Below are 72,089 nucleotides of genomic sequence, written 5' to 3'. Positions count from 1 at the left end.
AACAGTTAATAAAATATGTGAAGCAGAGGGAATATGGTAAAGAATCACCTTTTTCTTTACCATATTCCCTCTGCTTCACTTTTTTTGTTTTCAAGTAAGATCTTTGACTTACTTGTTGTTTCATCAAATACTTCTGCATGCAAAATCCGATCCTGCATTTTGCTTATTCCTACCCTCTGATGAGAAGGAAAGTATTTATTCGAAACTCCGCGGATTAAGGACTATCCATTTATTTAGTGTTTCCTTTTCAGATTAAATGTTTTTAACTCATTTCAAAGTGTTTTTTTACATATTTTATTAACCGTTTGCTCATATATATATATATATATATATATATATATATATATATATATACTGCTCCTTATATATATACTGCTCCTCATATATATATATATATATATATATATATATATATATATACTTAATTTATTTACAGAAATGATGTTGCAATAAGCACAGTAACAATATAGTTGTTTTATAATTATCATATTTTGATATCTGAAGCATTCTCCGATATAAATAAAATTAATAAAATAGAATCATTGGCGTAATCCCGCATCTTTACCTCTGTCCCACGTTAATTATTAGTCTTAATGTGCAAGTTAGTTCACGCGAAATCTAAAAAGTTGTCAGTTTTACCATAAAAAATGGATTCTAATATAAGCATATATATATATATATATATATATATATATATATATATATATATATATATATATATACACTAGCATAGGTGCCCAGCGTTGCTCGGGCGTTTAGAGGTGTGTGTTGAGCAAAAAGAAAGTGGTAGTTGGAAGGCAGGCTCGAACCGGTACCGCGAAGGAGGAAAAGAACGGGTAAAACGTGACGTCTTTGCTGTTACGACCACCGCCAAACCGGAAGTGACGTATATTTAAATTAAGGTTAGATAATCGAAAAGAGGGGATGACTTTCGAAAATATCGGTGAAAAAGCGACCCCTCCTAGTTGAGGGTGAAAAAATGTTTTTAGCGAATTTTTCGGTATTTGTCGTCTGAAGGGTCGAGCTTCAAAGTGATACTGATCTTGTGAAAATCTGTCGCCTCTGTCGAAAGTTTTAGGCAAACATGCAAACATACATACATACATACATACATACATACATACATTTATATATTGATAACTCAAATTTTCCATCCAAACCAATTAAAAAGCTAGCCCTATCTCTGGATACCGTATATGTCAGTAACTCGATTGACTTTACAGATCGAATATTAGTGATCTTTGTAATTTTCTGGCTTTCCAAGTTTTATTTGTCTACGATGAGGCCAACCACCATCGGTAAGGCATGCATTTTTTCACCACAAAAAACAGATAGCATGCTATTTCGTTCAGTCGTTTAATACAGATGAGGGACGTTTCAAATGTAATGACTTCTATTTGTTATTTCATCAGAATGGATCAGAGAGGATCGCCAATTCTATTTTTGTGGTGACTTAACTTATGCATTCATGACCTGAAAGTGTAATCTCCCTTTTGCACATATTTACACTGTGAGACTGTAAGAAAGCAATTTTAGTCATGGACGTGCGTTAGAAGCAGAAATGCGTCATTAACATTCTCCATGCAGAAAAAATTAACCGACCAACATTCACCGGCACCTATTGAATATATATGAAATCCACGCAGCTGATGTCAACACAGTTAGGAGATAGGTTAGTCGATTGCAGAGTGTCGAGAGAGATGTGAATGACAAAGAGCGATCCAACCGTTTACGACTAAGGCATAAAAAGAGGCTTTGCAAGCCTCTTTTTATGCCTTAGTCGTAAAGTGAGAATGGTTATGAATATGTAAAAAATAACCCCCTAGCATAAAATATCTATATTTCTATGGTAGCACTTTCTTTTAGAATAGGAGAAATAACGCTCGTATTTCATTAATATATGGTTGTATATTTTGCCTGGATTAAACCATGTTTTATTATTTTTTTCATCTTCTCTCATTTTTTTAGTTTTATATTAATTTTAAACACGTTTTCTCACCGTTATTATAGTTTGCATTTGTATTTTTCAGTTGATTTCTCGAATATTAATGTATTCAATTGATTTTCTGCAAATCGAATTTATGATCGATACATTATCCTTTGAAGAAACATTAATGTAAAACCGTGAAGTATCATCTTTTACATATGGTTTTTAATTATTTTCTTCTGTAAGATCTAAAATGTAGCCACGAAAAAATTTTCTTTACTTATGATTTTTTATCTATTAATATTTTATTGAACAATTACTAATAAAAATCTCACTGCATAATTCTACAATGCACAAAAGTTAAAACATTATTTAACTGAAAAAATCTACTTACACATACCTAGCAGAATACCCGTCCCAGGACTGATAAAATGTATTATCTGATTTGAACACATTTGTATTATATTTAAAGAAGATTGATATAAAATTAGAGTGCCTTCAAAACTTGATGTCAAGAACTTTTATTTGAAATTTAATCGAAATCTATTACAAACAAAACAAATGTACTTCTGATTTAAATTTTTATTTACAAAAATAATTACATAAATGATAAGCTTCATAAAAATATCATATAAATTATCTATCAATTATAAAATTCAATTATATGTTAATCGGTTAAATACATGAATTCCGAGACATGAAAACTATAAAATTGTATATGAAAGAAATAGAGAAATATCTCAAATTTTAGAGATTTTCTCGAATCCAAATCATATTGATAAAATTTTAAATAAGTATTCTAAACATAAGGTTTAACAGCAATTTGTTTGTTTGTAACGAGACATAAAATTTTAAATAAGTATTCTAAACATAAGGTTTAACAGCAATTTGTTTGTTTGTAACGAGACATAAAATTGCTGCAAAGTAATTTTGTTCAGATAATTTATTTTCATATATATATATATATGTGTGTGTGTGTGTGTGTGTGTGTGTGTGTGTGTGTGTGTGTGTGTGTGTGTGTGTGTGTGTGTGTGTGCGTGCGTTTGTGTGTGTATTTAAACAGCATTTTTCTCTATGGCATATTTCATTAAATAAAATGTTTGTAGAGTTATTTATTTTAATAGATTTGCAAATATTTCAAGGTGCTATTACTGTTAACCAATAGAAAATAAAATGTAATCATAAACTAATGTAAACCAATGGAAAAAAAGGATAAATAGTAAACCAATGAAGAGAAAAAAAAACTTCATAAATTGTTAAACACCAGTTAGTTTAATTCATCCCTGACGATGAATCATGAAAGATTAGAAAGTACTCAGGCGTATGATAAATATGGTTATTACATCAGCCAGTTCCCGCCAGAAGTGAAAACTGTTATTCGGAAATTGAAAAGGGTCGGAAATAGAATTAATAGACAAAAAAAAAACGGCTTTTTATTTAATGAATATATATATAAATATATATATATATATATATATATATATATATATATATATATATTTATATATAATTCAAACTACGTCACAAACTATAAAACAAACATTAAAACAACAAACTATTTCTAAAACAAATCAATTTCCAATGCAGGCATATACACTGTTCGTCGCAAAACTTTCCATCATATATACGTTGGCGAAACCCAACGTTGATTAGAGAAAAAACTCAATGAACATAAAAGAGATATAAGAAATAGCAATTATCCGAATGCATTATTATCTCATTCATTGCAGCATAATCACGCCTTTTTACTTAAAACAAGCAAAAATTGTAAAATTTATTTCAAATAAACCGTGACAGAGACTTCCTGAATCAGCATTTATCGCAAATTCAAAGACAATTAAACAACATGTGGGGGTGCTATAATTTATTGCCATTAATAAATAAGGTCCTATTAAAAAATATAATTTAATTTTAGACATAAATTAACTCTCTCACACTACAGAAAACATCATCTATTTAAATTAATACATATAATCAGTCAATAAATTACATGGAAACATTTACTCATTTTATTCCAGTTACACATCCACATTTGAATTATTACTGACATATTCATTCCAAAAAGAATACTAATTGCATCAGGTTTTTAAAATATATTAACGGTTATATGACGTTGAATCGATTTGACTTTCTTCACAACGCTATAATTTTGAAATTTTGATTTCCAACAACCTTTTCGTTCTGAAATAGAACAAAGGCATCCTTTATACAATAAGTATAATCGCAAATATCTCGACTAGAGTTTTTTTTTCTGTTCTGAAATCGAACAAATCGTTCTTTTCACAAAAAATATATTTTCAAATATTTTACTGGTGTTATTTTTTTTTATTTATTCATCCAAAATAAATCTAACTTTAAAGACGAACTGTTGATAGACTTTGTTCATTTTTTATTTTTTCCTTCTCTCTCTCTCTCTCTTTCTCTCTCTCTCTCTCTCACACACACACACACACACACACACACACACACATATATATATATATATATATATATATATATATATATATATATATATATATATATATATATGCATGACCATTTTGTGTATTATCGTATCCGAATCACGTAATTTACTAACTATAAATAAACAGATAAAACACTATTAACACAGAAACAATGGCGGCGGTTTTGCTAGTGCCTACCACTGTCGCTTCCTGTAAATTATGCATTATCTGATTTCACTGTCGTGCATTGTCTGGCAGCGGTAGCTAGCGAAATCCCCTGACACATTTTTGCTCTGATATTTACTGGTGATTAGTATTTTTAGGATGGTTGATTTTCTTTAAACTCTTGCTTTACGGTGGTCACTACTGATCAATGGTAACTATGACTAATGTAGGCCTACAGTTGCCTGCTCCAAAATCGGATTGGCTGTGACTGGATGCCAGTTTTGAGTACTGACGGTCACTAACGTGTAGAGATATTTTGAGGTGTTTACGTGCGTTTGGTGGGTACAAACTGTCTCTGCAACAATTAGTCATTGTCGTTCACGACCATTGTCAGTGTCGATTGTACTGCTACGAAATGAAGTAGCCTACCTACGATTTTCGGACACAAGTCATCTAGTGTCGGTTATGATTGTTGTCGGATGTAATTTGAAGGTAGTGCTCTTTTAAAGTTATTTCTATAAGAGGATATGACTATCAGCAAATCTCTGTCATTTTAGTTTACCTTTTTTCTTTTTAATTCTTACGAGTTTTCGTTTGAAATAGATTTTTTCTGGTTAAAGACAGCTCAGTGTAAATAACCTTTTTGTAGGGCCGTCACGCTTAATTTGAAGTTACGATAATCACTTAAGATTGACGTTCACTCCAGATATATAATGCGAATATATCAAATATGTTGCTTAAGCCGATGAAAAAAATAATTGGATAATTCTAGAGATCACTATACAACATTTCATCATATTAAAGTCAGTTATGTCAGAGGATTGTATATTGTTGTTTATCTGAGGAGAGGAAAACTGTTAAAATTTTTGATATGACAGTAAAACACCGACGTTGAAATCTATTGAAGAATAACATATCTTTCCTGCAATTATTTTCTCATAGAAAATACTTTGCTGCATCCTCTTTACTTTATCGCTTTTTTATTTTTTCACCAAAACAAAAAAAAATGTTGGTTTTTTTTGTGGCGAAAATTGTGGGAACGCAGGCTTACCTCTTAAACGGCCTCGGTGTGTGCTTTGCCGACGCAGCGTCATGATGCTGAAAAGGGTCCAAGATGGCGCCTGCGGCCTTATATAACAATGCAGTCTCGGAGAATCTCGTGTGCTCTCCCGCACATATGCAAATATCCGAATTTGGAGAACTCTGCTTTTATAAAAGCAGGACACTGGAGCAGATGAGACAATCGTGAAAACGAGTATACGGAAAGTACCGACGGCCGACGCTGCTACAGTGAGCTGAGGTTTGTGTATTCTTATTTTTTTCTTTGCAACAACAAGCTATTTCGGCGTACATTTTTTACCATGGACAGATTCGATCTGAAACTGATACCAGAGTTTGACGGGTCCCCGGCTGGTCCTTCGGTGGTTGAATGGCTGGAGAAGGCCAAGCGCGTTTGCCGGTTGTGCAAAATAAGCGATCCAGCTATGGTCATCCCATTGAGGCTCACTAAGGGGACTTTTGAGGTGTACCAGCAGCTCGAGGATGAGGCGACAATGGAGCAGATAAAACAAGCGTTGTACGGATCATTCGATGCGGACTCTTTTGTTGCCTAGAGGCAATTCTTTGAACGTCTGCTTGGATCAGAGGAGATTGTTGACGTCTACCTGGCCGACCTGAAGAAGCTTTCTGTTCCCTTCGGCGGTGCAAGCGCCCGAATATTGGCATGCACCTTTTTGTCTGGGCTCCCGAATACCCCAGTCGGCTCTTGCGGGCGTCATCGAAGCTCAATAAGCTTTGGTTGGAGGAGTTGTTGGCTAGAGCCAGAAACATCCCAAAGGACGATGTGGAAAAGGTGTCAGTAGTGGTTGACGCACTGGAATCGCCTACAGAAACCCCACGGTGCTACAAATTTGGTGACCCCAACAATTCGCCAGAAACTGCAGAAGCGGTGCGAAGCGCACTCCAGACTATGGAGCACGGAAACGAGGACGCTGTCACCGATGCGACAGGTCAGGCTACATAACACGTAATTGTCCGGGAAACAAGCAAGGGGAAGAAACCGCGGCGCCAGCGCCCTCCCCAAAGCAACACGAAAGAAGTGACATTGAGAGTTGCAGTGCGAGTGCGGCAATCACTCAGGTTTGGATGGATAATGACTGCGTGGTTCCGTACCCAGAGGATGAGCTCGGCCCACCAAGGGGGTTGATCCCCCTAATTGCCGTTAGGCAAGAGAATAAACAGAAGGTCCGACCGTCATAGATTACCGGGAACTCAATGAACGTCGACCCACACACCGCGGGCGGTGATGTCTGCGAACATAAGCTGAGGGAGTGGCGGGAGCATGGGTCGTACAGAGCAATCCTGAACCTGCAAAAAGCCTATCTGCAGATAAGCGTCGAGAAATCGCTGTGGCTGTTTAAGATGGTCGAGATCAAAGGGACTCGCTATTGTTTAAGCAGGCTGGGGTTCGGCCTGAACGTGGCCCCGAATATTATGACAGCGATTATGCAGGCAATCCGGCATCAGGATGAAACCGTTCAACAGGCGACGTCGTCGTATATTGACGACATTTTTGTGAACTCATGTCTGCTCAGGCGGTGAAAGAACACTTTGAGATGTTCGGGCCGTCGTGCAAGGAGAGTGCCTGCAAGATGGAGTGAAAGTTCTTCGCTTGCATGAGAGCGGCAGTGCAGACGGAAACCACTGGGGAAGAGGTGGTGACATCTCGGAAGTTCCATCCAACATCACGCGTTGGAGCGTTTTTACCGTCTGCGGAAAACTGGTGGGCCACTTTCCCGTGTGTGGGTGGCTCCAGTTTGGGGTGGCCACGTGCGATTTCCATGTCAACGGTATAGGATGATGATGTGCGCAGGATCTGGTCCGTCAACAGAAGTGAGTTTGCAGTTTGGGTGGACGCCAGCTCACTCGTCCTTGGCGTTGCTCTGATGGTCGACGAATTTATCATAGAAGATGCCTACTGGCTTTGGCCAGAAAATGACACCGGGCACATAAACCTGGCTGAGCATGATGCTATACTCAAAGGGGTAAATATGACGCTTCACTGGCAGGCCAGAGTGCTAAACATCGTCACAGCCTCTACGTGCGTGAATCGTTGGATAACCGATGCCTTGAGTGGGAAAGTACGGTTGACAACAAAGGCATCGGCCGAAATATTAATACGGAGAAAATTTGCTACCCTGACCGAGATCATCAAGGAATTCAACCTCGCCGTAGATGTGACACTGGTGCAGTCCTGGCAGAATGAAATGGACGAACTGGCACTGGTGAACTACACCGCAGTGGGGCGTTGGCTTAGCCCGGACCGTGTTGCTGATGTCCATTGCCTAACCTGGCACCCCGGTGTAAAGTGAACCCTTTATTTCGCCAGGCTGGTCGCTCCCTACGAGTCAAAAAGGGACGTAAAATATGTTGTGAGGAGCTGCGAAACCTGTCGGTCGATCGATCCAGCATCCGTCCGGTGGAAGAAGGGAAAACTGAGTGTGAGAGGAAATTGGAACAGGCTCGTAATGGACGTAACTCACCACAGCGGCGGGCATTGACGCTCATCGATTGCGGATCGTCTAGATTCATTGTGGCGGCCCCTTTACCGGCAAGACTATGCCGTCGTTGTCCGTGAGCTGGAAAGTGGCTTTCTCGAACGTGGTCCCCCTTCTAAGATACTGTCCGACAATATCACCGCCTTTGTTAGCGAGCAGTTCAAACACTTCGCAGACAACTGGGATATATGTCTGCGATTTCGGTACGCCCATGTGCCTAGCGGGAATGGTATTATTGAGAGAAACTCAGGACCGTCAAGACCATCGCAGCTAGGATGGGGGGTACAGTGGCTGAGGCGGTCTATGGGTATAACGTCACCTCTAAGGACGACATTTCACCCTCTACCGCGCCAGCTGAAGCACTGCACAGGTATCACGTCATGGAGACCAGCCCACTGTCCGAGCCATAGGCGACGAGAGAGAGTATCAAAAAGGGGGATGTCGCCTGGTTAAGAACCCCCGTCGCAAGTGCACCACATGTTACGGAACCGGATGTGTTACTGAGGTGATTAGCCTGCAATCGGTACCTGTTGACGGGATGCCCCGTCACATGAAAGATCTTCGATCGACATCACAAGCGCAGCCGCCACTCGGCGATGAAAGCGAGGCTGGATCCGAGACCAGTGAACCATCATTCTGGGTTACGCCGACTTCGTCGGACAGCGACTCTGAGATTTGCAGCCTTAGGTTCACCGACCCTGAAACCGAGGACGAAAGCACAGGCGAGGTCGAAGCCCTCGGTCCCCCTCTCCGAAGAAGCACCCGAAGAAAAAGGCAACTGCGTCCCTGCCCTCTCTGTGATAATGATATCAGGGTGGGCGAAAATAGCGGGAAGGCAGGCTTACCTCTAAACGGTTGGCAGACGCCGCGTCATGATGCTTAAAAGCGTCCAAGATGGCGCCTGCGGACTTATATAACAATATAATTTAGCAGAATCTCGTGTGCTCTCGCACACATAGGCAAATATGCAAATCGGAAAGACTCTGATCTTGAGCACATGTTACGGTGGGGGAAGAGGTGTCCGGTTACTTTTAATGCATCTAAAACCAAGCTCCTATCTTTACATCATCAAAGCTCTTATCCTCATCTGGCATCAATTGAAATGGATGGCTCTCGTCTTGGGGAGGCTCCATGTTTTGACAGGCTTCTAGGTTTGACATTTACTCCTGATCTTAAGTGGAACACGTACATCAAGTCTGTTGCCAAGGAAAATGGTGTGTTCCTTCTATCGCTGCATAAGATATCTCACTACTGATGCAATTATCTGTCTATATAAAAGACAAGGATGGAGTAATGCTGCCACATCTGGAAGTGCACGTCTGTGGAACTCTCTTCCGTTTGCTTGTTTTCCACCTGACTACAACTTGGAGGTGTTCAAGTCAACATAAACAAATTCCTAATAAACCGCCACCTTAAGTAAGACACTTTATCAAATCTCCAATACTAACGATTACTACAATTTCATCCCATTGATTACTGTACATGCAATAACCCTTATCCCCGAGTGGCTTCTGGGCTTTGATAAGTGGTTACCTCCATGTAAAAAAAAGGTCACTGGAACAGATGGGACAGACGTGAAAACGAGTCTACGGAAAGTACCGATGGACGACGCTGCTGCAGTGAGTTGACGTTTTGTGTACTCTTTTTTTCTCTTTGCAACACCATCTTTCTCATTTACGCAGAATTTCTTTGAGTCGAACAACTAGCAAGAACCCCTCTTATACTTATTCCATGCTGATAGCAAGAACCACTCTTAGACTTATTCCCTGCTGATAAAAAACTTGCACAAAACCAATGTCATGTGCTGTCCAAACGTGGTTCATACTATCGACATGGCAAGAAATTCCTCAAGATGATATTTGTCAACTGATCAATGCCATGCCTAGAAAGGTCCTAGCATTAAAAACAGCAAACGAGCTGTCAACCAAGTATTAATTATTAAATTTGTGACCATTTTTTTTATTTGGTTCTATGAATTATATGTTTATTGAAATAAACTGCTTCTATAGGTGTCTGTTCTTTTCTGTCTTGTCTGTATATATATATATATATATATATATATATAGTCATCCACATACAGTACTGTTTCGCTGTTTCACAGTTCATCAGTGCGGCTAGACAGGCAACCCCACCTCAAGCCAGGATTGAAACCCGACTGTCTGTATGGCAGTCAAGGCTCCTAACCATTACGCTATTGGCGGCCGCTGAACGAGTAGTGAATTTAACGATGTTTTGACATCGTCCGAAATACCGCCGCTCGATTTGTTTACACAAAGAGCGTCGCTTATACGCTAATGGTAATTCGTGTATCACTTCTCAATATGCTCAACTCAAGGTGAGGAGCATTATAGTCATCCACATACAGTACTGTTTCGCTGTTTCACAGCTCATCAGTGCGGCTAGACAGGCATGTACCTCAAGCCAGGATTGAAACCCGACTGTCTGTATGGCAGTCAATATATATATATATATATATATATATATATATATATATATATATATATATATATATATATATATATATATATAGCCAGCTGCTGTTTTCTGAAATATTCAATCTTTTATTGACTACTATGGATTTGTCTGCCTTTTGACTGTTTTAATATTTCTTGTTCCATTGATTCTTTTAATAAAACGATAAGCACAGACATTTTGGTGTCAGAGTTTTCATCTTCGTTTTTTCTTCACCATATTGAACGGGTGTTTATCCGAAGAAATAGATTTGAAAACCTTCCTTAAACAATGAGCAAATGTTCTGACTTACGAACAGATTTTTCCCTCTCGGAAGTGTTGTGTGGGCTTTTTTGTTTTCTTACTGCAAATTAAAACTTTCTAGGAAGAGTTATGTCAAATACCGATTATCAGATAAAATTTATTATTACACATACGAAGTGCCGGTAGGGCTACGATGTCCCTTGTTTGGGTACTGCTACAATTATCGCCGCTTTCACTGGCTTCTCTTCTTTTGTTGTAACTATTGCTAAACATATCAAAGAAATCTTAATTAACCTATTAAGAAACAAATGTAAAAATTCGTAAGTTGAAAATTCATAAAGAATGCATGTAAAAGATAATATTTGTAAGTCAGATAATCTGTATGTATGTATGAATATATACACAGGCATGGCAGAAAAGAATAGACACTAAGATAAATATTTTCCTTAAATTAATATATGCTTGTTTATATTTACATATAAGTATAGTGCTTAACTAACACAGAGTATCATATTAAAATGCTTCTAACAACATTGAAGCATGCCACAAACTAAAGGAGCATCAGACCTATTAGAATTTCTGCCAGGACGAATCGGGGGGGGGACAAAATAAAGGTGGTCTTAGTCAGCGCGAAATAGCAAGAAATATTTCAATATCCCTTTTAACTGTTATTAGAGTGATCGTACAATTCAGAAAAGAGGAAAAATTCACAAAACCTTATTCAGGTCCCCACGGGCACTCTGGAATAACCTGACGTCTTGTAAAAAGAAACGTTGACGAGAATCCTCGGTGTAAAGCTTCTGACATTGCAACACAAGCTGGTGTCAGTCCCAAAACTGCTGTCTGTTATCTTCATGGGCTGGGCTACTATTTTAGAGCTGCGACAAGGAAACATCTTCCTCCTGTCCATATCAAACGCAAAAGAGATTGGGCTCGTGAGACGGTGGGGAGATCTATGGCCTTTTGGACGAATGTAATTTTTCTGATGAGTCATGATTTGATTATTACCTGACAATGGAATGGTATGGGCATAGAGACTGTCTCATCAAAAGTTTAACCTAAAAAAGAATGCAACCAACGTTAAAATTAAGGGTTTCTCGGTTATGGTATGAGGGTGCAATTTAGAGTGATGGTCGCTCAAACCTGGTGGTGTGCGAATGACACATCAATCCTGCTAAATATGCATCAATATTACATGAAGGACTACTATTAAAATGCTCAAATCGTAAAATGAACTAAGTTACCTCCCTATTAATGGAAGACGGAGCTTTTTGTCACTCTGTTAGGGCGACTCAGCATTGGTTGAGCCAATATGGGATTAATAAATTTCAATGACTAAATAAGTCCCCGGATACGAGCCTAACTTAAACTTTTGGGGACATATTAACCCGGAATCTTCGCGCAAGAAAAGGAAGCTATCTTCTAAACATGAACGTTTAGCATTATTGTGTCAGGCATGGCAAGAAATTACTCAAGATAATATTCGTCAACTGATCAATGTCATGAGTAGAAAGGTTCCAGCATTAAAAACAGCAAAGGGAATGCCACCAAAGTATTAGTTATTAAATTTGTATTTTATTTTTAATTTTGTTCTATACATTTTATGTTTATTGAAATAAACTGCTTCTATGAATGTTTATTCTCTCTGTCTTGTCTGTATATATACATATATACAGGGGGGGACATAAATACTGTTACAACTTAAATTCACACATTTCCCAACAAAATAATTTATTATAAAATTCAATAACAGAAAATGATTAGAACATACTGAAGGAACAATGTGGCACAAGTATGATCCAAACTGCTTTGTATAAGCCTTAACTACACTACAAAGTCTTATGGCGAAATCATCTATACAGCACGCACAGTATATTTTCTCCTTGCATTTGTTCGATTTTGTCTTGAAAGTTTCAATATTTGATATAGAGTAGAGCAGTCTCCATTTTCCAGAATTGATCCCAAAGAATAACTAAAAGCGTTCAGATCCGGTTAAGAGGGAGACTATTATAGTCATTGATCCATGACTAACAGTTGTTCCTACACCTGCATTGTGTTACATGAGCAGTGTGGCGTATCGCACCATTGTGTTGAAGAGTCCAAACTTCATTATCGTACTCAGAATTACACTATGGAGTCAGTTCACATTCAACAATGTCCTCAATGTAACGTTCTTTGTTAATCTTGATCGCTTAAGGGGAAAAACAAGTGGAGATTGCCCTCAGAAATGACCACCTAGACCATCACTGATGCTGGTTTTTGCGTTCCCAACATCTTTCCTGTATAACCATGTATTACCTCACAATTTCTCGCAAGGATTCCATCATTTTGATGATTGTGCAATTTTGGAAGTCAGAATAAATTTACGCCATGAAAATAATCTCATTGCTCGCCCTGATAAGAAGCACAAAATGGATTCTGATGTATCTCTTTCCAATTGTGGGCGCAGAGAGAAGCTGTAACTTTTGGAGCTTATAGTGTGACATCTGTAGGTCACTTTGACATAGTCCTCGCATAGTGTTTGGTGATGTTTGTGCTTCCTTTGCTATTTGTCTTATGGATCTTCTTTGATTTCACCTGATTTTTCCTTAACTTTTTTATGAGATAAGGTGTTCTGGAGATGCGGATACGACCTGATTTTTATGTATCGACAAGTTGCCAGGTAATGATCAATCGTCCTTTTATGAACATTTTTTTTTTATTTGGATTTTTCAGTAACTTGAATATTTCTGGTGAATGCAGACTCTTCTCATGCTAATCTATGATAAATCTTCTTTTCAATTAAACAGACATTGTTAAAAATTAGTTGTTTTTCTTTTGTAAAAAACAAGAAATCATATATAACATTATAATATACTGACAATAAAATAGTAAATTTATTTTAGTATTATCATAAAGTTCCGGGATTTTGTAACAGTGGTATATATATATATATATATATATATATATATATATATATATATATATATATATATATATATATATATATATACATATATATATAATTAGACTTACTAATAATCTGTATATGCACTCAGACATATATATATATATATGTGTGTGTGTGTGTGTGTGTGTATGTGTGTGTAGTTATCCACATATTGTACTGTTTCGTTGTATCACAAATCATCTATGCGGATAGACTTGCACCTTTTCCTAGCCAAGGATTGAACCTAGAACTATCCTGTTGATAGTCGGAAGTTATACGCTTCGACCAACGGGAGCGGTGCCCGCAAATGACCTCAACAAATGTATATTTCAAACAAACATTTGTCCACCACTTTTATAGTTCTCAAGCCATTTGTCTTCTTGCATACAAATAAAGAGCGAGCCTCGCATTTAAAACCAATTAAGTAGCAGGTAAGGTCATTACAAAAGTGCTCTACCCAAAGAGAGGGGCTATAATATATGTAATAATCCACATACAGTAATGTTTCATCGTATCACAACTCATCCGGGCGGCTAGACTAACACGTTTCCCTTGCAAAAGATTGAACATAGAACCATATTTGCCGGGCGGAAAATCCGCATAAATATTATATTTTAATACAAGCAGATATGTTTTTAAATTTTATTATTGATTAATTCTCCATTGATTATTATTCAATATATAGTAATCATTTACAAAGTTATAAAATAAACATGACTTCGGCATTATCTGCTAGAATCGAAAAGAGAACGTTCTTAACTCCAGCCTTAGTCGTTATAAATCTTGCCAGTGCCGTTACCATCTGAGCTACAATTAGTTGGAAACTATTCAACGAAACAACGATGAACATTAAGCGACATTGAGCTATGAATGTTTCATTTGGAGGATAAGTAATATTTTATTTTTGATTGATTGTATGTATTATTTATTATAGGGTTCATTTTCTATGATGTGAGAAGGTTAAATTGTGTCTAAAATTAAAATATGTTTTTTAATAGAAATTTACTTATTAAATGCAATGAATTATAGAAACTTCTACGTTGTTTAATTATGCTTGAATTTTTGATAAGCGTTAATTCAAGAAGTCTCCGTCATTGTATATTTGATATAAATAATCTGTTTAGTTGATATAAATTTAATCTGCACATCAATATGTGATATATAACGGATATATTTGTTCCAAAAATTATAAACTGCATCATATCTTTTTAAATACATCAACGGCTATATGACTGTATAAAAGATCGCAAGGCTATGCAACTCCTTTTACAATTTCTAACGACTTTTCACTTTCTTAAAAGTAGTCAGATCATACGTTCATTACATCAAAACTATATCTTAAAATATTTGGGGTTTTGTCAAAACTATATCTTCAAATATCTGGGGTTTTGTTTCCTTAATTTTATTCACCCAGAGATAGTCTCGCAATAAAGAGGAAACGTTGATGACCACATAATTTTGTTTATTCTTTCTCCCTTCCCCTCTCTGTCTCTCTGTCTCTCTGTCTGTCTGTCTGTCTCTCTCTCTCTCTCTCTCTTTATATATATATATATATATATAAATATATATATTATATATACATATTAGAACTAGACAACTGGCTATATATATATATATATATATATATATATATATATATATTACAACTTTACAACTAAAAATTTTCGTCTATATATATATATACTAGCATTTCAGCCCGGCGTTGCTCGGGTGTTTGGAGGTGTATGCTGAGCAAAAAAAAAAAAAAGAGTATTTTTTTTTTTTTTGACCCCTATTATGACCCCTTAAAATTTATAGTTTCGGGCAAATCACTTTATTAAGTTAGATCCAGGTTCAAGGAACCTATATCTAAAATTTCAAGTGTCTAGACCCAAAATTGTCGGAGGAGTTTGGTAGAGTTCTTAAAGGTCAAATCGTTGAAATTTTACCCCTTAACAGCAAAATTTCTGGCTGACATCCGTCATATCGATTTTCTCAAATCTCAGTACCCGGTATTTCTAATTTCGAGTCTACAGACTAAAAATTGACAGAGTTATTGCGTAGGGAAATGTACACAGACAGACAGACACGTTCACTTTTATATATATATATATATATACATATATATATATATATATATATATATTACAACTTTACAACTAGAAATCCTCGTTCAGCTACTTAATAAATGGTTGCTTTCCAATGTATGTATATATATATATATATATATATATATATATATATAAATCCGTGTGCTAGAACGTTTTCATCTTAAATTCTACGCTAGTAGAGACTATGCATAGATAGAAAATAGAAATAGTAAAATAGACACAATAACCTAATAAGAAAAGACATCAGGAACGAACAAGTAATAAATTAACGGTGTTTTTTGAAAGGCATACATAAATTAATTCATCTAGACGCTCGCATACCAATTACTTAGTATAACTAAGTATATCAAAAGTAATTTTAATAATTTCTTAATAGTTTTAATACCGTGGTCAGGGGGAGACAAAAACTTAACTTATATACAAATTTACATACAAATGTATATACAAATTATTTGGCTTACAATTATGTTGGCAACTTAATTGTTTTCCTTAATATATATTCTTATCAATTGTCAATATATAACCAATTTGGGGTTTCCTACAAGCACCAATCATAAGCGTTTATACTATTTTTCTTATATTTACTACTATGGAGAAGGAAATGAATAAAATACTGATAATCACTTTCCTTGATCTGGTAACTTGATTTGATAATTTTCTTTTTCATCTGCTTTGCCAAAATCCTCACAAATTCATTTTGAATTTCTGGTGACAGATAAGTAGTGATTTTCTTTCACCAAATGTTCACGGACCACAAGGTCATACTTAGCAATAAATTTACTAATTCTAAAAAATTCCTTTTGTTTTCTTGATCTCTTTCATGATCATGGATGTCTTCCCGGTGACCTCGTAGTGCCAGGTTTTGAACTTCGGGTATACCCAAAATTCACAGGGAGCAAGGTCTTGACTATAGGAGTGAGGAACTTTTTTGATGCCTATCGCAATGTCTTTCTTTCTAATTTTCTCTAACCCCATTGGGCCGAACTTTGACCAAATCTTCCTCATTTTTAGTTCCCTACGAATAATTGTGTGTACAGTTGCCAGACTGATATTAAACTGTGCACTTATTGTTTCTATGGTTTAAATCTGATGTTCAGTAATCTTGTTGGGATTTCTGGCCACTTAATTTCCTTATAATTTAAAAAAAAAAAGTCTGGATTCTTGTCAGCATTCGAACAATATTGCAAAATCCGTTCCGTTCAGTTTGGTTTTTCCCAATTCGATTTCCAGCCTTATATCACCTCATTCCTGTGTGATAATCCCATTTATCGCAGAAATATTAACTTGAATTATGTACATACTTGTCTAGTTTACTAAATATGTCGCTGTACTTATTTTTAAACGTAGTTCATTTCATATGTCATATACCTAAAATTAGCGGAGGAGTTTGGTAGAGTTCTCAAATGTGAAATCATTGAACTTTGACCCCTTACCAACCAGATTTCTAGCCGAAAACTGATTAAAAATATTTTACAAATCACACTACTCCATATATCAAATTTTGAGTGTGTAGAGTTATTCTATAGGGAATGTACACAGGCTGACAGACAGACAGACACTTTCACTTTTATAGATATATAGATAAATACAAACATATACATATATATATACACACACATATACCAATACCCACGTATGTACATACACATGCAGAACATACAGGAGCATATAGACGTAAAGACACACGCATACTCATAGATTTGGGGACCAAGTAAGTAACTTGAAATTAGTAAAAAAAAAAGGAATAAGGCATATTAATAATGGTGTTCTGAGTATACCCGTATCCATGCAAGTAGGTGACTTGGTAATATGATTAATTTATGAATATTCAGGAGTATTTTAGGCTATATTCATTTCAAGTAGGGAGGGAGATTAGATTCTAGATGCTTATATGGTTAATAGTTGGGTGGCATGGTGGCCCCGGGAATGTATGATTATAGAGTTTAGGGAGAGGCCTAGGGTAGTTTTATGGAGGTTAAATATTTCACTCATGGCCCTAGGTTGATGTATTTGATTTTTACATTATAATATACATTATAAAGTATTCCATGCCCTTACTTATATGGGGATATTAATAAAAGATATCCAGGCATGTATATAAATGCAATATTCTCCAACAAACTGGGGATTTTTTTGAATACATGTAGAAAATTAACTCAAAGGTCAATGGACGTAGATTACTAGATAATGGTATCGTAAAAAAAGTGGGGGTTAAATTGATAATATTCAGAGGTATATGTTATTTTGTTGGATTTAGACGGGGTGAAAGTTTAGAGTAGGATCTGGTATAGCGAGAATGGGTAAGAGGGTTTAAATGTGTAGATGTTACAGTAATTAGTGGTATGTGGTGGATTGTTGTACCAGGTGTATGGTTCGGCTGATTAAACACCTTGTCTGGGTGATTTTTCAAAAACTGAATAATTGCTAAGAAGGTGGGATTTGTAATGACGACAGTTTACGGAAGTTTCGTGTTTCCTATTAAGTAATTTATCTCTATCTTTAAAATTAGAGATGAAAAGGTTTTCGTTTAGACAAAGGAGGCATCGAGAATTTAAAGATTTGCCCATGCTAGATTTTTTGAAGATGTACCAAGTAATGGTTGGTGTAAGGTTATTTTGGATTAGTTGCAGATACTGGGAAGTTAGGGAGGTTCTATTAGAATGGTGGGGGTTTGTAAAGGAGCATGTATGTACTCTAAATCTGTCTTCAAAATAGGTGCTGGCCAGGCCAATATAGTATTCTTGTCGTTTGGTTTTTTTGTGGAAGCAATTGTAGCTTTATCTACTACTTCTTTTAGTAGACATTGTTGATTAAGTGGGAATTCCGATTTGTTGGAGCAATTACAATTAGTATTGTTAGTTTTTTTTTGTTTTATCCATGTTAAATATCTTCCCATTATTTTTCTTGATTATTTTTCCAAGTTATCAGTACAGATGTTGCTAAGTTTTATTTTGTTTTTATTAAAGATTTTGTGTAATGCGTGATTAGGTCGAAAGTGGGTGTTTATGAGTTGGAAAATAGTTTGCCTAGTTTGGTTTTGACCATTAGTTTCTCTTTCGTGTGTATGTAAAAAGAGAGGGTTAAACCAAATGACTTTTCTAAACCTAGTTTTTAGTTTTAAAAGATTTGAGGAGTTCGATTTAGTGTAATTAATGGTGGGATTTGGGTATTAACTTTTCCTAAGAGCATTGTCATAGAATAGTTTATGTTTGTTGAATATTTCAGGTTTAGGGGAATTTGTGCTAATTCTTTTATCGAAAGAATTGGTGAAGTGATTAATGATATGTTTGGGGGGTGTTGATACTAGGGGTATATACAGCGGATAGGTATTACCTTTGGCGTATAGTTCATATGAGTTATTTTAGAGGTTGAGAGCTATATCTAGAAAGTTGACAGTTTTAAATTAGACTTAATACTTTTAGGCCTATTCTATTCAGTTAATGTTTTTTTTATTTTCTCACATTTAGGACCATTTGCATTTTCGAATATGATAAGGGCATCGTCCATATATAGTCCTATGTTTTTGTTATTGAAATCTTTTGTTAGATAGTACAGAATAAACAGCCCATCAGATCAGTTGCTGATGAGTCTAAGGAACTCATTGATATGTCAAATGATCCGGATTGATTCTTCTTAATCCATTGATTGTCTTAGCTGATTTATACCGTTTCCTAATCACCGTTATTTCGGATGGTACTATGTCGCAAAATAGAGCGGCGAAATCTAAAACTTCATCAAACAGTTCCTTTGATATGGAAGGATAATAACTTTCAATATCGAACTGGATAAAAGCCGTCGTTTTTATTTTGGATATTATTGAACCATTTAACGGTATCATTGGTGTTAATCCATTGGTTTAATTCATATTTGATACATTACTTCTCCCGTATCCTCTCTCCACCTAGCTACCTTCCTCTCTATATCTCTCTCCCTCCTTTCTCTATACACTCGAAATCGGTGTTTATCTGGCTAAAGTTTTAAAACTCAACTTCACCCGTGTTCGATGTTTTTTTATTTTTTTATTTAATTATTACATCTTAAAACTTAAATAGTAAGATCAAAATTGAGATCCTCTCTTTTTCATCGTCTTCTAATATGGTCTTTCCACATCATATAACCACTTCTGTTAAAGTCTGACGAAGTTGCTAGATTGTTGATACAATTCGGTAACAGAAACATGTGTGACTAAAACAGATAAAACGGTAATAATATATATATATATATATATATATATATATATATATATAAGTTTCTCTCCTAATTGAATTTCTCTGATTTGTCCTCTTCAGCAGCTATTCTTCAGCTCAAAAATAAGTACATTTGGAAGCCATGATTTCTTTCCCCATATGCGAAAGGAACCACATGATCAACATCCACTATCTATTCGTTGTAAGAATTTATGTAGTTGTCATGTATAGTTTTACAATAAGTCAATTGTGTCCAAAAATATCTTGATCCTTGTACCCAAACACACACATTCTATGCAAAGTGTTAGCAGCCTCCTTCCTTCTCGAACAGATGATTTTTGTTAGAAAGTGTCGCCCGACAAGAACAGTTCGGCTAGAAGATTACTTCGAATTTCAGAATTTTATCTTCTATTGATTTTCTTCGACGTTTGCTTATCTAATACACACGAAATATTCATATAAAATATATCCAATCCATTATCTTAAAATTAGCCCACGAATATATATATATATATATATATATATATATATATATATATATATATATATATACTAGCTGTACCCGGCCACGCGTTGCTGTGGCTCAGTTTGTTAAAATGGAACACATTCCTTAAGAAAAATTGCATTTTTGTTCGTTTATTTACTTTTATTATTTTGTGCAATTTTTTTAATCAATAAAAATTATTTTTCCCCCAAAAATGATTAATTTTTTACCATTAGTGTTAGGTGAAAGTTTTTTTTTCAGGAAAACTTGCACTTTAAAAAAAAAGAAATTTGGCAGTAAACTTTTAAAACGGAATTTTTATTATAGAAAGAACAGATGAATGCTTTACATGAACACTGTAAATAGTTATGTGAACGTAGAGAAAAGTTTGATTCTTTTTTTCATGAGAATGTACAAATTATTTTTTAACAGATGTTCAGAAAATAAACAGAAAATACTTCCATCATTAATTATGCAGAAAAATAAATAAAATGTGGATTTAGTGTTTCAACATTATGCTTATAAATTACGATAAAACTTGCTGCGTATGCGCTGTTTTACGATTGTTGTAAAAATGGAACGGACACTTAAATTTCACTCCCTTTTAATGTTTCTTAATTTTTTAATTGTGCCCCCCAAACGAATATAATCAAAACAGTAACATTCAATAATTGTACTTTATGTATATAAAACACAACATATTAAGAAAAAAAAATTAATAACGAAAGGGAAATAATTCCATTTTTAAACGAAAAAGTCAGTTTGGCATATCTTTTTGTTATTTTTTACATAAGTCCAGCTTACCATTCACATTAGAAATGTCGACATTTATAGGTTGTCGGGTACGTTTACAACGAATAAACACTCCAATCTAGTAGATGTATCAGATTTTTTGTTGGAATTTTTGACACCCCTATCACGAAACTGCGAATAAAATATTAAAAAAAAACTCGTAATTTCTCTTTTAAAAGTGGGTTGTTTATTTTCTTTATGGATTATACTTTCAAAATAAACTATTAAAGTTGTTTTAAAAGTAATAGAAATATTTTTTTATTTTTTTAAAAACAGTAATGAATTTTACGAATTCAATACTTTTCAATTTTTAAACTTTATAAATCTATCAAAATTTTTCTATTGATTCTATTTTTACGATATTTTCAGGATCAATGTGAAATTATATGCTCGTTCAATAAACCAAATATGATATTTTAGACAAACGTTATTTTTTACATTTACGCCCCCCTTTTCAAGTGTCTATTAAAAAGTAAATAATTAATTTACACACCAAAGTTTTATATATCACAAATTGAAGAGAAAATGTCAATAAGTAATATATTCAAATTTAAAACAAAAAAGTAGTGTTTTTTTTAGAAATTTACCTGTAAAGTTCGAATTTATTTTTTTTACAAACACGTAGTTTTTTCTTTTGTTTTTTTAATGAAACGTTGGGCCTTGTTCCTTTAATTAAAAAAAGATTAGGGCTTGAATTACATTTTTCGAGTAGTTATAAGCTTGGAAAGACAGGGGGTTGAATAATGTACGCCTCCCATTTTGAAATGTCTATTAAAAGGTAAATAATTAATTTACTCACCAAAGTGTTATATATCAGAAATTGAAGAGAAAAGGTCAATAAATAATATATTCAAATTTAAAACAAAAAAGTAGTGTTTTTAGAAATTTACCTGTAAAGTCCGAAGTTTAAAACCTTTTTTTTAACCACGTTGTTTGTATTTTTTGTTTTTTTTAATGAAACCTTGGTCCTTGCTCCTTTCATTGAAAAAAAAATTAGAGCTTGAGTTACATTTTTCGAGGAGTTATCAGCTCGGAAAGACGGGGTGGAATTATTCACTATTTTTCACGAAATTTCTGATACACCTACCAATCTAGCCATGTTAGAACGGCTTTCGGAATAGACACCCCTAACCTTGCCAGCATACCCGAAAAGCTATAAAAGTTCACGTGTCGAATGTGAACGATGAGTTGGACGTAATGTAAAAATGTACAAAATTTAAAAGAGAACGAAATTCAAATTTCCGTTCCATTTTTACAACAACCGTAAAGCAGAGCATTCTATGCAAATTTTACATAACTTACTGTATTAATGCTACTTTTTTTAAGCAAAAAAAAACATATTTATGTTTGGCTATAAATTCCTAAACTCATTTCACCCTAAATAATTTAGGTGACTGAAATAGGAATATAATTGAATCTTTTATTTCCTGATAGTATGTGAGAAATTTATTTTTCTTCGAATTCATTAATACGGACTTTAGGGGCTTTTTTTGGAATTTTCCTGTGAAAATTATTTTTATTGTTACAAATTACGATGCTTTATTTATATAAAAAAAGCAAAAATAAATTTTTACGTTTTTTTATTTACTACTGAAAACCATAACTTTAGTAAAGGTATTTTTGTTTAATCAAAATAAAACATTTTCACTAAGAGTTAAGTAAATATAATTAGTTCATTATATTCTGCGATCAATTTTTGATAAATACTGAAATTTCCATTAAAATTGGTTAATTTCCTGATTTTTAGTGAATCTTTAAGTAAAGGGAAGGGTCAAAATGTTTATACACTTTGAGCGTCGGCATTCATAAGCGACCACGTGTGGTTAATTTAAATCAAATTTCAATCACATGGTTACATTATCAATAATCGTGTGATTAAACCCATTGAAAATTTACAGATATTGCAAACACATTATGTTTACATTAAGCCTGTGATACCAAAATATCCTTTTCTGGCATTTAAAAAACCCCGCGAGGTCAGGAGAAAGAGATGTCCAGAAAATCGCTAGATTTTTAAATTTTATCATCTGAAATTTTCCAAAATTGCTAATTCACCCCCCCCAAAAAAAAACCTCAATATTTTAACTTCCTACACTAAAAAAATTATAAATATTCATTATATAAAATGTTCCGTGTTTTCTTACTATATGTTTCTGGAATTATATTGAAGCGGTTAGCTCCCCAGAAGGGTTATATATTTTATCAGCTAGTTTTACCTGTTTTTTCAGAGAGGGTTTTTTTTTTTGCAAGAAACAAATCATAAACTCAAACTTTTTATAATAAAAGTTAAATTGAAATATACTACAAATTAAACATAAATGGTAGAACATATTTTGAAATTAGAAAAATAAAAAAACAAAAAAACTTTGTTTTAGCATGTTAAAAGTATTTAGGTTGGTAGATAATTAAATTCTACTGTATTGGTATAAGTTTTTTTTTGCTGTTGTTTCTTGCTTCTTACAATTTTCGATTAAATACTTCTAAATTAAGCGGGATTGCTTAGATCATATTTTAAAATAAACTTCGGAGGTTGGAATACGCCCCCCACCGAAAATGTACTTGGAAAAATCGATTTTATAGCGAGATTTAAGAATGGTTAGCCGTAAAAAGGTGAAAAAAACAAATCAGCAATAAATAATTGTTACCAAAGGCAATGAATGCTACTTTTTTTTTACTGACATGAATGAGTTTATTTTATGTTTTAAAGTATTTTCAAGCGCTTTTCTTATTTTTTAATCTAAAATCGTGGGTGTGTGGGTGCGAAATATCTCCAGATTTTTTTAGAATTCCCCGCTAGATTGCAAACGAAATCTCCAGATCTAGCAGGAAACCGCTAAATTGGAAACACTGGTCACGTGACAGAAAGCGGTAATAAATAATTGTCCCTAAATAAAAAAAATGACCTATCGGTACAAAGAAAACCACTTATTTATCATAGAAAAATTAAGGATAATGTTATAATTAAAAAGAAATATATAAAAACACACATGGATATAGTAAACATATTATACCAGAACGTGGAAGCCATCCGTCCAGTGTTTTTTTAGACTATTAATTGCGAACGAACCAAGAGTTACATTTATATATATAAAGCTCGCGATTTGTTTACAAACAAACGTTTGAGCCCTCTACGAGTAGCGGACGGATGTTTATTTAAATAATCGTTCGGACAGGTTAATTTCGGCCACCGATTCCGTAGTCAAGGGGTAGAACTGCCGACTGTCATCACGACGGTTCTAGGTTCGATCCTCGGCTTGAGAGAGGTGTTAGTCTAGCGGCACTGATGAGTTGTGAAACAACGAAACAGGTCTGTATGTCGATGACTAAAATATATTTTATATATATATATATACATATATATACGTAATAAAACTGAATGTCTGTGTGTCTATACACGAATAGGTGTCCATATGTATGCAGTGTGACCAGGATTCTTGTGAGGTTATTTAGCCTTCATATCCAGGTTTTACTTATATTCGGATTTCTTATATCTGTGTTATACTGTACATTAACACGTACTCCAATTTGAGATCAGGGAAAATCTCTCTTTTCCTTATATGTGTGTCTCTTCCATCCTGGTGTCACTATATATATATATATATATATATATATATATATATATATATATATATATATACTAGAAGACCCTCCGGCGTTGCCCGGTCATAAAGTACGCATAAATATTATATATTGATTAATACAGAATTCTTATATTTTTTTTACACTGTGGTCATCACTTATCAAGGCCCGAAGACCAATCAGGGATAAGGGTTAATGAAGTGCATTACGTTAGTGTGGAGATTTTATGAAGTGTTTACTTAAGGGGGCGATTCATTAGGAATTTGTTAACGTTGGACTTGAACACATGCAAGGTGTAGTCCGGTGGGAAGCAGGCAGACGGAACAGAGTTCCACAGGCGTGCAGTTCCAAGAAAGAAGGTTTGTTCATGGAATCCACGTTTTGATTTAGGCACAGATATAGAGTGGGGGAAATTTTTCACAGTGGATTCGGCTAGACGGGTGTTTTCGTGAAAGATTGGCGAGGGGGGGACCAGAGATTGTTCAGACCAGCACCTGCCATGGAAATTACGATAAAACAAGGATAGGCTCGCAACGTCTCTTCTGTGGTAGAGAGGTTGCAGGGTAGAGAAAAGGGCATCCCCCACTAAGCCACGAAGTCTATTTTGTACTTTGTCAAGGCAGGATAGGCTTTTTAGCAGCTCCTGCCCAGATATGGCAACAGTATTCCATCCTTGGACGTACTTGGCTTTTATGTAGATAGAGAATTGCATCAGTAGTGAGATATCTTCTGAAGCGGTAGAAGGATCCCACCATCTTTCCAGCGACCTTGGCAACAGACTTTATGTACGTGTTCCATTTCAGATCAGGTGTAAATATCAAACCCAGAAGCTTGTCAAAATACGGGGCCTCTCCCAGACGAGAGCCATCCATCCCAATTGATGCCAGATGGGGATCAGAGCGTTGATGATGTAAGGATAGGAGTTTGGTTTTAGATGCATTAAAGGTAACCAGCCACGACTTCCGCCACTGAACCACGCGCTCGAGATCAGAGGGGAGAGAATCAGAGAGAACTTTGTCATTTACAGCCTTTGATGTGTTGCCGTGTCATCAGCATAGATGTCAACGAATGATTTAAGTATGTGTTTAGGGAGGTCTTTGATGTAGATCAAGAAGAGAGTTGGACCTAGGATTGACCCCTGACGGACTCCAGCATTAATACTGCAGGCCTCTAGTTTTTGTTCATCGACCACTACTCTTATGAGCCTATCGGAGAGAAACGATTTGATGATTGAGAAAACATTTCTAGTTATACCGTAGCTGGAAATCTTGTGAAGTAGACCCTTATGCCATACCTTGTCGAAGGCTTTTGATATGTCAAGAGCAATTGCCCTAGAAAGGAAGCCTTTGCCAAGAGATTTACTAATCTTGTGAGATATAACCGTTAGCACATCTGCAATAGATCTTGCAGAGCGGAAACCATATTGTGTGTCACTAAGAAGGTTGTTTCTGTTGAGGTGGTTGAATATTTCTCTATTTAATATGGATTCCAGCAACTTACTCATAACACACAAGAGACTTATAGGTCTGTACTGAGAGGGAGATAACTTATCACCTGAATTCTTAAATACAGGGCAAACTGATGAGGACTTCCAGGGAGTCGAAAGCACTTTTTCTTAAGGCAGCGCTTAAACAGTTTCGTAAGTATGGGAGCAAGTTCTGGTTGAAGCTTTTTTAACACTATAATTGGGATGCCGTCAGGGCCAGTTGCTTTACTGGAATCAAGGTTCTTGATTAGCTTGGCAACCTCATGCACGGATGTTTGTATGTTACCTAGCGTGTTCTGTGTTATAGGAGGAAATATATAATAAAGGGGTCAGTTTTCTCCCACTGTACCAAAACACCGTAGGTGTTTATCAGCCACATACAAATTATATCAATTATTCTGGAAGTTGACAACCTCATAAGAAATATATTTAGTTTTCATTAAAAAAAATCGTACATTAACCCGAGGAGCGACATCATGACTACCGCCATTACTTTTAAGGGAAGTAATTAACATTTTCCACCATTCAATAAGTTCTCTTACGACCCCATTCTTGACCGCATGAATTCATACTTTTCCCCACTTTATTGTATCTACACCGCTATTAACTGGCAACTGATTTCATACCCATCACATACTCTTATGACTTTCCACCTGCAAAAATAATGAGGTCTCCCTCCCGCATTCCCTGTATTTAGATTGGCTGACCTATAAACATTCCTACATTCGAGATTAACGGTTTCAGGCTTATAACCGAACACTTACTTACAATATGGATTCTTCAGATCACATACATATGAAAGCTTATTACTAATTACATTAAACACACCGACAACGCATTACAAATGTATATACACATTAAAAAAATTGATGGGCCGCAGAAACTTATCCACACGTCAAATTGTGTTTATGCACATACATATGCGTGTGCGAGTGTGTTTGTTTTTGTTTACTTTGGTGAGTGTGTTTGTGCTTGTGTGTGTGCCACTAAACTAATGGGCCGAAAAAAAACTTGCGCACAGGTGTTTGTGCACATACATGTATATGTGCGTGTTTGTTTTTGTTTCATTGAGTGTATCTGTGTTTGTATTCGTGTATGTGTGTTTATACCATAAAACTATTAAGCCGCCTAAACTTGGGCACGCGTTTGTTGACGTTTATACACATCCATGTGCGTTTGCATATTTTCATTAATATATACGAAATCTGCAAGAATTAAAATATCATACTTAACCGTATATTACGCTGGCTTAGATACATAGTTTTGCAGTTTTAACAAAAAGCTACAATAATATCAGCGTCTCCATTTACACTGAGCATCTACAGAATGCCAACATCAATATATTACATATGAATGAATCATCCTGTGGAATTTCGACAGGCCCCACTTATTTAATATTAATAAGATAGAGTGTGTTATTTTGTGTGTCACCCTTACATCTGTTTTCTTTCCAGTGTCTGTCGTTTTATTGTTATGACCTTCCATTTTTACAATAATTTTATCAAGAATTCTTCAGAAGTTAGGATTTCAGTTTTGATTATAACTGATAGTACTCAAATCACCTACTTTTTTAATAAATAATTTTACCAAGAATGCTTCTCAAGTTTCGGTTTCGGTTTTGATTATAGCTGAAAGAACTCGTTACATATATATTTATATATAATGTTAAATTGAATGCATATATATATACATATATATATACATATATATATATATATATATATATATATATAATAGACTATCCCATCGATTCGGCGTATGAGGTTCCTCCACACCAACTAAGTTGCTCGCAAATCCACACAGATGAATTGTTTATAGTGGCGAAGGCTTTCTGTAGAATCAACCACACATTTTGGTATTACTGCTAACCTTTGTCGGTGCAGATGATTGCCACATGGAAAGAGTATACTGTAGACTGCAGGTTTTTACATCAGTTTTCCTTCTACTTGATGCATTCTTAACCAAGACTGTGGGTTCATCTCTTCCCATGAATTAATCGCCCCCAAATACCAACATTGAAATTTCTACAACTCGACACGGTAAAAACAGCGCCCAGCCTACACAAATAGTCACCTATCTGGTACTGGTCAGGCTCAACGTTGCTTCACTTCGGTGATATAGCGAAAACTGATGTGTTAACGTGATTGTGCTGTATATATATATATATATATATATATATATATATATATATATATATATATATATATATATATATATATATAAAATGATTTTTCACAGCCGAAATAATGTCGCGGCGCATAAGAGCCAAGAAAGCCAACAAACCGGAAGTCCAAGACTCGAGTTTCGCCCTCATTTGAACTCATCAGTAATTGAACTTAAACCTTTTGCATACTAGGCGAGCACTCTACCAACAATTATTACAGTAGTAAAATAATTTTATTTCGAACAACTAAGTGCAATGGTGTTTCCATGAAATGACACAAACGGCTGCTTATTGATCCTGGCGAAGTAATTGAAATAATGCAAGCTGATACTTACACTTCATGAAATATGATTTTTTTTTCTTTTAGGTCTTCTTTTATTTGACTTATATATTTCAAAACAAAAAGGCGGCGTTCAGTCTTGCCGGTCATAAAATCTGCTTAAATATATTTTAATTCATGCAGATTTTGTATTTGTTATTACAGAGCCAATATTCTATTGAATATATATATATATGTATATATATATATATATATATATATATATATATATGCATAATTGTGTGTGTTGTTTACAAATATTTCAGAATAATGACTTGGGTGCCATCAGCTTGAATCGAAACTAAAATATTTAGAGCTTCAACTTTGTTCACTATCGTTTGACCTTACCTTACAGAGAGATAAGCACGATTTAAAATTAAACCACGTTCAACTAAGATTAGTCTACGCATGTGCAGAAAGATATAAACAGATTTCGGCGACAAAAATAAGATGATAAATGTGCCAGCAGCTATAGTCGAAACTGAAAGCAAAACTTACGAAGAATTCTTGGTAAAGTTATTTATGACAAAAATAGAACATACCAATTAAACGACACGGATATAAGCGTAACACACAAAAGAACACACACGATATCGCATTATTATATAAATAATAATAATAATAATGATAATAATAATAATAATAATTATTATTATTATTATTATTATTATTATTATTATGATGATGATGATGATGAGTTCGTTTATCAACGCCTGTTGAAAGGGATGGGATTCATTTAAAAGGATTTCCCTCAATCCCGGCTCCAAACCAGGAGCTTCAAAGATCAAGGTTTTTTCTAAGGATGTTGGTGGTGCCTACAATAGCAGAGGCATGAAGGCCGCCTAAAACATCAGGATTTGTAGTTCTTTTAAATTGTCCTTCCAGACGACTTGATACTACTCGTAGCGTACCAGGATTATTTGTGTTTTAACCCCGTGTATACACCTTATCTCCAAGGCATATATATATGCGTATGTGTGTGTGTGTTGTTTACAAATATTTCAGAATAATGACTTGGGTGGCATCAGCTTGAATTGCTCCAATTCTCATTCTCTTTCTCTCTTCCATTCCTGTCCCAGTCTACAATCTGCCAGTTTTTTTAGACTTTGTCAATGACGATCAAATCCGGACGATCATATTCCAATTGCTTGGTCGTTATGACACTTTTACCCCACCATACATCTACCTTGCCATCATCACTTGTTTTCACTTCATCAGGCACCTCCTCCAACCATTTTCCAGCACACTTCACCCCAACTTACTTACACACCTCCCAGTATATCCGGAGTCCCATGCGATCGTGTCTTTTGCGGTACTCTATCCGGGCCAATCGACTACACCCTGCTGCAAGGTGCGCAATTGACTCTGAGGTCTTACCACAAATCCGGAATTCTGCAGCAACTTCCTCTCCTAGAACAACTCTTTTGAATAGTCGGGTTCCTAATGCCTGCTCCTGTGCTGCACAAACAAATGTTTCAGAACTCTTCGCCAGATACCCAGTTTTATGCCATTGCCATGATCTTTCATCAGCCAGTTCTGCTATATCCTGGAAGAACCTTCCATACATTTTCATCTTAGCCAGTTCCTCTGCCCTTCCTCTATCCATAGTCTCACCAAAATACCTCCACTTCATTGGGCACAACATTAAGCATCAGTTCCTCACTTTAAACCACATGCTCCTTCAACGACATCTCCTCGGTTCTAACACAATCTTCTACACTTTTCAATCATCTCCCACCGTCTTTCCTCTTTTGATTCAGCCTCTTTACGCTACTTCGAATGTGAAATATACCAAACCTTGCTAAAACTTTTCTTGTTTTGATATCCATGGCATGCAACTCCTTGTCAGACCATTCCTAAAATTCCCGCATTGTATCTCAAAACACTACCCATGCATTCACTGCTTTAATTAGGTTTCCTCCATACAATTTCGACTTTGCAATTAGTTTCCCTCTTCTAAGATACTCCTTCCTGACGTTCTCCTTCATTTCACAGTTCATGATGCCTACACTCTCCAACACTCCCAAATACTTATACCCTGTATCTTCTATTTCTTTCATGATTTCTCCATTTGGCAGCACTCTTCCATTCGAATGAACCTTTACTCCTCTTTTCATCACCAGCACCGCACATTTACTAATCCCAAACGCCATCCCAATGTCTTCTGAGTATGTCCCCATAAGTTCTACCAGTCTCTCCATTTCCTTTTCATTTTTACCGAATATTTTCAAATCATCCATAAACAGTAGATAATTGAGGCGTCTGCTACCAGATCTATAGATATACCTCAGTTTTTCTCTCTTCAAGAGGATGCTCAGTGGAATCATTATCATTACAAAAAGTAGTGGAGATAACGAATCTCCTTGGAATATTCCACGTTTAATGCCAACCTACCCCATCTCTTCTCTGTTTGCTATCAGCACCGTTGTCCATTGAGCTATACTTATCTCCAAAAGCCATACCACATTCTCGGCAACCTTCATCATCAATAGTGGTTCACGTATCCATGAATGAGCAACCATGTCATAAGCCTTTCTGTAATGGATCCATGCTACACTCAGATTCCTATTCTTCTTCTTCGCATCCTGCATTAATGCTTTATCAATAAGAAGTTGCTCCTTGGTAACTCTCGAACCTTTTCATCACCCTTTCTCTTCATAAGGGAAAACACCATTACTCTCAAGAATGTTCATGATTTTTTCTGCAAAGATTCCAGTTAACAGTTTCCACATTAGTGGTAGACATTTAATTGGTCTATAATTGTTGGCATCTTACCCTTTGCAGGATCTTTTCTAATCAGCGTCCTTCCATTAACAAGCAAATCAGGGGAATCTCCCAACTCTACGACCCTTTGCAGGGCAGCAGCTATAGGTGGATAAAGGCATTGAAACTATTTAAACCAGAAACACATCACTCCATTTGGACCAGATGCCTTCCAGTTTGTCATTCTTCGTATGTCAGCCTTCACGCCATCAATGGTTATCTCAACGTTCATCTGCTGCATTCTTGGTAGCCTTTCTCTGACCTCTCCAAACCAGCTAGCCTTCTTATTATATCGCCTTACTACAGACCGACAGCCTCTCCAGAACTTCCTGCCATCTTTTGCATTTGGAGTGTTGTTATTTTCCGCCTGTTTACTACCATTTAATTCTTTATATAGTTGAGACTGATTGATCCGGAAAAGGTTGTTCTGCCGAAACGCAACACTTATTCCATATTTTCATACCACCAGTGTGGATCCTCTCTTTCAAAATTGTTAGAACGGCCATCGTTCCCTTTTCCAGCAATCTATACCTCGTTTCAAGCTCGTCCTTGGCTTTCTGTCCTAGTTTAACTCCTTTTCTTATTTCTTCGATTCTACCAATATCTTTTTGTCACCGTTTAATACTTTCTTCAAGCCGCCTCTGCCAGTATGTCCTTCTATCCTTTGTTTCTTTCTTTTTCTTCTGTATTAAGCCAAGACGATTCGCAATAACGTATGACCCAGCTAAGTTACTTAATCGATATGTTGTTTCTTATGATGTTGCAAATTACTCCTTGAACTATTTTTACCTCGCTTTTCACCTTCCGCCTATCACAACTCTTCATGCTTGGAATATCTATGATTTCGTCTCTAAGAACCTCTCTTAACTTCTGAAGAACTTCTTTATCTACAGAAGTCAAAGCTCATCACGACTTCTCCATATATCTGCTCCTTTCACTGGTTCCATTGTCTCAGAGTCAATGATCTCATCTGTCTTAGATCCTTCAAACTCCTTCTCATTACTTCCCCTAAACATAGGAGTCCATTACTCCTCAGTTCGCCGCCTCCCATCGTCGCTTACATTTCCCTTCTGCATTTCCACTATCTTAGTGCTTTCATCAGAGTTAGTTTCATCAATTTTACTTTCGTAATTCATTTCATTCCTAACTATCCGTTCAATCTCTTCTTTTGCAATCACTGACTGTAGGTTGTTGTTGTTGTTGTTATTATTATTATTATTATTATTATTATTAGTAGTATTATTATTATTATTATTATTATTATTATTATAATAATAATAATAATAATAATAATAATAATAATAATAATAATAATAAAACAAAAAAACAAAAAACAAATAAATAAACAAATTACATTTCATTTAATTTTGAGGCTCCAGTCCGGCCTTTAATTTCGATGGGTATTCTCGTTATCACATTTATCAAAAAAAAAAAAAACATAAAAATAATATTTTAGAAAACTTCCAATTTTTAAACTCATGAGTGTTACGTTTGTAGTCAATGAAATTAACGTGATGAAAGGAAAACCAGGTGTTCTGTGTGGATTTCATAGGTGGGGGGGGGCATATTCATAACCGTCAGAATTTTTTCTCCGTTTCCACTAAGCCACAGGAACATCAGGCAGAGTACAGTAGTATATTACAAACAGAAATACCGTAGGTATTAAACACAATGTTTAATTCCTTTTTTAAAAAAAAATAAGTATAAAATATGGAAAGAAATTGAAACATATGCAATATTATGTTGTTGTTTTTTAAAATAGCTCACTTCGTGTAAGGAAAAAATACTTGAGCTGAGATAAAGACAGTGAGTGAAATAAGGTAATCATACATCCAGCTTGACATGATCTTTAAAAAGTGTTTTAAAACCTAACCATTCTAAACATAAGTAATCTGTCAAGTGAACCATTCATGCATGCACATTCGTGAAACACTTGACAAACAGATAAAAATTCAATGCCCTGCAAGTACCAACTTTTCAATGTTCATCATTGAACAGTTTTATTTTCCGGATGAAAAAGTTTTGCACAAGTCTGAATATATTATCTATCCAATTTCAAGTATGTAGATCAAACTTTTTGAGTATATAGATTGAGAAGTGCCCTCACACACATTCTACCTTATATATATATATATATATATATATATATATATATATATATATATATAATACCTATAATACGCCTATAATACATTGCTTATTTACAATTTATTTCGAAACATTACTACACTAGGAAATAACGATTCTCTCCTTTTCTTTGTGATTCCTTTTTTTTTTTTTTTTTCATTAATATATATTATAGCATTTCCTTTTCAGTTAGTTTCGTTTCGTTCAATGCTTTCTTTTTCTGTTTCCGTTTTTCCTGTTATAGAGTTAACTATTAATTTTCCCGTTATAGCATTACAAAATGTAAAATGTCAAATTTCTACATAAAGCAATTACGAACAAATCAATCTCGATTAGTAACAAATCAATTTATGAGTGCTTTAAGATATTTAACCACTCGGATCGAGAAATACTACATTTAAATATGGAAACAATGCATTTCTATATGCATTGTTACAATGTATTTCTATATGCATCATTACTGCGTTTCTTATGCTTTCGTTTCGTTTCTTACGTGTCCCCATTTTTCCATTTACATTGCGATTGTAAACATTTTGACGATATACCTAAAAGGAACTCACGTGTACAAACACTTTCTTCCCTTTGGGAAATAAAGTTTTCTCCTTAATATTTGAATTCCGATTTCAGTCACCTAAATTACATAGTGTGAAAGGAGCTTAGGAATTTCTGCATAGAATGATATACCGGTACATTATTACATTACGGCAAAAGTATCGCTCACATTCCACATGTCGACTTCTATAGGTTTCCAGGTATACTGACACGGTTACGGGTTGTCTATTCCGCAGGCAGTTCTTATCATGGGGAGGATTGGGGTATCTATTTCGAGACCCGTTAAATTCGAAATGTTCCGATTTAATTAATGTGAACGGGAAATTTTTCCTTGGAACATTTTCGGTTATTAAAAACAGAAAATGACATGACATATTCATCAGGATTTAAACTGGGCGACCGCCATTTGAAAACCGAAACAAAACCTAAACATTTATTGTATAATAATTTATCAAAATATAATTGGACAAACATTTAGTGAAACATTTGCATAAAAATATTATAATTTTAATACAACAATTTCGTTATGCAAGCAACATTGGATTTTCATAAAATAGTTTTCGGATCCCCCCCGTACAAATGCATATTTTAAAAGTTTTTTTTTTTTTTAATTAAAACAACTTTGAAAGGTCAACAATAAATAAACTTAAATTATTTTTTCTCTTTTTATAACGGGGAAGTGGGTTGGTTTTATTTTTTTTTTTTTAGCTTCGATCGTTCTCCCGTTAATATTTCTTGTCATTTATTACATGCTCCGGTCATAACTGCTTTTTTTTTAAGTGTACAAACACTTCTTTTTCCTCTGCGGGAAATTAAGTTTTGTCCTTAATCTTTCAATTCCTCTTTATTACTTAGTGTGACAGGAGTTTAGTAATTTATTGGCCTGCCTAAATATTATTTATAATTAAATATTATAAACTATGTTAGGTAACATCGCATCAAATGAAATGCCTTACGGTTGTAGTAAAAATGCAACGGAAATTTACTTTCCCCCCACTTTTCAATTCAATTCGGTACATCATTACATTAAGTCATACTCATCATTCACATTACACATGTCAACTTCTTTATGTTTTCGGATATATTCCGAAACCCGTTCTTAACATGGGGAGGTTTGTGGTGTCTATTCCGACACCTGTTTCATTGGAAAAATGGCATGACATATTCATCATCGTTTAAACTGGCCGAGCGCCATTTGACAACCGAAACAAAACCAAAACATTTATTGTCTAAAAATTTATCAAAATATAATTGGAAAAAAAATAATTGAAAAGTTTGCGTAAAAAATTACTAATTAAAAAAAAACAATTTGGTAATGAAACCAACATTGGATTTTTATGAAATAGTTGGGGTTTTTTGTTATTTTTTTTTTCGAACAAATAAATAATTGGAAACGTTATTTTAAATTAAAGAAACTTTGAAAGGTTAACAACAAATAAATTTAAATGATTGTTGTTTTCTTTTTTAACGGGGAAGTGTGTTGTTTCCTTTATTTAGTCATTTATTTTTGTTTAAACGGCAATCGTTCTAGATATTAAATTTTCGGTTATTTATTTCATGCTTCGGTCATATTCTAACCAGAATTTGCACAGAGGGTGCGTGAAATAAAGTGGCGTAATAAAATGGAGCGAAATTTAAGTTTCCCTTCTATTTTTACAACAATCGATCAAATTAGGGGGATTGCTTTACTAGGATTTTTATTAAAATTATTTTATTGTTGAATTTTTCGTATTTTGGCTCCATTTGTTAGTTTACAATCGCCGATAGCCCACTTAAAAAATTGAACACAAGACGAAATTTAAAAAATGGTAGTCATGCAGAATTTTCCCCCAACCGATTCCATTTATGGTTAGGGTTCGACCGGCAATCACTGGAGTCAACCGAGCGTTGTTTAAATGTTGAAATACTAAATCAACATGTTATTTATTTTTTTGCATAATTATTTATTTAATTAATTAATTAATTAAGGATGGGAGTCTTTGTTTCTGTTTATTTTCTTAACATCTGCTGACAAAAAGTAATTTGTACATTCTCTTGAAAAAAACACTTTTCTCTACTTTCACCTAACTATTTACAGTGTTCATATAAAGCATTCATCATTTCCTTTTATAATAAAAATTCAGTTTACAAAAAGAAACGTTCACTGCAACTTTTCTTTTTAAAAAAAGTTCAAGTTTCCCTGAAAAAAAAAAACTTTCCCCTAACAATTTACGGAAAAAAAAAGCAATCTTTTGTTGAGAAAACAAATTGCAGAAAATATTAAAAGTAAATAAACAATACAAAATGCAATTTCTCTTGAGGAATGTGTTTCATTTTAACAAACTGAGCCACAGCAACGCGTGGCCGAGTACAGTGGGTTTGGTTTATAAACGTGAATAGTTCACAACGATTATATCACAGAAAAACACAGCTCTCAGTTATATATATATATATATATATATATATATATATATATATATATATATATCATTATTATACATCTTATAATTCACCTCCTCTATATATTTGATATTTCCATGATAACATGACCTAATAAAGAATATCTGGATTATCTCAAAATGAGAATATAGTTAATAACAATAAGGACTTTACATATATATATATATATGTATATATATATATATAAATACACACACACACACATATATATATATATATATATATATATATATATATACACTTTCGGGGAGATTGCTTAATTAGTTTTGCTTGTCTGTAGAACTTCAGAGTCGCTTTTGTGAGTTTTATTTACTGCTGATACATAATTAATATGGTCATCGATTAATAGTATACAAGTCGGAGCGATACAATTGTCGTCCTAGTAAAGACGACATGATTCCATCTCCGGTTTTCTTTTGTTGTTGCAAAAGATATTCTAGTTGTTTAGTTGTGCACAAATCCCAAGAACGATAGGAGCCTTCTATCATGTCTTAAAGTAACACAATATTCAACAAATGAGATCGAAGATGAGTCGTTGTACAACTCATGCTCTCTACAGATCCGAGTTATTACAACAGGACTATTGCCAACACCATTGAAATGCATCGCTGAATTGTCCCGAGTAAAAGGGGCGGTTAGGGTGATGAAATCAAAGTTTCCGACCACGGTTATGGTCTTTGCTGTGGTTCCAAGTAAGGGCCACATCATACCACCTAACATATACGAGGTCGGCTTGAAAGTGCATATTAAATGTATATGGATATGCTGGAAAGCGTGGTGACCCCTTGGTGCAATCAGCTGGCAGTTGGCACCCCTGGGTGTCGCAGAAGGACCTGCTGCAAGCCCGCAAGTTCAAAGAGATCTAGGCTTGGCTTCAGAAGTGCTACGACTGTGTACGCTTCTCTTATCACTTATACTACCAATATGATCTCGCACAACACCAAAGCCAGTCTGATCGTCATCATCCACCAAATATTCGCTGAGTTTTCGCCGACACTTATGGAAAAGGCATGCTCCCAGTTTCGGACCCACATCGAGGCGATGGTTTAGGTTGAAGGTTGCTACATTAAATAGATATCAGTTTTACTATATAATCAAGTCATCTGAATTGAGTTTGTCAATAAAAGTTTTAAAATGAAGTTGTAGTGAATTATTTTTTATTATTTAGGGCGACACTTTTATCGTTCCACGCTGTACAATACGTTCAATAAACGTTGCTATTAGTCTATGCCAAGCGACCATTTATATTAAAATCTTTCTTTCTTGCATTGACCTCAGCAGAGTTATTTTGTTCGCACTGATAACCATTAAACCCCGATTAACTTTCCCCTGGTCCAAAAAAGGGAAACAGTTGACAGAGTGCAAAATAGACTTCGTGGCTTAGTGGGGGATGCCCTTTTCTCTACCCTACAACCTCTCTCCCACAGAAGAGACGTTGCGAGCCTATCTTTGTTTTATCGTTATTTCCATGGCAGGTCCTCGTCTGAACTCCAATCTCTGGTCCCCCCTCGCCAATCTTTCACGAAAAACACCCGTCTCGCTGAATCCACTGTGAAAAATTTTCCCCATTCTATATCTGTGCCTAAATCAAAACGCGGATTCCATGAGCAAAGCTTCTTTTTAAGAACTGCACGCCGTCTACCTACTTCCCACCGGACTACAACTTGGATGTCTTCAAGTCCAACGTTAACAAATTCCTAATGAACCGCCCCCTTAAGTAAACACTTCATCAAATCTCCACATTAACGTAATGTACTTGCAATAACCCTTATCCCTGAGTGGCTTCCGGGCCTTGATAAGTGGGGATCACTGTGTAAAAAAATGTTGCAATTTCTATTCAGATATTTGAAGGATACATGCATTCTAGATGAATGGGCGTGGTGGTATTGTTTCTTCAAACGTAAATTTTAAAATTTATCGCGCCTGCTCAACGAAATGTTATTTCTTTTCTTTACTTTTGTGTAATCACTTCTCAAGACCAAGAGCTATGTGAGGATAAATTGATTATGCGGAAATGATTATAGCCGAATAATGAACACATTGATAAATTGCATGAACTGTGCTTGATTACTTACTAGATGTCCCATAAACAGAAGACGATCATCTAATTAAAAGGATAACGGCTGTATACATCCGCAGTAACTATTTCATCGTTTAAGACTTAACAATATGACTAAATGTAACAAATTTATCCATGCACAATTTCGAAACATCAAAGACCGATTATATTCAAAACGAGCAAAAGCCAACAATTGTACCCTACGCTAACAAACCCACTACTATGTATAATAAATTACAGTGCTATGCTCTGTGCTTTTACCGTCATACATGGAAAAAGATAAATAAACTATTTAAGAAAAAATATTCCTTCACATTAAGAGAACACCTTTATTTATTCTAGCGGATCTGCATACAATATGGAACTATTTGGTAATCATAAACAAGAATAAATCGTCGTCATTTAGATATAAAAATGCGAGCATCAGTGTTAATTCGCAATTCCTTACTGACCAAATCCTTAATTCTATTTCTTTCACAGAAGGAGGTTTCATGCCGCATCACATTTATTCATAATTTATGAGCATGCAGTCAACCAGAGTTTAACATGGCCAGTTTGACATGTCTTAAATCATTTCATGAATAATTCCTCGCATTTTCTGTGCGCATACATAACAAGGCATGCGCATTTGAGAATGCGAAATAATCAGTTCCTTTTCTTATTCTTCCTTCTTCTTCGTTTTTTTATTCTCTGTCGGACCACACGGGTGATGTTAGATAATCTGTTATCTTTCAGTAAAGTTACGTAAACGAAATATCCAGTAAAGTCTTGCCTTTGTTATCGTAATGTCAGTCAAACTTATAAACAAGAAAAATTAATTGTCAGATTCATTAAATTTAAAAATAAAAATTACATTGAAACAAAAGTGTATGAAGCGAAAAATGTTCGTTAAGATTGTGACTTAAATGTAAGTGAACAAAGATTACAGACGAATTGAGCTTATTGTATGCATCCGGAGACGCATAAAAACATGCTATTTTAAAGACTTTGACTATCGAAAAACAAAATATATATGTAAACAAAGCCATTATATATATATATATATATATATATATATATATATATATATATATATATATATATATATATAAAGCTGAATGTCTGTGTGCGTGGGGGGTCATGAATAGGCTCCTATATGGTTGACTATTTTAAAAAACTGATTACATATAATGATAGAAGATTTATCGCGACACAGAAATGGGTATGCTTGATCTGGCAGAACGGTGGTTCATTAAAACTGTGGGGTCTGCGTTCGCGCCTGGTCCACAAAGTATGGAAATAAAAAATTTTTAAATTAAAAAAAAACGTTTACGGGTGTTTTTGATATAGATGTACATAAGAATACTTTGATAAGTATGTTTTAACTTAAATAGGGATTGTATAATAAAATTGTGGGGACTGCGTTCGCGCCTGGCCTCCATAGAATGGAAATTGGCACAAACTTTAATAAAAACTTTTCATATCTATCTGCGTAAGTATACTTTGATAATTATGTTTCAGTTTGAAGAAATATGGTATAATAAAATTATATGGTGTTCGTTCGCACCCGACCTCCATAGAATTGAAATATGTCACAAAGTTTAACAAGGTTTTTAATATAGATCCACAGAATATTGTGATAAGTGTTTTAGTGTGAACAGGTATGGTATAATAAATTATGGGGTTTATCATTTTTATTTTTACTTTCATCATATTTTGCTTTAGTTTTGATACCCTCAAATTTAAGTAAATAGTAGTTTGCTTGAAGCATTGCTGGTAAAGGAATGTATGGAAGTTTTCTCTTTTAAAACACACACACACACATATATATATATATATATATATATATATATATATATATATATATATATATATATATATATATGTATAATATTTAAAAACATATATATACTGTATAATATATACAGGAATTTACAACATATATATATTGTATAATATATACAGGAATTTACATTTATATCGGTAGTCGGTACCGACGGTTTCAAGCCCGGTAGTTGAGGACTGCTCTTAATGTCCGCCTCAGGCTCTCTTCAGCCGACTCTCATCTGTCTTTAACCGGAACCGGAACTCTATATATGCACACCATAATTTTTATTTATTTATTTATTTTATCCTTTATATTTTTTTTTATTTTTTTTTTTTGTATGCTACTTTAATAAGGTAATAAATTTGAAGCAATAAATTAAAAAGTATGGGATGATGCCTTCTATATTATTATTTTTCTTTAAGCATCCCTCCTATCATTCAGTTTAAGTCTCGTATAAAAGCGTTTTAAAAGTTAATTTTGAAGTTATGTCTAATCTCGTTTAAAAATAGGGTAATAAAATTTTGATTGAAATAGACCTAGGAAGTGCTCAGGGGATGGTATATACTAATATTTAAGTATCGCTTTGCGTTTAAAAACGTTAAAGATTTATTTTATAATCATCTCTAGTTTCGCTTTAATTACGGTAATAATATTTATTTAAAATAGACTTAAAATGTGTAAAAATATGGCATATGTTTATATTTAAGTATCGTTTCACGTTTAAAATTATTTAAAACGTTATTTTAAAGTTATATGTAATTTCGTTTTGAAACGGTAATAAATCTTAGATTGAAATAGGTCTAAACGGTGTCAAAAATTGGCGTTTTTATATTTAATTATATTAAGTATAGCATGATCTCGCTCTATTTAAAAACACGTTTTAAAACATGTAAAATTTTAAACTTTAAAAGTCTCTCTAGATCTCGTATAAAATGTTGTTTATATATATATATATATATATATATATATATATATATATATATATATATATATAGTAAGTTATAATATATATATATGGAAATTAAGCTACACTGAATATTCCGCGTTTCATACACTCTAGGACTCTTCAGGCTTATGCGCGAATTCTGTGGTTGTTTGTCGTTTTTATATGCTCATCTTCTATTGAGATTTTAGTTAACCAATCAGATTTTTAGTATCCACCGCGCATTTCCTAGCATGCATTTATCGGACAAAGGCTTATTTGACCTCTGGTTGACTTGTTCCTTTGTGTGTGCTCTATTTAGTTTCTTGGTCTGTTTTAAACCTAGGTTAGTGTTTTTTTATGTTAGTTTATATATAAATATATATATGTGTGTGTGTACATACATATATGTACATATATACATATATATATATATATACATAGATATATGTGTGATCGTTTATGTATATTCATGTTTATTTAATTTATTTATTAGCTTATTTTCTATTGTTTTTGTTAGTTTTAAAACTATTTTGTATCGCTATCCTATAGTAGATTTTATCTCGTGAACACAGTTGTTTGCTATTTCTCTTCTACAGTTTAATAGATGTTGGGGTTCTTTAAAGTACAGGATAGCAAATTTTTCATGAAGGCATAATCTACATAGGTCGTTTAGGTCCCTACATCTGGTAGCTTGTCTTATTATTTTCCATTCGACTACCGGCGAATGTCCGCTTTCTTTGAGTTCCCAGTATTTATTCGCTAGTGTTGTTTTCATACGGTGTTTTTTATTGTTGAATGTACTTTTGTGGTCATAGTATCGAGTTTTGAAATCTAAGGAAGTCATACCTACGTAATATTTCTTGTTATTCGGGTTTTCTTTCGCAAATATTGTGGCCTGGTAAACTACGCTTTTGGTTAGACATTTATTTTGAAGTGGTCCAAGTGTGCGGTGTCTACAGTTGCATTTACTTTGTTCGTTATTAGTATTTTTATTTATTGTATGGTTGTTCTTGTCCGGGGATAGTTTATTATTATTATTATTATTATTATTATTATTATTATTATTATTATTATTATTATTATTTCTCCTAATGTTAGTTTTATTTTTTGTCATAGTGTCTACTTTTTTATTGTTTATTTTGTTGTTTTTTTACATTGTTTTTATTTAATATTTTGTTATTATGCGCTTTAATTATCATCTCTAAATTTTCGCAACAACTGTAGGATATGTTTATAACTTTAAGGTATGTTTATTGAAAATTTTGTGTAAGGGGTTGGTTGCGGGAAAGTGTTTTTCAATAAGATCTAGAAATTTCTTGCCCATTTATTTTAACATTTGATTGTATGGGATCGTATACCAAATTATAGTTCTTTTCTTCTATTTTTAATTTTATTATAGTTATTGGTGTTTTGTTGCTTATATTTGATATCGATATTTTGTATCCCCTTTTTTTAGGGCTGTTTCATAGATATTGGTTGACCTGTTAAATGCATTTTCATCGCTTGAGTTATTACTGAGTCTATTACGATCGAGCTAGGCATCTGTTTTATAATTGATGGTGGGTGATTGGACTTAGCGTTTAAGTATATTGGAGTAGCGTTATCTTTTAAGTAGGGTTCATATGTGTTTTTATCTAAATTTAATGTGACGTCCAGGAGTTTGTTATTTTTATGTTAGCTGATATGTCTGCTTTCAGGTCCAATTTTTTCATTTCCTTGTGTATGATTTTCTTTAATAAGAATTAATAGAAAGCTGATTGGCTAACTAAAATCTCAATACAAGATGAGCATATAAAAACGACAAACAACCACATAATTCGCTCATAAGCCTGAAGAGTCCTAGAGTGGACGAAACGCGGAATATTCAGTGTAGCTTAATCGCCATATATATTTTATAAATTACTAACTAGCTCAACCTATGTATTGAGCACTTTTGAAGTAAATACTTAAAGTTTACGCATAAATCTATACTTTCGTATATTAATTTTATGTGAGTAAATTAAGTAGTTATATTATATACATATGTATATATATATATACATATATATATATATATATATATATATATATACATATATATATATATATATATATATATATATATAATCGCAGCTCAAAAAATTTCATGGCTCTTGTGAGCCGTGACGTTATTTGGCTGAGAACATAATTCTAATTATATAATCCCGCATATTCTTAAAATGATATATATATATATATATATATATATATATATATATATATATATATATATATATATATATATATATATATATATGCTATTATATAAAAGTGGCTTTGTGTGTTTCATAGATTCCGAAAGGGCTTAGCCTATCTTTTGCAAATGTCATACAAATGTTATTTATATGACTGCTGGTGTTTTTTTTACTCTATTTTCACCCCAAACAAAGCACATTACCACTTTGATGTAGGCGGCTGCTATCAAGGACATACACTGCAGGAGTACTATGTAGGGGAAGAAACTACCGGAGTAGAAGTCTCTCTCACATCTAGCGATCTCTACCGTGAAGAAGTTGGATTAAGCTGCTTGTCGGGTTTGTCGGGGGTAGTTTCGTCGAGGGGGCACAAGTGCTTGCAGTTCGTAGGTGCATTCACCGTTTAAGTACTTGTAGAACAGACAGAGGGATGCTACATTTCGTCGACTGGACAGAGGGTTAAGCTTAGATGACAGTTCAGGACCTATCAGGTTGGCGACTCTCTTTTGAACCTTGTCTAGGAGCGAGAGTCTATTAGCAGATGCACCAGCCCAAATATGGCAACAATTCTCCATACATGGGCGATTGTTGACCTTATAGAGGTACAGGATACTTTCGGGAGTTAGTAGCTTTCTAGCACGGTAGAGAGAAACTAGGTTATTCGCAGCGGTCATAGCAAGGCTCTCAATGTAATTGTTTCCACTCATGTTTCACGTGAACGTAAGGCCGAGGGGTTTAAAAGATATACTTTCAGATAAAGAGTTTTTGGCCATTGCTATTGCTGGTAGTGAAGCTTTCTTGTAATTATAGAAGGAAACAAGTTTAGTCTTGGCAGCAATGAATTTGACCATCCATTTGTTCCTATTCCACTACAGATTGGAGGTCATCCTCTAGTGTTTCTGCCATTTTTTTTTTTAGATATGTGTTCATTTGTTTTCTTGTGGTGTCTGTTATAGAGCGTTGGGTCATCAGCATATATATATCCATCTCACAGACAATTTTTCAGAGAGGTTATTTGTGAATATTAGGAATAATACAGGTCCAAGGATAGACCCTTGAGGCACTCCCGCATCTGTAAAATATAGTTTAGATGTACAACCGTCGAGGACAACCTGGATTTTTCTCTTATCTAAGAAGGATTTCATTATGTTAATTAATCTTCCAGTGATACCGTATGATCTGATTTTCCTATTTTATTAAGAGTAACACCAATAATAATAATAATAATAATAATAATAATAATAATAATAATAATAATGATAATAATCATAATAATAATAATAATAATAATAATCATAATAATAATAATAATAATAATAATAATAATAATAATGGAATGAACTGAACTGTATACGATAAATATTGTTTATATTCATAAATACTTTGTGAAATTAACAGTTATAATCAAAATAGCAACGATAATAACCAGGAAAAATAGAATAATGCTACGATATCTGTTCATAAAAGTGCTAGGTCTAGTCACCGAAGAGTCATAAAAATCAAGGTTAGCAAACAAGCTAAGCATCTTCTAAGAAATTATATTTTTAATTTTTTGCTAAAAAATAAAATGGAGATACTATATTGTTAGGTGAAATTAGAGAACACATTAGTAGATTCGTGTATGCCTAGTAGTATCGTTACTAATAAAATACTGATTATAACAAAAATATAATATAAATATTAATAACAGTAACAACCAAAGTATTAATAAAAGTATATTTTGCGTGAGTTATTTGAAATGTGTGTTTTTTGCGTAAGCTGAATGATTAATGTGCTGAATGATTAATTTGACGAATGATTAATGTGCTGAATGATTAATGTGCTGAATGATTAATGTGATGAATGATTAATGTGATGAATGATTATTGTGATGAATGATTAATGTGATGAATGATTAATGTGCTGAATGATTAAGGTGATGAATGATTAATGTGATGAATGATTAATGTGCTGAATGATTAATGTGATGAATGATTACTGTGATGAATGATTAATGTGATGAATGATTAATGTGCTGAATGATTAATGTGATGAATGATTAATGTGATGAATGATTAATGTGATGAATGATTAATGTGCTGAATGATTAATGTGATGAATGATTAATGTGCTGAATGATTAATGTGATGAATGATTAATGTGATGAATGATTAATGTGATGAATGATTAATATGAAGCTGAAAAAATAAACGAATAGTCGGCAAAAGTTACAATACGATTTGTATTGAATGCGACACTGAAAGTATTTGTTATGTTTGGAAATACGAGCTGCTTCTCTTAAATACGACTGGTTTTAACGTTAATGTATTTGTCTAACTGTGATTGTCGGCTATTCAGCGATTCTGCGAAACAAAGAATAAAACGGGAGCATTAGTTATTTTCTAGTTTTATGCCAACGTAATAATATGAAACTAATGTATCTATGAAATAGAATAATTTTCTGGTTGCATGTGGCTAATATTACTTTGACAAAAGACTCGGTGATTTAGAGTTTTGTGGTAGGACTAAATTTAATGGGAAAGATATGCTACATAATATGTGGGATTACGAAGCTGAGAGAGTGATAAAAATTGTGCAAGTGATAATAATTTTAAAACGGTGGCAGATTGTGCGTTATCTTGTTCGAAAACACTCTGCAGTATTAACTATAATGGCGAGTGCGAAAGCCTTGCACGGAGATGGCCTCTTTGGCTCACTATATTGTCGATAGTTATGTAAGGAAGCGTTTTAATTTTATATATAGAGAGATAATATCAGAATGCTCTACATAAATTAACCTATGTTTCAGTGGATATGTGCACATGCGTGCGGATCACAATTTATACTTTGAATATAAATAAATAAATTATATAAAAATATAAATTCATAAATCAATTATAAGTTGAAATTCAAAATGGATCTTTGACTATAACAAGACCATTAGAAAGGCAGATAAATGTTTTTAAATGATGAGAACTTTATTAACCACAAACTTACATTAGCAATAATTTATCAAATAGTTGTTTACATCGATTTGTTATCATGACTGATAACACATCACGAACGATGATCCACACCGCTAAGAACTTAAGACGTATACAGCGAATCTTTTTTCGTTCCTCTATATTTACAAAACCGGAGTCACATAAGTAATAATTGATGCGCCCCCGATTTCAAACATCACACAAATTATGTTTTAATATTTGTTTTTTTTTTTTTTTTGCAATATGAAAGAACTACTTCGATAAAGACAGATGCTACATAACAAAATACTATTTTATTTTCATACCGGCAAATTATTATTATAAAGTTATATAATTAACATGACACTGAGAAAATCAGATACTTTCACTAATTTCAATTAGTTTGTGTTAATTCATTGTAGCAGAAAGTATTTAGCTGTGTTGTCGGAAAGCAGTATGCCATATGATAAAGTTTCGGTTTTGCGCACATTTTCCTGACTTAATTATTAAAACGAAGTCGTTGTGGAAAATGTTTTATATGTGATAAATATCGTAGCACTAAATATAGTTTCATCTTATAAAACGTATATAATTTAACAAAGTGTAAATAGAAACTATATATTTCTTCGATGATTTAATTTTCTTCATTTAGTAAAAATCACTCATAATTTCGGGTGATAAATACAAAGACAAGTGAAATAAAAAAGGATGATTTATGCAACATAGAATGGTTTCAAGAATATAAACTGATGTGTTTCCACTCTGAAAGTTCTTTGCGAACAGAAATAATCTTCAACAACAAAGTTATTTACTACCACACTCTTACTGCACTTGAAGTTTTCCAGATTCAAAATAGTATAGCTATTCTTCAGCATGCCTTATCTTCTCCCTAACATATAACACCAATAAAACTACGATTTAGATGGAAAGTTTAATGGTAATACACTTTAAAATTCAAACAATTTTCTTTTATTTGATATAGAACCAACAGGATATATGTTTTCAAATTTACGAGTAAAATAATAGCCACAAACAGAACCAAATACATTACAGTTTAAATGACAAGGTTAATTTGGACTAACGAATTGAACAGACCAATCGACGCATATGCATATTTTATGTAAATACACTGTCGAATGTAAATCTATTTTACTGTGAAAGTATATTTATATTTTCATTTCTCAAACGTATATGTGGATTCACATCAATCTGTACACACACATAGTCGATATATATATGTAGTCAATATATAGGCATATAGTGCCTGAGAGACATCGCCGTAAAAAAGCTGTTAAATACAACTGGAATTTTCACACAGTGCATTAGAAATTTAAACATGCGAAAGAGATAATGAGAAGTGAAAACAAAACTTATACTAATAAACACATGTGGATTTTGGAAGCTGACACCACCAAATTAACAGAAGTGAACGCAAACGGAGCAAAAAGATAATCGATGAAAACAATTAAAGATACAAAAATCAAATGATATCGTATAAAGGAACGCAGGAAAATGAAAATCCATAATATAAAATAAGCTGATTATTCTAGAAAGATACTTTGCCAAAAATAGAAATGAACTAGGTGTGCTAAAACCAGAAACAATAAGATGAAGTAAGGAACTGAGATGAGGTATAGTTGCATGGACCATTAATTATATATATATATATATATATATATATATATATATATATATATATATATATGCGTGTGTGTGTGTGTGTGCGTGTGTGTGTGTGTATCTGTGAAACGACATACGAAAACACATGGGCATTGCTACGAATGATTGGTTAAATAGGGAAACGGAGTTATAAGATCCTAAGTCAACAATACGCGGGTAAATAGTAAATATGACATCTATTCACAAAGAGGTGAGAAAGGAAAAACATAAAATCAGTAATTGTAATAAAGTAATCCCAACAGAATACAGAAAAACACAAACGATTGTTTGGAGAAAGTGATCCACTGGAAACAATGCATTTTGAAAAGTAAAACTATCGGTACGGACGCAAAACGATAAAACCATTTAAAACAGAAAAACACACGATTTTTTGGATCCATTACCTGGGAGAGACTCTTAACAATTTAATCGTCGTCAACTGTAAAGAAAAATCAAATAAAGCTGAAAACAAACGGAAAATCAAATATACTAACCGAGAAGATATTGTAAAGAAAAATGTTTTGCCAGGTCTACGTTCTTATTTATACGAAACAATGGTGTACCTTCAGCTAGCGATGTATTTACGAGTACCAACTGTAAGCTAGATATTCCACGAGATTAGCCACATTCCTACTATATAATATAACAAATTAAATCAATTAAAACTGTTCGGAAGAAAGTATAACATAGTTATTGAGGAGAGATATGATTCTCTAGTGCTTTGTGTAAGTTTTGGGAATTGATCACGACAGCATGGCAATCCCCACCTTCCACAGAGAAAAATTAATAACTGCAACAAACAAATTAAACTGTATTGTTTCGCAACTATTAAAGATGAGAAATAGATGCAACCATAAAATAAATTGTGTACTGAATGAACAATTGACTTTACCACAAAACACAAACTTTATACACATGAATCCAGTAAGTTTATGGTTATCAATTTTGTAAAATGAAAGACAAAAAGCTTAAAGATGTAAATATCCGCAAGGGATTGTATAATAAAAGTATTGACTCGTCAAAAAACTCATTTCCCGGCAGAAAATAATTAGATTGGGATTCGATTTCAATTCTTTATTGAACACCCAAATAACAACACTCATTTTATACTCAGCTGGTTGGAATTATATATATATATCTCCAGAAATCTTCACTTACAAATGCTTAACATAGTAAGTCGCATAACGTTTAACAGAGCAGTCGATATATTACTCCTCTTACGAATGTGGCATTGGATGCAGTTGAGTAAGGTATTAGCCAACAGAATTTAAAGATCCTCCAAATCACATCTTTGCATCATTCGTAAACATTTATGCTAATGACACTACCATCAATGGTAGCACATCTAAGACCGTAAACAACCAAGTTCTCTCCGATTCTCTCTCCTCTGATCTTGAGCACGTGGTACAATGGAGAAAGGAGTGGCTGGTTACTTTAAATGCATCTAAAACCAAGCTTCTATATTTACATACTCAACGCTCTGTTCCCCATATAGCATCAATTGAAATGAATGGCTCTCATCTTCAGGAGGCCTCAAGTTTTGACAAGCTTCTGGGCTTGACATTTACTCCTGATCTTAAATGGAACACGTATATCAAATCCTTTGCCAAGGTTGCTGGAAAAATGGTGGGATCCTTCTATCGATCTAGTAGATATCTCACTGTTGATGCAATTCTCTACCTTTATAAGAGCCAGGTACGTCCAAGAATGGAGTACTGTTGCCACATCTGGACAGGAGCTGCTAGAAAGGACTTGTGCTGCCTTGATAGAGTTCAAAATAGACTTCGTAGCCTCGTAGGAGATGTCCTTTTCTCTTCCCTGCAAGCTCTGTCCCACAGAAGAGATGTTGGGAGTTTGTCTCTGTTTTATCGTTATTTTCATGGAAAGTGTTCGACTGAGCTTCAATCTATCGTCCCTCTCGCCAAACTTTCAAAAGAAACACTCGTCTAGCTGAAAACACTATCAATAATTTCCCCACTCTTTATTTGTGCCTAAACCTAAACGGAGATTATATGAACAAAGCTTCTTTCTTAGAAGGGCACGCCTGTGGAATTGTCTTCCGTTTTCCTGCTTTCCAGCTGTCTACAATATGGTTGTCTTCAAGTCCAACGTAAACAAGTTCTTGATGAGCCGTTCCAGTTAAGTTAACAAATTTACCGAATGTCCATTACTAACGAGTACTATATTATCCAATTGACTACTGTACACTCTTAACTCTTATCCCCGAGTGGTTTGGGGGCCTTGATAAGTGGTTATGCCTGTGTAAAAAAAGATCAAAAGAATTTACCTTTTGTATATCAATCCAAAATTGTACTATTGATTATGAATAAAGCCTTCAAAACTCTTAAAAAAAATTTAACGATTTCCTGATATAGATAGTCCCGATTAATGACTCCGCGACTAATAACTATACAACAACTGAAGAGCATAATTTATGCAGTCATGATTCGCTTTCTCAAGACAAATAGTTAAATAGAAACAAAAAAGCATACAAAGGTTTCTGGAAAAAAATTGGAAGAAAAAAACCTTAAAGAAGCCGAGAAAAGATTTTAAAAAATCACAAAGAATTTGAAAGAAACTGGTATCAGAACGTTCCCTTCAAATTCAAACACTCTTAGAATGAAGATAACGGAATTATGATATCGGAACACAAAGATCAAACAGAAACAATATTCCATAATTGAAAAAAAAAACAGCGTAAAGAAACATTAATCTAGAAAAAAATAAATTCATGTTAACAGAAGTCTTGGAAGCAAAAGCTACAATCCTGGTGTTGTACAATAAAACCCAACAAATATGAGATTCCCACAAACACAAAAAGAAAACAAAATTTTCTAGAGGTCATTGTATTAATTTCTATGACTATGAAGAAAAACTATAACATGTAATGAGAAAATTACCAGTGAAACTGACTGTAGAAGACACCAAGAATTAACAACCACTGATAATGCTTAAAATACTATAATCATCATTAGTGCTTTACAACCTAAAATATACTTAGGTAACGTATTAACACATGTGTAAAGGCAAATCAGCAGTATAAATTTGTTGAAAACACTTTGTGAATAAAATCGTTCTGTGAATGATATGCATTCAGTGCAGAAAAGCACTTGGTAATAAACAACACGTGTGTATACTTCGCTCTTTGAAATTCTACAGTTTTAAGAAAACATACGATCATTCTCTCAGAGGAATGACCGAATGAAACAAGCTGAATATAGCACATGGAAGACGCTAATCTTTTTAATTTAAATAAAAGATACTAGCAGGACCCGTGGAAATTCCACGGTAGTTAAAATCTTTTAAAACACATCCGTAAGAAATTCCTTATTGTTATATTACAAAAATTAATGTATGGAATCAAGTAGAACAAACAAAGAACTTTAGTTTAAACTTCTATTGAAGGTCACTGCGATCGTAACTGATGCTGTTGATATTGTCAGGAAGTGCTGGTGATGACTGAGGCGGTGACAGGGACGTTGATAAGCTGCTTGGAGTGAGAATAGTGGTCAGTCAGCAGTTTCTGGGGAGTTAGACTGTGAATTTTAAAAAAACTGTGTGACATTGTTGACATCGATTTTGTGAAAGTTCTAATGACCCCAAGTTGTTTGATAATTCAGGATATTTTGGATTACACGTGTGAGTAATGAATAGGTCACAGAAAACTGCCATTACATCTTGATAAAGCTGTTGTAGATTCCTAGGATTTCCTGTAAATGTAGAATGTAGAATAACTGGTACACCAGAATAACCATCTTCATTCCTTGCTAAATGATCCATTAAGCCAGAATAATGAGCAGTTCTAAATAAACTTTGATAGTACTATTGTAAGAATCATGCTGAAAGCCATTCTTAATATGGGGAGGGGGTTAACTATTCTGAAACTACACTTAACAATGTAAAAAAATAAGGGAAAATATATGTATGAACAATAAATATTTCTTCAGTTAAATAAAATATTCTGTAAATCTTTTAATAAGGACTAAATATTTATTTAAACCATAATTATTGAAACAAGGTATTTTACTGCATAAAAAAACGGTTATGGGGAGAAGGGTTAACTATTTTGGGGTGCCGGGAAAATTCGTCTCGGGAAAACTCGTCTCGGGAAAACTCGTCTCCGGAATACTCGACCCCGGAAAACTCGACCCCGGAAAACTCGACCCCGGAAAACTCGTCCATTTTCGCTAGGTAGGAAAACTGGTCCCTTATTGAATAAATATAAATTGAAAAAACCTTTTATGATCATTTTTGAACGAGGTATTGTTATTTTAAAATAGACTATAGCACCCCCATAATATTAAAAAAAAACATATTTTTACTTATTTAATGTTTTGATTTTTATAAAATAAAATCGATTTTCTAAGTGTCTGTTTTCTACCTAACTGGCTAAGTCCTTAGTGGTTTCTACTTATTTTTAAGCGTTTATTATGTTCATACAAAGTTAATTACGATTTTTTTTGTTCTTATTTTAACGATGTTTTTCGGAGTCATAAAAACAATAATAAAAAGCAAAACCAAAAAATTAAAAAACGGAGCGATTCGATTCTTCGTTACTTTTTGTTTTGGATTTTAATTATGATAGTTTTTTTGTTGTTTTTTTTTGTTGTTGTTATGTTTTTGTTTTCTCTCATACGTGTACAGTAATACAAACCCAAATATCTATTTAAATACATTTAATCGTAAGTAATGAAACAAATATTTTTAAAAATTGTTGTGTTCATTTTTTATAGTATTTAAATATGTATGCCCTTCGGTGGGCATTAGAAGATGATGACTGCCTGTAAAAGAAGCAAAATAAAACGAACAAAACATAAGTAATAACTATGTAAACAACGTGAAGCTGTATAAATGTTACAAAATTACTCGATTCAGCATTAAATAACACCAAAAAGGATTGATATGCCGTAAAACAAAAACAAAACAGAACAAGACGTAAAATATGCTTTGACTCTGTGTTACTCAGTGTATTTGCCAATGGTGACTGGTGATTTATTCTTGACTTTTGTAACATTTATTTCTAAACATATTTTTTATGTAAGGCTCACTCAGAAGTAAATAAAAATAATAAAAAAGATAAAATGGCACAATAAAAAAAAACGAACTCGTAGCGTTAAATGTAAAAAATATATTTATTATTGAATAAAAAAAAAACATAAGCGTTCCAGAAGACATCGTTAAAAATGTAAGTAAAATACTATACTATATTTAAACTGATAAAGATTGAGCAATAAAGGGAGATAATTCACATTAATTTATGTTTGCGATGATGATGACGCGTTTCATTAATTAATGTTTGCGATGATGATGACGTGACACCGTAAGTACAAGCAAATTAATATATAGATACTTGTCTCTATAAGAGAAAATATACGAAAAATCAGAGTATTGTTTGGACTTGACAAAGGTGATAAATACGGAATTAGTCAATATTAGAGCATAAAAAAATTATAAAAAATAATTTTTTTAAGTTAAATTACAATAACTGAATCTAAATTAATGAAATCAAAGATAAGAAGAAAAAACATAAAGCATCATAAAATAACCATTGAATATAAAATCAAAATATCAATAACCGCTAGTAACCTACTGACAATACCTCTTATTTTCTCTGGTTTGACATTATTGATTGGAGACAATTTTACATCAATTTGATAGGAAAAACATCAAAGCTTTAAGCTTGCATAAAATCAGACATCGATATCAGTGTATATCTAGCATGAAGAGAAATCAGCTTGGGTCTCAGTGAAATCAATCATTGATTATGGCCCCAATAATTAAAGGGGACTACATTAACCGACGCAAACAAAAACCAACGAAATCCAAGAAGAATACATTAACCAAAAAAATCCAAGAAGAAAACATTGACCAACGAACATTTTTTCTGTCTCCAATCTTGTATTTTCCCGCACAAATCATCAGTATCACAAGCGTTTTATCATGCATTATTATAGTAATTATAGTATCACATGTGTTTTATCATGCATTATTATTACATGACACATCTTAATGGTATTGTGCTCCAGTACGGTCATTGGTAATATCAGTTCGCCAGGTTGTCCGAATTCCTTCTAATTATATGGTAGCAACTAAAATTAGATTATCCAGATGTGTTACTCGCATTAATAATCCTATCTCAAGTCATTAGACATCGGATATTCGGAAAGCAGAGTTGTAAAATTCACTCGCTGACCATTTTAATACTACAACTCATACTCTCTCCCGTTCGTCAAATCTTCCAACAATATTAGCTTCATAAATAATGTCTCGTCCTCAATTTGAATTCCTGCACAATCTCTGATCAGATTCTTGCGTTGATAACAGCGTTGACAGGTGGTTAGCATGTGTCATAATCTCTGACGAAATGATTACTCTCGTTGTATTTATAGTACTTATAATCAGATTGGCTAATGTCTACAGGTAATAGAGCTATTCGAACAGACCTGGCATAGCCAAGACTAGTCCCCACCCCCTTCGACATGTCTTTAATAAACGCTTGTATTAGAACTAAGAGTTCTTCTAAAGTTAAATTATCCATCCTGAATTAAGACGATAACAAGGTTAAAAAGCTTCTGTGAAAACACGCACACCATCACAATAGAGAGTATTCCTTCAAATAAGATTGACAGCTAATGCATATCCGCCAACTGAATAACCATGCTCTCACAACGACGCAGTAGACTCAACTCAAAGTTGCCATAATCCAGAAATTTTATTCGTCCTAAAAAGCAGTAAATATTATTTCACGATGCATCAAATTTATGTTCTTTACAAAGCTGTTTTGACTTTTGATCTCAGTTGGTCAAAGTGGGATGAAACATCATGAACACATGAGTTACATATTAATTCTAATTATATAATCCATTCAACAACTGCTTGATTCCAATCAAACTCATTAATAAGCTTAAAGTTGAAAGAACTGTCTATTTAAGTCGACATTTTTATGTAATATAAGCCCAGGAAAAAATGCTATACAGGCAAAGCAACTTTCAAACAGATTCTAGTGCAACTATTTTCTCTCTGCTATTCTTTTTACTCTTTGACTATCGACCCACTGCTTTCCATTCGTCCTTTCATATAAATATTTTAGTCGCATGTGAAATTTTTTCGTAACTATATAAGCCTATAATCGGTAGAAGATACCTTTTAATACTCTGGTAAATGAATATGCATTCGTACGAAACATTTCAATTTTTTTAGCTGAAAATTGTTCCCTTCCTGTTATATAAGTCTTCTTATTTATTTTACAGCACATTTTCCTGCTTTGACTGAACTGAGTTTTCAATTGACTCAAAAATTTAGCAGAAGACAATATATATATATATATATATATATATATATATATATATATATATATATATATATATATATATATATATATATATACAGCGTGTCCCAAAAGGAAGCTGATGGATTTTAAATTTGACTAACTTCCTCAATATTTAACTTATGCTTACTAATTTTCATATCTAAGTAGAGCTGTCTTTCCGTTATTTTTTGAGATATAGTAAGATATCATAGTCTACTTATTTTTATTTTATCTACACAACTAAATCTAGGGTATGTTTTTCACAAAGTCTAATTTTAGTTATGAAAAATGATGTTACTCAAGTGTCCACCCTTTTAATTTTCACACTCTTGTGCTCTCTGCAGGGCATTGACCAGCACATCACTTAATGTTTCAGGGCTTATGCCCCTAACTTCCTCCTCTATATTGCTTTACGGGCATTTATTGTGGCTGGTTTGTTTGCGTAGACCCGCTCTTTGAGGTAACCCCAATGAATTTACACATGTGAGATCTGGCGAGCGGGGTAGCTAATTTATTTGACAGCCACGAGAAATTATTCGGTTGCCGAATGTGTCCTGGAGCAGATACAATATTTCTCGTGCCGTCTGCGCCGTATGCGCCGTTGCACCGTCCTGCTGGGACCACAATTATCGAGAGACCCCAATTTGACTTGATCTCTTTCTTACTGATGTGAATGGATCCTCGGCCATACTCTCTGCTAATCTCTGAGGATTCTCATCACTTCTTGCCGTACGGGGTCTCACATATTTAGCGAGGTCACATACAGACCCTTGCTCATGAAATCGAATCACGATAGCTTTTATTACATTGGGAGTAGGGGAATTTCTTGCGTTGAAGTTTCGTCGACATTCTCTTTGAATTTCTGATATTTACTCATTCAACAGAAAATACGACTCTACGATAAATATCCGCTCCTCGACTCATGATGACGTTGGAAGGGTTACTCCAGATGATCTGAAAAAATAAAAGAAAAATATAAAAAAATAACAAATTATTATTTTTTACCATGAACTTCGTTTGGGACCCCCTATAGCAAAAATGATAATTAGTAAAAAACCTGAAGAGAGTGCCAAATAATATAGCAGAGCAAATATATATATATATATATATATATATATATATATATATATATATATATATATTACCGTTTTATCTGCTTAGTTACACATGTTTCAATTACTGAATTATATCAACGATCCGATAACTTCATCACATATTACAGAAAACGTAATTTTAGAAAGTCTGATGAAGTTATCTGATCGGTGATACGATTCGCTGATCGAAACATGTGCAACTAAGCAGATAAAACGGTAATAATAATAATAATAATAATAATAATAATAATAATAATAATTTTATATTCATATATATATATATATACATATACTATTTGAGGGTAAACAGATACATATAGTTGCTACCATATGTAACTGTTTACCTTCAAATAATTTTAAAATATTTTGCTCTTTATATTGAGCACTATTCAACAACCTCGTTGTCTTCATTAGTCCATTATATCTCTTTTCTCGCAATATTTTCCCCCTTTACATGAGATTGGAACAAAGACTCGATTTCCCACCAAAGCATATATGCGCCTAGTGTGATACTATAAAGTGGCCCTGGGGTGGATCTGAGACACTAAGTGCTAAGAGAGGAGTATAGACAAAGGAAGAGTAAATAGCTTAGAATAAAACAAAGAAATTGGAAATATCCTACAATAGACAAAGAGATAGGAGATAGCTTAGAATAAAGAAAGAAATTGGAAATATCCTATAATAGACAAAGAGATATGAGATAGCTTAGAATAAACAAAGAAATCGGAAATATCCTTTAATATACAAAGAAAGAGGAAATAGCTTAGAGTAAACAAAGAAATCGGAAATATCATACAATAGACAAAGGGATAGGAAATGGCTTGGGCAAACAAAGAAAGGGGAAATATCCTACAATTAACCATAACAATAGAAACCTGCTGATAAAACAGGGAAGGGCAGCTTCCGGTAACCAGGATGGGTTGGGCGACCAGTGATACCAACATAGAGGGGGCAGACAGTTGAGATCGAGATGCGCTCGAGAGCGCATGGAAGTTGAACAGTCAGTTAACAGTTAGATGTCCGTTGCAGCGGATGGAAATTGGACAGTGACAGTTGAGATCTAGATTCGCTAGACAGCGGTTGGAAGTTGGACAGTGATAGTTGAACAGTTATAGAGTTGACTGTGAACTAGAGACGTGGACAATTTTGGAGTTGATTGTGAAACAGGGATAGACAAATGTAACATCAATAGAACGCGGGTGGGGAGACACACACACACATTCACAAGTCCAGCAGTCAATTTATATGTGAACATTAGCGTTGTGTTTTCCTTTCTTTGTTCATATTTCTATTTTGTGAACCGCGTGTGTTCTCATCGACCGTCGCCAACAGTGTCAAGCGAATTCTCCATAGTTTTCGAGGGTTACCCGTGTGTGAAACACTGTTTATAACAACGTGGTCATCTACAACTATCAAAACATTTTTTTTATAAACTGCCACAGCACGTAATCAAACGTAGTTCATATCATTGATCAATAGCAGTACTCCAATAAAGTTCCTCATCCTACAATGAGTAATTATTTTCAAAGTATTAACCCTTATCCTCGAATAGTATATGGCTAAGATAAGTGATTTCAAAAATAAAACAAGAATAACTGTGGCATATATTTCCATACGCTACCAGGTCAACCATAAAAAACATCTTGTGTTATGGCGACACACAAAACTACGAGAACCTTTTCAACATAAGACGGCTGAAAGTACTACATACTCGTCTCATCACGTAGCTTGAAATGCTTCAACGTTTCATTTCTCTCGTTTATCCGTTATCATGTCTCGCTAATATGCACTTAAAATTGCATAAAATACATCAGCCTCAATAGTGTTCACCTACCTCATACTCTGCGTACTTATTCCGGAGATAGCTTTATTGTCAGACACGATGGACAGCTTAACGAGCGTTTATATTATGTAGATGTGTATGTTATATTTTACGTCGGATGCTTTCATATGTATGTATAATTTAGAGTGTGTATTTTTATTTGAATATACGCATATTATGTGCATATGTAGTTATTTTCAGTCTGCTTAAATGTTCATATATGTGTTTTATTGTATTGATGTGAGCATTAGTGTGCTATGTTCATGTGCGTTTCCTACTTAGTCGTTTGAATATGTAGTTTGTTTATGCCTGTTACTACTTGTATGTATGTGCGTGTATAACCACATATAATTTGTTTTATATGTAGTTTGATAATGGAAATACGATAGAATGCAATCCAATCCAAATCACATTTAGAGACAATGAAACCGGGTTTCGACGGCTGTCAGTTACAGAAAGAGAAAAAAAACAGAAAAGATGCCATCGCGGCGTCTTTGCTCGCCGTCGAGCGCCGAGAAATTCTCGCCATAAACTTGGAGAATTTCATATCCAGAACTTGATTAATTCCTCCCTGAAGGAAGCCTACCTCCATTAAGTCTGCGACACCAATTCCCAGTCTCTTCTTTTTCACTGTGAAATTTTCTTTCCTTCAAATTAACATATATTTTTATTCTAAGATCTGTTGCAAGCCAAGTTATCTATAAAATACCAGTATAGTATCAGTATTTGCGGATATATATATATATATATATATACATGTATAATATATATATATATATATATATATTATACATGTTTGTAAGTATGTATGAATGTACGTATGTATTTATCTATGTTGAGATTAATACAAATACATACAACTATACAAAATCACTACTAAATCCACATCTCCACTCTAATATAAAAGTTTTTTTTTCTCTGTGTGTGTGTGTGTTTGTGTGTGTGTGTGTGTGTGTGTGTGTGTGTGTGTGTGTGTGTGTGTGTGTGTGTGAGAGAGAGAGTTTCTTCTTCATAGGTTCTAAAACTGAGCCTATCTTTTGCAAATTTCAGACACAGGCAATTTATATATCTGGTTGTGTTCTTAGATGTTTTGTATAGAAATTCATCAGATAATTATGGAAAATCGACAAAATCTGATCTTAAAAATATATTTTCTCTCTTATAGATAAAAAGTAAAGGATTTTTCAGGGGAATATTATACGTTACACCGGTCAAAGGAAATAATATCTCAGAAAATGATTTTCGAAAATCGAAAAAAAATCTGATTTTAAAAAATAGTCCGTCTCTCTTATAGATAAAAAAGAAAAAAATTTACAGGGAAATATTTTACGTTACATGGGCCAGTAGAAATTTAAAAAAATCTGAACAAATCATTTCTTCTTTAAAACATACATGTTATCATGAGATATAGCTCAATGGTAGAGCATTTGACAACAGATCGAATGGTCTCCTGTTCAAGCTTGCGTGAACCTCACCATTTTATTTAATTTTTTTTAAATTATTAATGAGTTTAATTTTCGAGAAAAAAGAGGTATTATTTAAAAACGCCGCAAATCATTTCTTCGTTTGCATATCATAAAACTTAATATTAATCAGAAGTGACTTTCCCATGGCATTCATCGTTAAGCCCAATAAGATAAGCTGACGGGATATTGTAAACAAACACAGACAGAATTTGATGAATGACATCATTATTTTTTATTTATTTATTAATTTTTTTTTTTTTTTTGCGAATTAGTCCACCGGGTAAACTGTTCCTCGTAATATATAATAATCAATAAAGGATTGATTCTATAATACACACGCAACCTGCATAAATAAAATTTTGATCACGTGGTGCAATGGGAAAAGAGGTAGCTGGTTAATTTTAATGCGCCTAAGACCAAGCTTTAATCTTTCCATTATCGACTCTCCGATCCCCGTCTGGCATCAATCGAAATGAATGACTCTCGTTTGCGGGGAGGGGCTTTATGTTTTAACAAACTTATAGGTCTGACCTTTACTCCTGATCGGAGATGGAACTCGTACACGAAATCCGTTGCCAGGGTTGCTGGGAAAATGGAGGGATCATTCTACCGATCCTGTAGATATCTCACTGCTAATGCAATTTTCTACCTGTATAAGAGCAAATACGTTCAAGGAGGGAGTACTGTTATCACATCTGGGCAAGAGCTGCTAGAATAGCTTATCCTGCCTTAACAGAGTTCAAAATAGACTTCGCATCATAGAGATGAATGTCCTTTTCTCTCCCCTGCAATCTCTTTCCCACAGAAGAGACGTTGCGAGCCGTCTATGCTTCATCGTTATTTTCATGGCAAGTCCTCGCCTGTCCTGACTTTCACGAAAACTACAATATGGTTGTCTTTAAGTCCAACGTGAAAGAATTCGTGATGAGCCATCCTTTAAGGAATCCAATTTACCAATTTTTTTTAATAACGATGACTATGACATGTTCCCCTTGATGACCACTGTTTACTCATTTACTCTTATTTCTCCTATATTTTATTGTACACGAAATCAGTTAAATCGCCCATTTTTTAAATCAAATAGATTAATTGCACGCTTTAGTAAGGAACTCATCCTGGTGCATAAGGAGGAAGCTTTACTTGCCAATTTTTAATGACTTAGTTGTCCATATTATTGAATTAGTTTGGAATTATTTTGGAGATGTGTAAACTGTATATTTTTTTATTTAATTATTTGGACTATTATCTTCATCTTCTAGTTGTTGTTTGTTTTTCACAACGTGTCAGCCAATTATTCCTCTGGCCTTCGTCATGTAATAACCGCGACGGGATAGGAATGTCGAATCCTCCAACTACATCCACAGCAATTGCTGCCTTCAATATCTGTTGTCATCTCACCACGGTTTGGTCAACTAATCCTCTGACCGGCTTTGGGTGCGATCGAAACCGCTACCTCTAGCTCCACACTCCCCTGATGCAGGCCAGAGGAATAATTGGCCGAAACGTCGTGCAAACAGCTAGAAGATGAGAATAATAGTTCAAATAATTAAATTAAAAATTATTGTCCATATTTTGTAATTTTAATTGCACGGTAGAGAACCTATTATTTTTTATGAAATTCTCATATATGAGGGCTTGAATTAAAGTTTAAAAGGCAAAAGTGAAGTGTTTTAAACTGAAACATTAATTTCGAACAAGCCCCTGTCACATCAAAGAACCTGTTGTTTATTTTATATACCAAGCCTTTCTATTTATGCGCTGATAATAAATTTATTAAAGCATAAATTGGAAAATTAAGCATCATGGTTCAATTGTGCGTTAAACAGAAACAGTCATTATGAATGAGCGTCTTTAATATCAAGAAATTTACCATTGATTTTATATGTCTGGTCTTTCTGCTTGCGTTCTAATACAACTTCTCGAATTCGCGTGTGGTGTTAGGCTGCATAAGTTGTTAACTTTAGTTAAAACCGCCCTTTCTTTCTTTCATCAGATTTTTCGATTATCAATCATCGATACTTTTCGAAGACATTATTTTGTAGACATTATGACAAGTTTTGTCTTTTTAATCATGTCTAACGACACTGCCAGGTACCTAAATATATTTGTGAGAAATTTCAAAATATTGGTCTAGCAGTTTAGGAGTGCATAAGAAATGAGCTTACATACACACAGAGAAAATTTATTTTGTAAAATAGTAGAAACATAACTTTCTATTTTACTTCTATTGGATTTAATTTACTGTTATAGTTTTATTGTTGTATTTTGGAATATCTCTACATACATTGAAATAGGAACAATTATTCTTTACGAAAAAAGAAGAAAACATTAAAGCTTGACAAACGCAGACGCCACATCTTAATTCATTATGATAAGACTACTAACAGCTATCTTATGTAAGTTTTGCTCATATTCTTGGTTGCATTCATCCGTTATACTAATTTTATATTAATTCCTAGAAGCGTCTTTATTATTATTGGCGATGATAGCACACTTTTTTCTCCCTAATTATTTTCTTCTGTTCCTCTTCCAATCGTAACCGGAATATTCTATACCTTCATCGCAAGTTTTACTAAATCAACATCCGTGTTTACTTCTTCGATAGATAAATTTGACATTACTTTTTTTTGTTTGTTTTCAAGTTTTTTCGTTTTCTGTGTAGGACGCCAAGCGAGGTTCTTACCTCGACAATCAGTCCGACTTAAACTGGGAAATTTCGGTGGTCTTTTATCTTTGAGACTGTGGCAAATGCTCCGGTTTGCTCTGGGAGTGCTATCCACCCCGGCCTCGCCTATCGGCTTTCTGATGGAATAAGTTTGCCGCTTGTTGTCTGAGGCGCCTTCACCGGGAAATTCCGACAGGGGTACTCAGACGTATTGTTGCAAAGCCGGAGCGCTTCTTATTTAGAGGCGCTAGATCATTTATCCTTACTTCCGAGCTTGTATAACATTTCTTCGCGGTGGAAGTGAGGTAAATATAGTGTGCGTGTGTGTGTGTGGGGGGTGATTGGAAGAAATCATTTTCTAGTACGACTCTCTTTGCTATTCACTTTCCGCTTACCATTACGTCAGACCTTGTGCTTATCTGGCATGGATACGGAGATGACATTTACACACTGATAAAGATTTTAATGAACGTTCAGAGATAAAACATGTAAAAGTCACATGATAACCCAAAGTTAACCCGTAACCTCTTTAGCAACGTGAAGACAGAACGAAACTATAATGTAGGTTTGGGCAAAGGACGGTTCGTGTCTCTCGGATAAAAGACTGTTTAAATTTGAACAGATTAACATTTTAGAATTAGGAAGAGTCGAGTTATTGTTGAGGCAGAAAGTTGATTACAACAAATAAATTATTTGTTACATCTGTATTTTTAAAGCAAAATTGTCTGAATGTTTGGTGGCATCACAGTTAAATATTAAATCAAAAACAATGTGGCTAGAAGTTGTACAATATTTTTAAAAAATCTCATCATTCAAAATTAAACATAGACAAATAGACATTTTAAACAGTGTTTCGGCATGTTAACTTTTTCAGTCCACCGAACACTTTATTCATAATAATCATTTTACTTTAACGTGGAATAAATCTATTTATTCGATACATGGTTTATTTTGAAGATCAACATTATTTTGTTAAATTAAATTGTATGAAAATATTTTATAAATATTCCCTAATATGCTTATGTTTTACTATTTTATATTTATGTTTCTATACGCTTTTTGATTCTAGATAATTAAAGTACATAGATTGATGCGGAAAGATTAAAAAAAAAACCTTCTTTGTAATTTAAGCATATTAAAAAGAGAACATGTCTTTGTGTCGCTTCTGCACCAGAAATGTACTTAACCTATTCTGACACTACAAAAATAATTTACAACTTCGATTTTGATTGAGCCGATATAGTTGCCTGTCCCGATTAGGATCCATATATCTTGAAACAGACTTGGAGATAAGAAATATGCAAACAACGCAAAACATTAAACTGAATTTAGACAGGTGCTAAGCTAATGTATCCTCACCTGTGTCCATGTATATCAGCCTTTTTGGTACATGACAATTTAAACATGTTTGTTATATTTTTGGCAAATAAATTGAATTGAATCGGATCGCTTACAATATAAATGTAACGTTTGCTATTAATACCAATATTTATAAGATCCTCTCTTAGAATCTTAGTTAACAATTGTTTTTCCATAGGGTTACACTAAAATGCTGATAATGGAGAATATTTAAAGAATTTTCTTAATTCTAATTTTGTTTATATAATTCAAGAAACTAGGAAAAAACTAGTATAGGGGTTACCTGGCGTTCATCAGGCCTTGCAATGTTTTTGAGTGAAGGGCTTAGAGTAAATAAATTAAAAATATAGTCATACTTAAATCTTTTAAAATAGAAATAGCTGTATGTAGTTAGAGCGTTTCGTTGTGCTAATACGCAATTAGAAACACCTTACTAGATATAAAGTAGGTCTTCTTAACATTACTAAAACAGTAATTAATTGAGTACAGTCAGTAATTGAGTTCGAATCTCATTTAAGTTTAAATATTTTTTTAAACTTGATACATGTTTTTTTAAAAGAAACTAACATAACAAAAAAGCATAAGACACCTTGCAAAAAATACTTTCATTCAATGATCTTTTATGGATAATCTGGAAATAAATCAAACATAAATCTTATTATGCATTAATTCAGAGAAAGTAATTATTTTAACAAAATTTTATAATTTGTGTGGTACTAGAATGAATGTTTACAAATACATACATAATTAAATATTTACAAATACATAAACAATTAAAATTATATTGATCAAAGTAACGATTTTACACGTGAACGAAACAAACTCGAATACGCTTATCGGCAGAACGTCAAGACCATGTGTGCTAAAAATAACCTCAACTTTGTAGAAACAAAGAAAAAACAAAGCGCACAATTTTTCGCAAAGTAAACAAAATCAACCATTTTTTTTATTTTAATTAATTATTAATAGAGTCTTCTAGTTCCCAGGCCAGGCAAAAGATATTGTTGTCTTATTATTATATAATAATAATACAAAGAGTAAATTTACATATTAACATAAGTTCCTATATAAATTTACTCTTTATATATTTAATGTATTATATATATATATTCATATACATATACACACACACACACATATATATATATATTTATACGCACACACACACACACACACACACATATATATATATATATATATATATATATATATATATATATATATATATATATATTGTCATGGATTACTTCTTCTTTCTATTGAATATATTGTAGATGTAATAATACAAATTTTGGTTAAAATAAACATAAACGCATAACAAATAGACAAAAAGGGTTCTTGTCTTTCGGGCCAGGATCAAAGTGTAGTATCTGTCTGATGCGGCAATTCACCTTTTTTCACTTTACCTTTTTGGTCGGTTAGTGGAGAAGAAATCCTTCATGACTGATACATTTCTTTTATTTTGTTACTAAACAAAATGCCATTTTTGAGGGGGCTGATTTCCCTCCACATTAAAAACCGACGTTGTGCCTAAGTTTGCCCTCGTGGGGAAGCAAGTAAACACAAATTTCAAAATAAATAAATAAATATAAACGCTGCAATTTCGCATCCCCGACGATACGCAATTGTATATTGGTTCAGTAATCCCATCATTCCGTTTGAATAGGGAGAAGTGTTTGGTGAATATGAAAAAAAAAACGTTTTTTGTAAATATTTTGTTCAATCAATAAATTGCCTCGCTTCCAAAGAAAGAAACGTTTAATCGGCGGAATTGCCTCGAGGTAATAAAAACTGAACCTAATCAAATAATCAAAATGAATAAAAACAGAAAGAAGAAACGAATAATATTTATCACGAAAACGAGGCTTTTTCTTCAATTGACAGAAACAAGAAGGATCTTCTGAAAATGCCGCAATTCAATATCCGCGTTAACGATGAGAATTTTCTTTAAATCAAGCGTGACAGAACAACAAACATGTTATAGCTGTATGCTTCATATTTGAGAATTCACAAACACCAACAAAATATGCAAAAAAACAACTCTTAACGAACGCATTAAAGTTATATTTCCTACTAAGTTGTATATACAACGACCTGCAACTTTTTCAGTTTTTTTTTTCAAGCGTATAATTCGATTTTTTTCACTACATAAGGTACAAATATGACTTAAAATTCGATTTCACGATATAACTGAAACATATTTCTGAAGGAAAAACAATGTTTCAGAACGTAAAACGTATACAGGTCTGTAAAAAATATAATTTTGACAAGGGTTGGTCAATGTAATTAGTTGTATTTTTATTTTAATTTTCGTCTCATCGGTGAAAGGAAAAATGAACACATCAATGTTGTTTGTGGAGAAAGAAGGCGTGAAAGTGTTTAAAAAAGTCTCATTCTGAATTAAAAGATTGCGTAAAACATTTAGTAAAAATGTGTATTTTGAAGTTTTTAACGATTCCCTGCCTATTTATTGTACTTACAGATAATCGATGCTTTAAATTAAAACTTCGAAGGTGCAATAAAAAAATTAAAAAACTATTTTCTCATATTAAATACAATGAGATTCTAAAAAATGCGCTATGATTGAAATAAAAAACTGTTCAACATTGAAGTGTAACGTGTTTTCTAACTTTTTTCTCTCAAATAATATTTACACTGAATCGTAAATATATGTTAATATTTTAATTTATATTTGGATGGCGAGTTGTTCAGCTAAATCTCCACTTCAATTTTACATTTTTGCATGTTGGTGAGGAAAAAAGGTGATTGGCGAATGAAAAAAGAAAATAACACAGCGAAAATCATTTAGTATCTAGAACCTTCAGTATTCAGTTTAATCTGGGGTATCTACATCGAAAAAGTACACGCCCAGTAATTTCTTTTACGGAAATTTAATGAAATTGCTTTTAAAATGAGTATAGATTTGCAAAACTATGACCATGCGACAGGATTAGAGCTTAACAAACAATGTGAGACTACAAATTATTTTTGCAACGTCCAAAAGGAAAAGTCTAGTTGCTTGTTCATTCGCTCAGATGTGGCGGCATTATCAAACACTCAGGCGAATGGTGGCTTTGTAGAAAGAAAAACTAATAAAAAGCACGAGCAGAATAATAATCTGTTAATGCAGCATAATTGATAGCGTTTTCTATGCACACTTCATGTTGCATACGAATGTCAAACATGTAATTATTAAATATTCGATTCGTGCTAAACGGTTATTAAGATCTGTGGGTGGAAAGGTTACTTATACTTAGTAAAGGATAGGTGCTTTGTTTTGACACCATTAATTGTTACTACTAATGTTTTGTCGCCTTCTACTCAGATTGGAAGTGATTTTCTAAAAAAATAAACCATTGCTTTGTTTGTAAGAGTATTTGGTTTACTCTTCTATAAAGAATAGAACGTGGTGTGTTGAAGGCCGAAGATTATATCGGCTTAAACATTGGGGGATAGCAAGATGTCAATAGTTGTTTGAATAATCAAAATAACTGAAATTATCAATCGCCATCGAACAATTCTAAACAAAGGAAACATCTTAATGTCTTACGGTTCGACAAAACTATTATCGCAAAAAATGCTTAATAGATCGACAAATAGGCATAGTCTTTTTAGAGATATCCGAGAAGTCCTTTTAAATAAGATGCGTCTCTTCAATGTGAATGTTTAGTAAATTAAAAGTATTTTAACCTCCTGCGAGCCGCAAGTGACGGACGTATATTAATCAAAGAGAAGACCCTACATTGTGTAATGAAGTCGAACGGAGTTAATAAATATAAATTATTTTGATAAAACATTTAGAATTAAAAAACGACCCAGGAATGGCGACCATTTTTGAAAATTTGAATGAAATGAGGGCTGAGACCTACGATGCGGTTTTGTCAAGTGAAACCGACTGAGAAAGAGTAAGAGTGTGTGTTAGAAAAAGAGCGAGAGAAATAGAGAGAGAGAGCGAGAGAGAGAAAGAGAGAGAGAAAGAGAGAGAGAGGGAGAGAGAGAGTGATAAAATTTGTCGATTTCGGGCATTTTGCCAAATCATGTCTTGCGACGAAACCGTGCTGCAGAAGGTGGCAAAAATTTACATCCCTCGACATTCACTAACTTATATTCTGCCCCATTTCCTTTGCTTTTTCTCCCCCTCTCTCTCTCTCTCTTTCTCTCTCTCTCTCTCTCTCTCTCTCTCTCTCTCTCTCCTTGTTTGTCTCTCAATCAGTTACTGGTATTTTCGCGGTCGCATTCCCTCACTTTTTTCGTTCTAGCCCTCCCAAACTCTAACTCACGTTCTTAGTATGCCTGTCTTCTGCCTTCTTTTTTTTCAATTAATCTAGCTGTCTATTTTCCTCCTATTTATATTTCTGTATTATCTATTCCTCCCCCCTCTCTCTCTCTCTCTTTCTTTCTCTCGCTTTCTCTCTCTCTCTCACTGAGTAATGTGTATGCTCTCCGCCTCTGCTCACTATTACTTCTTAACTTTACTCCCACATCTCTGTCTCTTCCACCCTTACTCGTTCGCTCTTCATCCCCTTCTCTTTCCCTCTTTATTGTTCTCTTGTACTTTTTATCTCACTGATTCCAAATTTTGCCGTTTCCTTTCATTATTTATTTTCTCTTATCTCCCACTATCCTTAGACTTCTCACCCATTTCACCATTAATCTCTTCAACATATCTTTCACACTATATACACATACAGATCGAAGTTATTATGAGATTCACGTTTTTTTTTATTTGTTCAAATCGTCGCTTTTTATCCTATTTTGTCAAGTTGTTCACCAATAACTCTTCTCCACACCCTTCCAACTATCTTCCTCCTCATACACTAATATATATATATATATATGTATGTATATATAGTATGCTATATATTTCACAATATTTTTCAGTACATGTATTAAAAATAAGTATATGATTATAGGAATAAGAGAGCATTTTAAGTTATCCCTTTGAAATTAAACGTGATTTATACGTATATATCACCTTAACTTATTTCATTATTTCTATCATATCTGCGCAGTGCTATTCTATTCATATGGCTTGGTTGATTGGTTTCTCAACTAAAGGGTTTTTTCATGTTTCTATTGTTATCATCAATACAGTGAATAGTTTTATGACTATTTTTTATTTGCTTCCATTTTCTTGACATTTTCTATTTAGAAATTTGGTTATAGCACTTTCACACTTGGTAGTATTACAGTCATTTAATCATATGTCAATTGTTTTATTTAACTCTATGTAAAACCTTATGTGTTTTTTATTTTTTTTATATAACGAGACTTTACTTTGCGATTTCTGGAACAGAAAAATTTAATGTTTTGACAGTTTTTTTTTTTTTCTTTTCTGTCGATAATTATGTTATTTGTTCTTCTGGAGTGAGTTTAACAATTTTTATTTTCATATCGCAAAAGATTTTGTATCTTTCACTTTCTAACACTGGTAATTGTTTTCGCCTGAATACATCCTGAGTTATGACTAAATGCAGTATCCGTCCTGGCCACTAAATGAGCACGAACTTTGGTTACAGGTGGTGTCAGTCACCCTTTAGGGAATTATGCCCACCCTGGGTGGACAGTTTTTGAATTAGGCTAGTTTACATTTGTTTTTTTTTTTATGTTAGCTTTTGAGGGCGAATAATATGGTAAGAGAGAGAGAGAGAGAGAGAGAGAGAGAGAGAGAGAGAATAATTAATTGAAAAGAAAGGTTACTGAGTGACAGGAGAAATATTTTAAGTGAAAAAATTGTTAACGTTTTTTTTTTCACTAGCGATTACTATTCATATTTTAAAGTAGAAAATATTTTAGTTTACTTTTAACGAAACAAGGCCGATAGCCATTAGTCGCGTGCTCTCATGTAATGAATGAATGCGTGAATGTAGGGTTGACATGAAATTCTAAAGATGAACTAAAATGACCGAAAATGGGCTGAAATGACTTAAATGAAAAGTAAATGATTAGAATGGCTTTAATGAACTTATACATGAATTGAATGACCTTAAGAATGACTTGAATGCTTTAAAAATTCTGGAATCCTTCAAAAACAACTTGAATGATCTGGAGAATGACTAGAATGGCTTTGAGACAGACTGGTTGTAAAGTGGGTGATCATTTTACATTAAATAATACAGAAAAGTGATCCCCCACTTAATATCAGCACAACATATAGTAAGAACACATACCACACTACAGGGGGTTTCATTAAAAGAGTCTTAGTGAGAGAAATGCTTAGAAAGAGTCTTATTACAGTGAGGGATGTTGTAAGACTCAGAGAGATATGTTGTTTGTATAAGCGACTTAGAGAGAATGTTCATGTTAGGAGAGATTCTTATATTTTAAATTTTCATTCCTTAATTGTGTTGAATGGAAGAAGAAGAAAGCTCTTGGAGTGAAGGGATAGTGTTCAGACAGTTCGGACATGATGATGTTGAGACGTGTATGTAAAGACATATAACACAAATATATAATACAATTGGACTTTATCTTTTCGTAAGAATCATAAAACAAGACGAGCTTTACAAAAAAAACTCGATGGTTTATTCTTCACACGGCCGTGTTCCATTACCAAGAATTCAAAGTCTCACATTTTTCCTTGAAGTGACGTCTCGCTTCTAGACGTCTGGCTGTCTCTGAGTTTTCTCACTCACTGACTAACTCTAACGTTTTTCTCTATTCCTAGAACTTTCTATTTTCCGTGACGTCATACACATGTTAAAACATGCGCCTTCTTTCACGTGTTTTTGACATACGTGTCCAAAACTTTTCCTATTTCTCAGTAACCTACTTATCCAATATGTTAAAACATTATCTTATAAGCTGCATTCTTTCAATTAAAAATTTCATAACAAACTTGATAGTTAACATTCTTTCCTTGAAATATTTATCTATTTCTAAACAAATGTTTGTTTTACATTTTTAAATTCTTACACGTAATCTATTTCTACACCTAGATTACGAGGTTCGAATTCCGCCTATGCTATTTCATTTTTATTTTAAACTAAATTCTCCATTTTTATACTTACATGAAAAGGGGACAGCCCTTATCATGTAACAGTATGAAGGGTTGCCCCAACATTGATCAAGCTCTTATGTGTGGGGTTGGTATTTATTTTATCCCCCACCGAGCCAATTATGTACATGGGCGATTTTTAATTGGTATGAAGGGTTGCTTCTACATTGACCAAGGTCTTATATGTGGGGTTTGTATTCATTTTCCCCCATCGACTAAATTAGGTACAAGGCCGAATTTAATGTGAGGAGTCAAGGGGAAATAGGGATTCCCCGGGGAGTAAAGGAGCTGGATAGTGACAATTGATATAAAGGGTTGCCCCTACATTTACCAAGGTTTTATATGTGGGGTTCCCCCACATATGGTCTTTGGAAAGGCCAAGAAAAGGTTATCTATTTGCTCCTCCACTGTGCAAATAAAGCACAAGGCGGATTTTTAATGTGAGGAGTGAAAGGGAAATGTGTGCCAGCTCTCCGGGGAGTAGGGGTGCTGGATAGTAACAATTGGTATAAAGTGTTGCATCTACATTGACCAAGGCCTTATATGTGGGGTTGAAATTTATTTGCTCCTCCTACGAGCAAATTAGGCAACAGGCTGATGTTTAATGTGAGGAGTGAAGGGGAAATGGGGCCCAACTACCGGAGGAGTAAAGGAGCTTGATAGTGACCATTGGTATAAAGGGTTGCCCCTACATAGACCAAGGTCTTATATGTGACGTTGCCACAACATATGGTATTTGCTTGTAGTATCTGCCGGAACAGATAGTGCACTTTTATCCTGGCCAAAAGGCCAATAAAAGGGTATCTATTTGCTCACCCACCGAGCAAATTAGGCACAAGGCCGATTTTAATGTGAGGAGTGAAGGGGACATGGGAATCAGCTCTCCGGGGAGTAGGAGAGCTGGATAGCGACAATTGGTATGAAGGGTATCCCCGACATTTGCCAAGGTCTTATATGCGGGGTTTCCCTACATATTCTCTTTGCTTGCGGTATCTGCCGGAACAAATACTACACTTTGATATTGGCCAAAAGGCCAAGAAAAAGGCATTTATT

The sequence above is a fragment of the Euprymna scolopes genome, chromosome 32 (genome assembly GCF_053919585.1).
Source record: "Euprymna scolopes isolate OS-2025 chromosome 32, ASM5391958v1, whole genome shotgun sequence".
Taxonomy (NCBI): domain Eukaryota; kingdom Metazoa; phylum Mollusca; class Cephalopoda; order Sepiida; family Sepiolidae; genus Euprymna; species Euprymna scolopes.
The sequence above is the reverse complement of the archived record's forward strand: the minus strand, read 5'-3'. Positions refer to the sequence as shown.